Source organism: Triticum aestivum, chromosome 1D, assembly GCF_018294505.1.
Source record: "Triticum aestivum cultivar Chinese Spring chromosome 1D, IWGSC CS RefSeq v2.1, whole genome shotgun sequence".
Lineage (NCBI taxonomy): Eukaryota > Viridiplantae > Streptophyta > Magnoliopsida > Poales > Poaceae > Triticum > Triticum aestivum.
The window spans coordinates 262,293,886-262,365,974 of record NC_057796.1 but is presented as its reverse complement, the minus strand read 5'-3'; the positions used below and the strand labels follow the sequence as shown (position 1 = coordinate 262,365,974).

The following is a 72,089-nucleotide window of genomic DNA, read 5'->3' as shown; positions in this document are numbered from 1 at the left end:
AAAAAAATTCTAGTGTCAACATAGAACAACAGGAGTGCTATGTTTAATTTTGGAATTTTTCGGGGTTCGTTTGGCCTTTTTTATACATTAATTGGGTTTCTGGGCATTTAATGTGCATAATTCAAATTTGAACTACAAGCACATGCTCCAGTGCACCAAAGTTGGTTGAAAAATCACATGTGTGTCCTTGGGTGAATTTCTAGGTCCCATGCAAGAAATGGGAATGAAATTCAAACACCAGGGCACTGTTGATTGTCGGCAAAATGTTGAGATACCTGGATTTTGAATTCTGGTAAATCCAAAACTCGTCTGAAATTCATAAACTTGGAATGCTATCATGGAGCGGCATCAACATGCCGTGGTAAAAATTTTGTCCCATTTGGGGCAGGTTTGGGTATAAGCTTCTCACAAACCAAAGCTTCTCACAACAAGCGTGATGGTTACGGTATGGAATGTGCCACCTTTGGGGACGAAACGATATCCGTTGCCTCTTATTGCTTTCAAAAAAATTCTAGTGTCAACATAGAACAACAGGAGTGTTGTGTTTAATTTTGGAATTTTTTGAGGTTCGTTTGGCCTTTTTTATACATTAATTGGGTTTCTGGGCATTTAATGTGCATAATTCAAATTTGAACTACAAGCACATGCTCCAGTGCACCAAAGTTGGTTGAAAAATCACATGTGTGTCCTTGGGTGAATTTCTAGGTCTCATGCAAGAAATGGGAATGAAATTCAAACACCAGGGCACTGTTGATTGCTGGCAAAACATTGAGATGCCTGGTTTTTAAATTCTAGTAAATCCAAAACTTGTCTGAAATTCATGAAACTTGGCATGCTATCATGAAGCGGCTTAAACATGCCGTGGTAAAAAAATTGTCCCATTTGGGGCTGGTTTGGGTATAAGCTTCTCACAAACCAGAGCTTCTCACAACAAGCGTGATGGTTTCGATAGGGAACGTGCCACCTTTGGGGACAGAACGATATCCGTTGCCTCTTATTGCTTTCAAAAATTTGCTAGTGACAACATAGAACAACAGGAGTGTTGTGTTTAATTTTGGAATTTTTGGGGTTCGTTTGGCCTTTTTTGTACATTAATTGAGTTTCTGGGCATTTAATGTGCATAATTCAAATTTGAACTACAAGCACATGCTCCAGTGCACCAAAGTTGGTTGAAAAATCACATGTGTGTCCTTGGGTGAATTTCTAGGTCCCATGCAAGAAATGGGAATGAAATTCAAACACCAGGGCAGTGTTGATTGCCGGCAAAATGTTGAGATACCTGGTTTTAAATTCTCGTAAATCCAAACTCATCTGAAATTCATGAAACTTGACATGCTATCATGGAGCGGCATCAACATGCCGTGGTAAAATTTTTGTCCCATTTGGGGCAGGTTTGGGTCTAAGTTTCTCACAAACCAGAGCTTCTCACAACAAGCGTGATGGTTTCGGTAGGGAACGTGCCACCTTTGGGGACGAAACGATATCTGTTGCCTCTTATTGCTTTCAAAAAAATTCTAGTGTCAACATCGAACAACAGGAGTGCTGCGTTTAATTTTGGAATTTTTGGGGTTCGTTTGGCCTTTTTTATACATTAATTGAATTTCTAGGCATTTAATGTGCATAATTCAAATTTAAACTACAAGCACATGCTCCAGTGCACCAAAGTTGGTTGAAAAATCACATGTGTGTCCTTGGGTGAATTTCTAGGTCCCATGCAAGAAATGGGAATGAAATTCGAACATCTGGGCATTGTGGCTAGGCCGGAAAGATTGAGAAACTTGGTTTTTTAATTCCTATAAATCCAAAACACGCCTGAAAATCATGAAACTTGGCATGGTGTCATGACATGGCACCAACATGTTGTAGTAATTTTTCTGTCCGATTTGCGAAGGCGCACACATTAACAATCAACAAAGTCATTTTGGAACAAGTCATGTCACATTACAAATCAGAAACACAAGTATTATTGAAACCGTGGGCGTTCTACTTACCAATTACGTGGCGCTACGTGTCCCCTTTTTTTATTTGCTAGGAGGTGTCGTGCGGGGTAGCTATTTGAGTATGGGAGGCGTGCGATCAGACCCCTGCGCGTGCTCATCGGGAGGAGAGCCATTTGACCGCTACCCGCCGCGCACCTCCCTCCCAATGTCTCCATTAATGGCGCCCGAGCCCCTATTCTACGGCGTGGCTATATGTCTCACTGGACTGAGATTTAAGAGAGAAAAATGAAAATCTGCAAAGAAAGATCTTGATGTAAGATCCGACGGACCTATATAGCATCGACTGTGACTTATAGCAAGCATGATGAATATAAGGACGATGACAGTGGATAATAATTGTCTTGCATATTTAGGAACATAATTAAAAAAAGCCACATGCGGCAACGCCCGAAAAACACAAGGGCAAAAGAAGAAGGAAGACAATGATCTGGCTCGCTGATCTCTACTTTCTTGATGCTTTGCTGCAGGCCGCGGGAACTAGTCTCCGCGGCGAGCGACGATGAGCTCTTTCTTGTCCTCAAGATACTGCTTGTGAGCATCCATGGATTCCTCCACCAGCCTTCTGCGCTTGATGCGCAGCATGGCATTCTCGTCCATATGTTTCTCGACGATGACACTGGTCCTCTTCAACAAGGCAGCGGTCTCCTCCTGCTGCTCCGCACTTCCGACGATCTTTACCCTCAGCAGGTCGTGCTCGGCCCGGAGCTTCGCATTGCTCTCATTTAGTTGCTGGATGACGGCGGTAGCCTGTTCAAAAGAGGCTTTCATGTCGTCCTGCAACCTCGCCCAGCCGGAGATCTAATCCATCTGGCTATGGACGATCGCATGCATGCGCCTGTAAGAGTCCTTGCTTGCCCGTGAGACATTTTCCCAGGCCGCCGCAGCGCGGGAGGACATCTCTTCTTTTTCCGCGGCGCAGCCATACCAGTCTGCTACATCGACGGCGCGGCAGGACCTCCGTGTTGCTTCGGCGGCGCGGCGGGACCTCTGTGCTGCTACGGCCGCGTGGCGGGACATGCCGGCTGCGTTCGCGGCGAGGCGGGACATCTCTCATGCTTCCGTTTCCATGCTCGCATCTCCCTGGTGGCAATCTCTCGACCCAGAACTCACGCTGGCCATGGCAGACACAAGGGAACGATGATGAATGACTTGTTTGTTCTTGTGGATGAGGAGTTGAGGAGGAATGTGCAGTCCTCTAGGAGTAGTAGTATTTATAACCGAGTAATAATATGCTCCTAAGTGGGAAACCGTTTAGGTTTTAATCAGTGTGAACAGGTTTGCAATTTGGAATGTGACGGGACGCAGGCTCAAAATTTACTGACGGTTATAAGTGCGGCACTATTCCCGGAAGGTGTAGGATGGGCACGTATGCCTTCTCGGCCGCGTACGTGGCGTTTGAACCATAGGGTTCACCGCAATAGGCAACGTCCGCACACGTCTTGTTCCAACAACCGTGCGCGCTCGTTATTACCATCACACATGCTTCTTTTAATTAGATTGTGTGTGCCCGTCTAGCGCACACACGTTGATCTATCTAACTGTTTCAGTTTGTTGTGGCTAATCGCAAACAGTTCATCCGTGTGAAGTGTATGCCATCAATCGCAGACACTTTTTTTTGCTAATAATCGCAGACACTTTGATCTAGCTGACCCGTTTCTGTTCTGTTGCCTAATTGCAAACAGTTAATCCTTCTAAAAGAGTATGCCCTCAATCGCACACACCTTTATCTAGCTGCCCGTTTCTATTGTTCCTCCTCATCACAAACAGTTCATCCGAGTGAACCGTATGTTGTATATCACACACGCATTCATCTGGCTGCCCATTTCTTTTGTTTCGCCTCATCGTAAACAGTTCATTGAGCTGAACCGTATGCCCTGCATCGCACACTCAACTAAAATCTGAACCGTGTTTGATGGCTCCGCCATCGCGAATGTTTTGCACCTTTTTTGACGGTTCTTTTACACCACCGTTTGCGATTATTGCATCGCACACAGTTTCGTCGAAGGGTCTCTGATTGTAGTGTCGCGCAGCATCCTGCAGTAATGTATATGAAGTAACCCAGATTGATTTAAAGTCTTGGGCTCCAACTAAACCAGATAAAGCACGCACGAGGTTCAGGAGTGTGTGTGGATTTGTTGGTAGGGCAAGGCTCAACATTAATCTGTCGGGGTTTCGGAAGGCTGACACAGAAACACGGCGAAGGATAGTCCGGGAGAGCATGGATCACTTCAATGTTCCAGGGCAGTGGAGAATGCAAGTGGAACACGCTGCACTGAATAAGGCTAGGGATGCTTGGAGAAACTGGAAGCACGTGTTGTACAAGAAGTACTTGAGTGAAGGCAAGGACCCAATCCCCGCATACCCCCAAATTACAAAGGTAGACTGGGCAGAATTCAGAAGGGTCAGGACAACTAAAGAGTTTGCCGAGAAGAGTTTCAAGCAATCGAAACTTCAGAAGAAGAACATACACCCCCACCGTATGGGTGTGGCAGGATACTACGGCATGAAACTGATATGGGACCAGGAGGACAAAGAAGCAGTAGCGGCGGGTGGGAATCCGGCCTTTAGTGAAATCAGGGGCCAACGCGCCAGAGACTACTTGCGGGCACGTGCAAAGAGGCGTGATGACGGAACTTATTACTTTGAAAACTCACGTGACGCTGAATTGTATCAAGTGATTTTAGAGGCTTCCAAGATCCCTAGAAGGTTCTAGAGGAACTCAGGGCCATGTGACATTCTGTCCGTTGCTCTGAAACAAAAGAGCCCCCTCGCCGTGCAAGGGGTATAGGTGTTAATGTCCCGCACAAGAGGGCTTTCACACTCAGCAAAGAAGAGAGGCTCGGCATGAAAAAAGCGAGGAGTGAAATGAAGCAGAATGCATTGTATGAAAGGTTGAGGAAGGGGATTTATCCGGCTATTCAAAAGGATGTTGAGGAGTCAAGGATGATGCAGAAGACTCTAACACTGACCTCTTGTTAGACAATATGCCATTGAAGCCGGGCTGTGTGAAGTGCTACATGACTGAAGGAAAGCCTGGATTCAATGAATTTGCCTTGAAGAATGTCCTAGGAGACTTTGATGAGCAAAGGACCTTGGGAGAAACAATGTTACATCACATCCAGTGGCCACGAAAGGAAATAGAGTTCATCGAATGAGATCCCTGAAGCCCCGCCAAGAGCAACCATTGTCGCCCCTCAACCGATGACGCTCTCCTTGCCACAGCAGCTCTCGCGGGCTGATGCATCAACCTGTTATCAGCCGGACCGACTTTGTGGCATAAAGGCCATGTCATCCTCCGCTCCAAAGCAGCCAGTGGCAAGGCCTACAATTGCTGAAGACGCACCACTGGTTCAGATGCCGACCGTTGAAGCAGCGGGGGGAGACCCAGCTGCAACACATGCTCAGCAGACCAACCTGGTGGAATGGACTGGTAAGCAGTCTGATGCTTCGGAACCGCCTGCTAAGCCGTCTGTAGGCCCAGAACCGATTGTTCATCAGTCCGTTAGTCTGCAGTCACGTGATCAGCATACCAATGCGTCAGCACTTCCTGCTCAGCAAACCAATGCGTTGGCACGGCCTCCTCAGCACACCGACAAGTTGGCACCACCTGCGCAGAAACCCGACATAGCTTCAACGCATGGTCAGCAGTCCGATGCCTCTGCTCCTACAGCCCAGCAGTCTGTCATAGCAGCACCGCTAGCTCAGCGGTCCGGCATAGATAAACTATCTGCTAAGCAGTCCGTCGAAGCTTCACCGTTCGCTTGGCAGTCTACCTTGCAGCCAACCAGACGTTCTGCTAGAAATGCTTCAAGTACCAAGAAGGAAGTGGCCAAAAAGGCTACACCCATGACCACGAGGAAGCGCGGCGGGAAAGTGAAGAGAAAAGAGAATGATTGACTCTTACTTAAAGCACTCATCGCCCAGAACCAAATTAATAGTAGGTTGTTCAAATCGGGGAGTAATATTATTTCTGACGGCATGGATGATGAAGAAGTAGATTTGTTGCTTGCTAAAAGTAAAGCAGACGTACTTGAAGCATGCAATTACGTCCATGGCTAGCCATTTCTTGTTGGCGAATACTTTGATGAGTGCATCTCCAGTTGCCGCGAGTTACATGAATATTGCATGGATCAAATGTCAGCAGGTCATCATGGTTTGCTAGTCCACTACAACAGAGATCATTTCCGACACGATGCTGGTTCCATCAATGTGAGTTTCGAGGACTTACATCTCTTCTTCAACTTCAACGAGCTCGATGCCACTCTTGTTACATGCCCGATTTTGTAAGTACTTAACAAACTCTGATCAACTTCTCCATACAAGGTTGTAAATGATAAACAGCTAACTGCATTTTATTCCTCTCAGGGGATTGAACGCGCAGAGAATAAAAAGGGAGAGTGTGTATTTCATAGATCCTGAATTAGCAAATGGCACAACAATACATGGTAAGGACCTACGGGACTGGGCCGTTAACACGGTCGTCCGTCTCTTCGAAAACACGTCCCATGTAGAATCATTTCTCTGGCCATATCATCAACGGTAAGTCAAGTAAACAACCACGCATACACTGATTGTCTTTCAGATATCGACATAATTCGTAAGTTCATGGCTTTCTTAATATGTAGCGATCACTGGATATTGGTATTCATTGTTCCAAACAAGAACACAGTTTACTACATCGATTCTCTCAGAGAGTCAACAAACGCTCAGGATCTGACGCATCTTCAGCAATTCATGGATAGGTATTGAATTCTATGATGTTGAAATTAATTTGTATTCATATCTGGTTCAATAATTCATGTTGTCAAAATTCATCATCATTTGCAGTGTGCTCGCATTGTGGAAAACTGAACCAGGGAATCTGTTCAAGAGGGAACTACCTCTGCAGCACGAGATCGTTTCTCTGATAACACACTGAAATCCGTTATTTTCGGAAAATTTATCCAACAATCTGCAAATACCTTTTCTTACGCTAGTCAAATGTTCAAGCTTCTAAATAAAGCTCTTTCTATTTTGTCCAAAGGAAAAATAATACATCTTACACCAGTTAGGTTGTTCCTAATAGGACAAATACATGACTAATTTTGTACAAAAAAATTCAGTGTCCTCAACAAGAAGCAGGGACCAACCTTTGTGGATACTATGTTTGCAGACACATGATCTCCATCTGCAAATCTGCTGATAGTTGTGACGATCCTCGCGAATTAGTACCAGTAAGTCTATCTTAATTAATATCTTCTACTCCACTCATATGGCACATTCTGATCTTAAAACTACTGCAGCTCATCTTAAAACCGAGGACCCTTGAACCGCTCCCGGCTGGTGAATTGCTGATGGTTCAGAGATTTATCAGCGACTTCTTCCTGGATCACAACATCAATCCCATTGGTGATAATGAAGATTTCAGCATGCCTTCTCTTGAAACATTGAGTAAGAGTTAGCCGCTAAACATATACGCATGGATCCATTGTTTTCCATCTAATGAGGTCTTCGTACTTCGTACACTATGATTAATTATGTAATGCATATATGTGTGGAAAAATCATTGGAATTTAGCTACCATATGTTCAATTGCAATTGTTGCGAAATCTGATGAATGTTCTTCCTGTGGACACTATTTGTTCAATTGAATATTGTGGCGAATTTGCTTTTTGCATGCCGATTCAAAATGGGATATTTTTGTTTATTTGTTCAATTGAATATTGTGGTGAATTTTCTTTTTCCGTGCCGATTCAAAATGTGATATTTTTGTCTATTTGTTCAATTTAATATTGTGGCGAATTTGCTTTTTGCATGCCGATTCAAAATGGGAAATTTTTGTTTTAACCTGGCAATTGCTCCGCACACGATTCAACTAAATGAGTGTGTGCGATCCACATCAAAAAGCATACGTCAATTGTAGCGGAACCGTCGGTGATACACAGCAGATCGCAAACGATTTGCAGCGCTGCTATGTGTGTGTAGGGTCTCCGGAACCATTTGTGATATCGCGTTATCGCACACGAGAACTCGGAATAAGCCATGCCCAATGTAAAATACAATCCCAGTCGTAATTTTTTCAGGAAACGTGTGGGATCCCAAACGAAAAGCACACGTCACTCTTGCGGCAACTGTCGGTGATACCCAACAATTCACAAACGGTCTGCAGCACTTGTATGTGTGCGAAGGGGCTCCTGAACCGTTTGTGATAGAACATTATCACAGATGGTAATTATTGGGAAACGTGTGCAATGGAATCTTTCATGGCAGACGAGTTACGCAGAAAACTTGTGTGCAATGGGGCACAAATCGCACACAGTTCATATGTTGGCCTATGTGCCTTACATACTGTTTCCCAAACGGTTCATTACGACAGACCATATGGTTTCATTGCGTCATTAGAAACGGTTAATCACCGATACCAGACGTACGAAAGAATTTAGTGTGAGCTGCATCGCACACGATTACATTTTGGAAGGCCTCTAGATCATTGCTCCATATCCCTGACGGTTTTTGGGTCATGTGGGAAGGACACCCTATCGCCCACACTCACTTGGCGACGGTCCCAAGTGCCATCACGGAAAGGGGTTAAAAACCGTTTGTATAGCACCGACACGTACCAGTGTAGCCCAAGTCAAGTTGTCGCGTGTGTTTGAAATTCGACCGTTGGACATGTGTCGGTTCCTTAGTGACTCAGGGTCATTTCGGACATATTAGGTCGGGTTGCGTCCTGGCTATAAATAGCCCACCCCCTACACCATAAATTGGTGGCTGCTCGGAGTTAGTGCACGGCTATTGTCGTTTGAGAGCAACCCACCTCCGAAGCCTTTGAGAGAGAAACCTTGCGAGGACAAAGCCCGAAACACCCAGAGCCCAAAGAGTGTTTGGCATCATTGAAGTCTTTCTGTCCGCGTGATCTGAAGACTTATTACACTTGAAGACTATGTATCTTCCAGTCGGTTAGGCGTCGCGTTCTGAGGATCCAAGAGTCATTGTGGATCGCTGGTGAACAAAGTCTGTGAAGGTTTGGAAGTCTAGCTTGAAGACTTATCAGAGTGATTGGGCAAGGACTAAGTTTTCTTAGCTCAAGGGGAATAAGGTGAAGACGCGGTCTTCTGAGTTCAATCTCAGCCTCCCTAACAGACGTACAGTTGTCACGGCAACTGGAACTGGTGTACCAAATCCTTGTCTTCGTCAAGCAACTGGTTCTATCACTTTACCCTTTACTTACAGTTTTGCTCCGTGAAGTCATTGCATGCCTGCTCTGTTTGACTTCAATGTGTGAAGAAATTCTTTCTGTTTGCATGTTCGGCTTCATACTGTCTTCCTAGTCTCATCCACTCTACCTAGCTGCTGCTTGTCTTCTTGTTTACTCTGTACTATTACTTAGACTATGGCATGACTAGTGTAGTTTATCTTCTGCTGCATACTATGTAGGTTGCATTTGGTTGTCTGTCTTCAAAGACATTGCCTGCCTTGAAGACTTTCATAAAAATCGCCTATTCCCCCACCCCCTCTAGTCGATAACTAGCACTTCCGCTATGGCAACTCAAGTGATCTGTATCGGGATAATGGTTCTTCCAAGAAATATCAGGTTAGTGCAACAACAAAACAATGAAAGATTACTATTCCTTATACATTTAAAATAAAATTTTGGTTTTGTATTGCTTCTGAACGAGCACAGAAAGTTCCACAATTGCAGCAATAGTGCATCACCATGATCTATCGTGTGCATCTTGGTCTAACTAAGTGCTATACAATGAACTAATTGTATTATGATGGCTCGGTGAGGCAATGTGTGTATTACAAGGAGGAAAGATACATGGAGTCCATTCCAGAGAGAGAGACAGAGAGTCTACTCCAACACAAAGCAGCTCAAGAACGAACATCTCGGCCAATTGCTACAAGTTATGACTATATACACTATATACGCCATATGGATTTTAAATTCTTGTTCATATACTTCCCAACTAAATATTTATGCAGCCAAAGGAGCACTCGATTAGCAATTTGATGGCAACTCTAGCAATAAACTATCATGGGCACATGGCATCACACGGCCAGCGTGTCAAGTGTTGAGTCCCATGGAGTTGGTGCACCTAGGGTACCAATAGCACAATACTAGGGTCGGCTGAATAGGCTTAAGAATAATTTAATCATGTCGGGGGCAAGTTGATAAAGTTAGATGGAAAGTAATTTTATCTTTATATGAAAATTTCTTTCACACATACATTGTTTCTCTAGAGGATGAGTTCAGTTGGTATTTTCGGGCTGAAAGGGTTCTGGTACATGCGGCTCTGATTCTATGAGTCAGGACATCTTCAGGTTCACCCCTCACACACAAGTTCCACGAGTCCACAATCTAATATCATCTTTCTTTTCAAATCCCTCCCATTCAGCCATGTTGATTAGCTCAATAGGGTAATTAACTAGACACACTAGTCGAAAATTACAACACTTCCCTTGATTATAAGAGTTAAAGATAAACAAATAGCAAAATGTTTCTAACAGGTTGCGTGTTCCATGATGTAATGACTACGATCTACTATCGACTAGAATCTATTCTTAAATACGCTTGCATAAAGTTTATTTCCAGCACAGACAAGTAGCTCACCAATGAAGTTCAAGATTGTGTCAGTTATATTAACGAGTGGAGTCGGAGACTATTCTCCAACGCCAAAATCCAACATCGTGCTGCTCTATGGACCATCCTTCACCTGGACATCGCTTAGGAGCATCATAGCCTTTCACCTGCGGAAATTGACCTCTACTCTACGCTAAAGAAGAGGATCTTTTGCTTAGAAGTGCTCGAGCGCGCGTAAGAAACAATGTGCGAGATTGGCCAACCTCAAGGAGGGTGATGACAATACCAAGATCTTCCATCGTCGAGTCAATGCAAGGCATAGGAAAAACCACATCTACTGGATCAAGCACAACCATGGATGGTTCACTGAGCATGACCACAAGGAGAGCATCATCCATTCTCATTTCTCTCATATTATGGGCAAAGGTGGCACTATGGTCGATGACTTCAAGTGAGCAAAGCTCAACATGGAGCCACAAGACTTGACCTCTCTTGGGGAGCCCATCTCTGAGCAGGAGGTTAGGGAGGCCATTAACCAAATGCCAAGAGACAAGGCGTCGGGACCGGATGGGTTCACATGTCTCTTCTGTAGGATAACGTGGCAGAAAACAAAAAAAATCCGACCTACGCACCAGCCCAGGACCATTATGGAGACTGTATACAAGGTTTGATCTTTTTGTTAACGACTCGTAGCGCAGCGGAAGTAGAGTCGATGACGATCGGCGGTGCAGATCCCCGCAGCTAGGATTTACAACCTCCCAACTGTGAGGATGTACTCCCTCATCTGCTCCCCGGACGGATCTCTGGGCAGCCCTTTGGGAGACCTCGGGATAGTCCCTCGAATAGTCCCACCGGACGGATCCTCGGACAGCCCTTCGGGAGGACCTCAGAATCTCGGACGGTCACTTGGACAGCCCTTTGGGAGGACCTTTGAAACTCGGACGGTCACTCGGACAGCCCTTCGGGAGGCACTCTCGAACTAAGACCAAAACTACGATCTCTCAATAGAGTTGCACACATACGGTGTCATCTATCCGGCAGGGCTTCGTAGTCCAGAACTAGTTCCCACGGGAACCCAGACAGCCTTTCGGCTCTACGAAAATTTCGTTGGGAGGGAGAGAGAAAGCTAGATCATGCATGGAACTTGTATGTGAGAAAGAGTAAGTTTGGGCATCCCCCTCCACCTCTATTTATAGGAGAAGGAGGGGTGGAGGGGCTGAAATTTCAGCCACATCCATCCATGTCATCTCCAAGATATTTGGAGCAAAAGCCCATAAAGGTGGTGTTCCAAAAAGTAACCATAAAGCTGATTTCACTATTCACTATGATATTTTTCAGCATCCATTCGAACCGAAAATATTTATGCGGGCTTAGAACATTTCCAGTACCCACTAAAATAATTCCGGATTAGTGATTTTCATCTACGAAAAGCAACCAAACCGGTTCCGGCAGCTCCGGAACATTTCCGGTTTTTATCCCAGAAAATTCTAGAACTTTCCAGAATAATTCTAGCACCCTCCAAGAATTATCAGGCGTGTCCCGAAACCAATTTGACTTAATGGTATACCCCGAAACAACTTTTCGGTTTTACGAAGCTATTGCGCTGTTCTCTCTCTGGAACTCTTCCGTTGTCTCCGAAACTTTTTCGGCGAATTTCTCTCACTCCCTATCTAGTATTCAGCAGATAGATGACCCTTAAGCATGTGACCCTATAGGTTTGGTGAAGTATAGACATGATCGCAACCCTTTCCGATCAATGATCAAATCGGAGCCGTGGACACCCATATTGACCCCTATATCCACACGAATGAATATTCGAGTGAACCTCCAGTTGTCGTGTGCTATTCTTGTTGCTTCGTGATATGTTATAAATACCTGAGGTGAGATTTACTTGCATCCCCGTGGATCAACAACTTGTCCACTATGCTAGTTACCTCGTTACCGGTTTTGTTCTCTTTTCTTGTTTCCGTGTTCCGGCATCCCTGTGATCAAATCACACTGTGTCTGGCCAGACAATGATGGCTACCGTAACACCGAGAGAGCCCGAGAATATCACTCCATCTTCGGAGCAGCAAATCCCAATCTTGAGCTATCAAGTTACTTGACACACTTTTCCATGAACCCGTAAGCCGTCGTAATAGCCAGCCATTTACGGATGACGTTTAACAAACCCCAAAGTTCATGAAGCAAGTATGAAGAAACTTGATACTCTCATGGTCTAAGGAATTACACAAACATTAACCATCTCTGTGTTATTAACAATAAACTTGTGACAAATGTATCTCATAGCATAACATCAATTCGGGTCGATTCAACACAAATGTTCTTCTAACATTGTGCCATCAAAGTTGCTGGCATAGACATGCCCATGATTGGGAAAACATAATCATCATGCAACACCTGAGCTAGTCTTAGAGGGATGACTAGGAATACATTTTACCGTTTATTATTCCGCACGTGCACATGGGTTTTCCCCAGAGCCTTTATGGATATACGGGCTCGGGAACCACAACAGTTATAGCATGGAACATAAACATAATCATGAAGTTGCAGATAAATAATAACATTTATTATTGCCTCTAGGGCATATCTCCTACAAACTCCCACTTGCAGATTCAATAATCTAGTTAATGCTAATGCACTTTACACCTATGGCATACCAACGTAAAATTTGCTTCGCATGTCGTATAGCCTTATGTCCAACGGATCTGACAACTTCAGCTTCGTGTGTATCTCTGCATGTCCTCGCATTTTCATGCTTTCACAAAATTCATATTTTGTGTGGACTTGGCTTTGTATATATGCGAATCATTGGTTGAAACCTGATTCCTTAGACTGAGCTATGGTGCAACTATCTGCAATAGTGTCCCATTGACCAAAGCCTTCTTGGAACCATACTAAGCTCATGAATGAACTATATGATTCAACATCTTTGTCTTTCTCGCTTCGAAAGTGGTAACATACTTCGCCTCTGTTATAGAATTCGCCACAGTAACTTGTTTGGAACAATTTCCAACTAAATGTGCCTCCATATTGTGTGTTACACAAAACCCTCAATTTAAATCGAAAATCGCATGGAGAAATGATGAAGACTATATCGATGTAACCTTTTACAACGAACTCTTCATGATCTCCACATGCGAGCAAATATGTCATCGGTGCTACTTTAGTACTCAGTGACCTTTTTTCACTGTTGTCCCATGATCAGTACTTTTGATGACTTTGGTATCTATACTCGCAACAGCTTGGGAGTATTGGACATATCTGGTTGTTTTACACACCATGGAATACATGATTAATCCAAACACAGGAGTGTGTGGAATCTCCATCATGTATTTTGCTCATTAGTGTTTTGGGACACCAAGTCTTGCAAAAACTCTTTCCATGTGACTTCGGCAAGAATCACTCCTTGTCGTTCTTAGTGCTAAACAGTTTTAGCATCTTGTCAATATGTATTTTTGCTCAGCCCCATTAGGTAAATCGATATCCATAGATCATTATGCCTAATATCAAGGCTATTTAGCCCAAGCACTTCATCGAAAAACTATTTTCAAATGAATTACTAATTCATGTCAAGAAATTTATTTCCAATTAACAATGTTTCAAGCACACAAGGTTTTCGGAAATATTATTATGCTCACACTTACTTTCTTGAAACCACAAGCATCTTCGTTACCCATTGATGAAGTCAAACCCCTTTGACCATTCCATCAAAAACGAATATTCCAACTCCATTTTGCTCTCTTCTGTCCATTAGGAACTCTGAAGTTTGCATACTTACTAGCATTCTCTGGACCGACAAAATACTTTGGATTGTATCACATACAAGTCCTAGGTTGTATTTCCATTTCATGGAAATTCTTTTGTCATCCATGTTTCATATCTCATGTTTGAAATATGTATTAATTGCTAGTTTAACCCGAACCGACTTTAAGCATTGCTACGGTGAGACAATCTCATTGTAGTCAACTCCTTGAACTTGTTATTGCAACAAGTCGAGCTTAATGGATAAAACATTTTTATCCGTATCAGTTTATAGTCCCATTACAATCCGTTAGACTCTAAGTCTTTCGAAGGGTTTATCAAGATTTAAATCTTGAATCATTTATGGAAACTATCTCGGATTATATTGGCATTTAGCCAATTCCGGAGTCAGGGCCCGTCAACACTTCCTTGTGTATCGTAGGTATACTGTTTTCTAACAACAACATCTCATTTGCGCACCTGAGAGGTTTGCATGAGCTTTGCCTACGTTGTTCAGCTGCAAGTTCGACCGAAGTCAATACATCTCATGTAGAGGCTTCCGTATCAGTCGCAGTAGGAAACTCTGGAATCACTTCCAAGGTTCCTTTCCTTTGACCCGATGACGAAGATACTTGTTATCTCATCGAGTTCCACAGTCCTCCGACTCACCTTCTTGCTAGAACTATTCTCTTTAAAAGCATACCGTTTTGTGGCAAAAAACATTTGCCTCGTCATAGTGGTGGGGGAATACCCAGTAGCTTGGGGTAACCTACAAAGTAGCACTTGTCTGATTTGGAATAGGTTTGTAACCTTTTACACAAGCCCCATATTCCAAATGTTTAAGAAAAGATATAACATGATTGGGCGTACCATACCATGGCGTCATTTCAACAGACCCGATGGAGCCCTTTTCAGTGTAAAAGCCGCAGTCTCTAAAGCATCACTTTAAAAAGGGATAATGGCAATTTTATTTATTTCATCTCTGATCTTACCATGTCACAAATGGTTTGATTACATCTTCATAGAAATTCCACTCACAGTGGTGTTTTGGGAGGTGTAAGTTATGGAACTCTTTTCATAACTCATCAGACATTCGCTAAACTTGTAACTCAAATATTCTTTTCCGCAATCTAATTGCAGAAACATAATTTTCTTGTTACAATAATTTCTTCTTCATTTTGAAAACCTTTCGAATGATTTCAAAAGATCCATACTTATGTCTCATCAAGTAAATATCCATATATCTACTTGAGTCATTTCTGAAGATAGAGAAATCCACTACTTGCAACGACATTTATTGAACTACACACATCAAAATGTATGATTACCAATAAGTTTGTTGCTCGTTCTGTATGGCCTATGAACGGTATTTTAGTCACTTCACTTTTCAGAGGGAAGTTTCAAGTGTCAGATGATTCAAAATCAAACGACTTCAAAATCCATCATAATGGAATTTTTTTTCATGCGGGTTTCTCCAATGTGACCAAATGCAGTGCCACACATGTGTGGTATTCTCTTAGTCTTGCGACATTTAGCGTCAGTGTTATGGATGTATCATTTTACCATCAATATTCATAACATACATCCCATCTTGGATGGAAGCATGGCCCTTCATGCTATTCATAATACTGAACAACAATTGTTATTTTATGAACAACCCTTTTGCAACAAACATTGTGCAACGGGCTAGAGTGTATGAAACTCTAAAATGAATTATGAAAGTAAACACAGAGGTAGTATATTAATATCATTATTCATAACACACATCTCATTCATAATGAAAGTATGGCCCTTATGTTTATTCATAAGACCGAACACCAAAAGTTCTCTTATGAACAACCTTCTTGCAAGATACCTTATGCAAAGGGCTAGAGTGTGTAAAGCTCTAAAATGAATTATGAAATAAAATACATAGATAATACACTGATGGAAGGTATAGTAACTTTTACTATGTTCTCAGCATGTATCAAAACCTCATTCCTGGCTAGTCGTTTAGGCCATAGTAGTTCTTACATTGATTTGCAACAGAATGCAATCAAGCGTGTATGTTTGTGATTAACTCACAATACCCAGGAATTAGTGATTAAAATGTTTAACCATGATTCCCAAGAACTACATCTTTGACCAGCCTCCTATACATCAAAAACTTGTATGACATTCACACATGAGTTGGATATTCTAGTCTCCTTTCTTTCTGCCTTTATACTTCTAATAGTTTAAATTTTAGTATTTCTCCTACTCTCAGAAGAAGCACCCAACTTAAGAGCGGCGCTAGCCCCGGACTTCCTAGGCGTGAAAGTTTCACCAACACCCTTCAGACACTTCCTTTCTCTTTAAGTTGTTGTTTTATTCACCTTTCATCGCATGACAGGCGTTCTTCTGGATCCCTCTCTTATCAGTCTAATGCATAGTAAACACCTTTACTAATAGTTTTCAAACAAACATTACTTTGGATATTTCATATCTTTCAGCCTTGTTTGTATCTGAAAATTAATTTTCAGGTCCAAGAATATCACATAACTATCACAAAACTTTCGAAGTTCGGGTCTCATGGAAGCAAACGTTTTGCACTTGACTGAAACGGAATTATAGCTTTTGGATCGAAGGAAGAGAGTCACATGATCCATAGCATTGGCGGGAGAATACCGAAAGCATGCGATAGGACAAAGATCATTCTCGGCACTTTTGAGGATGATACGTCTCCAACGTATCTATAATTTTTGATTGTTCCATGCTATTATATTATCTGTTCTGGATGTTTTATATGCATTAATATGCTATTTTATATTATTTTTGGGACTAACCTATTAACCTAGAGCCCAATGCCAGTTCATGTTTTTTCCCTGTTTTTGAGTTTCGCAGAAAAGGAATACCAAACAGAGTCCAAACGGAATAAAACCTTCGCGGTGATTTTTCTTGGACTAGAAGACAACCAAGAGACTTGGAGATCAGGTCGGAGGAGCCACGAGGCGGCCACAAGGACGGAGGGTGCGCCCAAGGGGGTAGGGCGCGCCCCCCACCCTTGTGGGCCCCTCGTGCACCTCCTGACCTAATTCTTTCGCCTATATATTCCCATATATCCCCAAACCACCAGAGGAATCCACGAAAACACTTTTCCACCGCCACAACCTTCTGTACCCGTGAGATACCATCTAGGGACCTTTTCCGACTCCCTACTGGTGGGGGATTCGATCACGGAGGGCTTCTACATCAACTCCATTGCCCTTCCAATGAAGCGTGAGTAGTTTACCACAGACCAACGGGTCCATAGCTAGTAGCTAGATGGCTTCTTCTCTCTCTTTGATTCTCAATACCATGTTCTCCTCGATGTTCTTGGAGATCTATTCGATGTAATACTTTTTTGCAATATGTTTGCTGAGATCCGATGAATTGTGGATTTATGATCAGCTTATCTATGAATATTAATTGAATCTTCTCTGAATTCTTTTATGCATGATTTGATATCTTTGTAATTCTCTTCGAACTATCAGTTTGGTTTGGCCAACTATATTGGTTTTTCTTGCAAAGGGAGAAGTGCTTAGCTTTGGGTTCAATCTTGCGGTGCCCTTTCCCATGACAGTAGGGGCAGCAAGGCACGTATTGTATTGTTGCCATCGAGCATAAAAATATGGGGTTTTCATCATATTGCTTGAGTTAATTCCTCTACATCATGTCATCTTGCTTAATGCGTTACTCCGTTCTTTATGAACTTAATACTCTAGATGCATGCTGCATAGCGGTCGATGTGTGGAGTAATAGTAGTAGATGCAGAATCATTTCGGTCTACTTGACACGGACATGATGCCGATATTCATGATCATTGCCTTAGATATAGTCATAACTTTGCGCTTTTCTATCAATTGCTCGGCAGTAATTTGTTTACCCACCATATTATTTTCTATCTTGACAGAAGCCTCTAGTGAAACCTATGGCCCCGGGTCTATTTTCCATAATATAAGTTTCCGGTCTACAATATTAGTTTCTGATTTACTCTTTTTGCAATCTTTTACTTTTCGATCTATAATCCAAAAATACCAAAAATATTTACTTTATCATTTATCTATCTCTATCAGATCTCACTTTTGCAAGTAACCGTGAAGGGATTGACTACCCCTTTATCGCATTGGGTGCAAGTTTGTTTGATTGTTTGTGCAGGTATTCGGTGATTTGTGCGTTGTCCCCTACTAGATTGATACCTTGGTTCTCAAACTGACGGAAATACTTATCTCTACTTTGCTACATCACCCTTTCCTCTTCAAGGGAAAAACCAACGCAAGCTTAAGAAGTAGCAGGAAGAATTTCTGTCGCCGTTGCCGGGGAGATCTATGCCAAGTCAAGACATACCAAGTACCCATCATAAACTCTAATCTATTGCATTACATTATTCGTCATTCTCCTCTTGTTTTCCTCTCCCCCACTTCCAAAATGATTTTCGAAAAGATTTGCCTTTTCTTCGCCCCTCTTCCGTTTGTCTTCTTCGTTTGCCTTTTGGTTTGCTTGTTTGCTAGATTGGTTTGTTGCCATCATGTCTGAAATTGGGGAGGTTATCACTGAAAAAGATAGTAGCAACAATGAGGGAAATTTTGATGCTTTTTCTAATATTAATCCTCATGAAGAATCTACTATCTTGCACACAACAAAAACTTCACATAGGAGGCGGCAATATTATTGGAAAAGGGGTTATTCAAGATTTCTTTACTTGTGCCGGTGCGTTACCCATGTTAGGTGGATCTATTCTCCATAAAACTAGTAGTCTTGTGGATGCCATATCTTTGCTCGTAGTTGAACTTGAAAGACAACTTGTTCATATGCATCCATCCATACAAAGGATTTTTCTGGAGATTTCTAATATTGAGCATTCTTCTGTTAAGCGCGCCGCCACTATATTTCTAGCACATGAGTTTAGATTTATTATGAAAGAAGCTAGTGAAATTTTCACGCATTATAAAGTAGATGGTGGTCGTCCTCCCATAGAGGGAATTCTCTTTAACCAAGAGGACATAATGCGTTTACGATCTCTAGATCATGTTGCTTATAATGAAAATTTAAGAAAGAGGGTCCCTACCGATGTTTTAGTTGATAAGATTACTAAGCTTGATAATTTTGCTATTCAAAATAACGGATTGGGTTTCTCTCTTGGACACATGCTCATGACTTTTTGCCAAAAGAACGCTTACAATGATGAGTTGGTTATACAATATGAGGGGCCAAAGGAGGAACCAATTCCTCCCGAGCTTGATCTTGGGGATTCTTATCCCATTAAATTTAGCCCTTTTGATTACTTTTGCTTACCACAAAGAAAACTTGATGCTGAACGAAGGGAGTATGAGATGAGTTTTCGAGATTTGCCTTATCATTACTACGATTATACCTAGATCTATTCGTGTTTTATGCCTAGCTAAGGGCGTTAAACAATAGCACTTGTTGGGAGGCAACCCAATTTTATTTTAGTTCTTTGCTTTTTGTTCCTGTTTTGCTTTGAATAATTCATCTAGCCTCTGGTTAGATGTGGTTTTGTGTTTTAATTAGTGTTTGTGCAAGGTAAAACCTTTGGGATAGCTTACGGTGATAGTTGTTTTGATCTTGCTGAGAAACAGAAACTTTTGCGCCCAGGAAAATAATTTTCATAATTCACAGAGGTGTGATTTTGATATGATTCTTTTTGCACTGGATTGATACACAAATTGACCAGGTTGTCCTAATTTTTTAGAATTTTTGGAGTTTCAGATGTATTCGAGAGTTACAGATTTCTACAGAATGTTCTGTTTTTGACAGATTCTGTTTTCTTTGTGTTGTTTGCTTATTTTGATGAATCTATGAGTAGTATCTGGGGGTATGAACCATGGAAAAGTTGGAATACAGTAGATATTACACCAATATAAATAAATAATGAGTTTACAATAGTACCAAAAGTGGTGATTTATTTTCTTATACTAATGGAGCTTATGAGATTTTCTGTTGAGTTTTGTGTTGTGAAGTTTTCAAGTTTTGGGTAAGGATTTTGATGGACTATGGAATAAGGAGTGGCAAGAGCCTAAGCTTGGGGATGCCCAAGGCACCCCAAAGTAATATTAAAGGACAACCAAGAGCCTAAGCTTGGGGATGCCCCGGAAGGCATCCCCTCTTTCGTCTTCGTCTATCGGTAACTTTACTTGAGGCTATATTTTTATTCACCACATGATATGTGTTTTGCTTAGAGCGTCTTGTATGATTTGAGTCTTTTCTTTTTATCCACAATCATCCTTGCTGTATACACCTTTTGAGAGGGACACGCATGAATCATGATTTATCGAATACTCTATGTGCTTCACTTATATCTTTTGAGCTAGGCAATATTGCTCTAGTGCTTCACTTATATCTTTTTAGAGCACCGCGGTGGTTTTATTTTATAGAAATTGATGAACTCTCTTGCTTCACTTATGTTATTTTGAGAGTCTTTAAACAGCATGGTAATTTGCTTTGGTTATAAATTTAGTCCTAATATGATAGGCATCCAAGAGGGATATAATAAAAACTTTCATATAAAGTGCATTGAATACTATGAGAAGTTTGATTCCTTATGATCGTTTTGAGATAAGAAGATGGTGATATTAGAGTCATGCTAGTGAGTAATTGTGAATTTGAGAAATACTTGTGTTAAGGTTTGTGAGTCCCATAGCATGCACGTATGGTGAACCGTTATGTAACGAAGTTGGAGCATGAGATATTGTTTTATTGTCGTCCTTTGTGTGGAGGTCGGGATCGCGCGATGGTTAACTCCTACCAACCCTTCCCCTAGGAGCATGCGCGTAGTACTTTGTTTCAAGGACTAATAGATTTTTGCAATAAGTATGTGAGTCCTTTATGAATAATGTTGAGTCCATGGATTATACGCACTCTCACCCTTCCACCATTGCTAGCCTCTCTAGTACCGTGCAACTTTCGCCGATACCATACACCCACCATATACCTTCCTCAAAACAGCCACCATACCTACGTATTATGGCATTTCCATAGCCATTCCTAGATATATTGCCATGCAACTTTCCACCGTTCCGTTTCTATGACACACACCATCATTGTCATATTGCTTTGCATGATCTTGTAGTTGACATCGTATTTGTGGCAAAGCCACCGTTCATAATTTTTTCATACATATCACTCTTGATTTATTGCACATCCCGGTACACCACCAGAAGCATTCATATAGAGTCATATTTTGTTCTAAGTATCGAGTTGTAATTCTTGAGTTGTAAGTAAATAAAAGTGTGATGATCTTCATTATTAGAGCATTGTCCCATGTGAGGGAAAAAAAGAAGAGGAGAAAGGCCAAAAAAAGAGAATGCCCAAAAAAATGAGAGAAAAGAGAGAAGGGGCAATGTTACTATCATTTTTTCACACTAGTGCTTCAAAGTAGCACCATGATCTTCATGATAGAGAGTCTCCTATGTCGTCACTTTCATATACTAGTGGGAAATTTTCATTATAGAACTTGGATTGTATATTCCAATGATGGGCTTCCTCAAATTGCCCTAGGTCTTCATGAGCAAGCAAGTTGGATGCACACCCACTTAGTTATCTTTTTGAGCTTTCATAAACTTATAGCTCTAGTGCATCCGTTGCATGGCAATCCCTACTCACTCACATTGATATCTATTGATGGGCATCTCCATAGCACGTTGTACGCCTAGTTTATGTGAGACTATCTCCCTCTTTTTGTCTTCTCCACAATCACCATTCTATTCCACCTATAGTGCTATGTCCATGGCACACGCTCATGTATTGCGTGAGTTGAAAAAGTTTGGGAATACTAAAGTATGAAACAATTGCTTGGCTAAAACCAGGGTTGTGCATGATTTGAATGTTTTGTGTGATGAAGATGGAGCATATCCAGACTATATGATTTTGTAGGGATAAGCTTTCTTTGGTCATGTTGATTTGAGAAGACATAATTGCCTTGTTAGTATGCTTGAAGTATTATTATTTTTATGTCAATATTAAACTTTTGTTTTGAATCTTGCGGATCTGAACATTCATGCCATAATAAAGAAGATTACATGGATAAATATGTTAGGTAGCATTCCACATCAAAAATTCTGTCTATATCATTTACCTACTCGAGGACGACCAGGAATTAAGCTTGGGGATGCTTGATACGTCTCCAACGTATCTATAATTTTTGATTGTTCCATGCTATTATATTATCTGTTTTGGGTGTTTTATATGCATTAATATGCTATTTTATATTATTTTTGGGACTAACCTATTAACCTAGAGCCCAGTGCCAGTTCCTGTTTTTCCCTGTTTTGAGTTTCGCAGAAAAGGAATACCAAACGGAGTCCAAACGGAATAAAACCTTCGCGATGATTTTTCTTGGAACAGAAGACAACCAGGAGACTTGGAGATGAAGTCGGAGGAGCCATGAGGCGGCCACAAGGACGGAGGGCATGCCCCCACCCTTGTGGGCCCCTCGTGCACCTCCTGACCTAATTCTTTCGCCTATATATTCCCATATACCCCCAAACCACCATAGGCATCCACGAAAACACTTTTCCACCGCCACAACCTTCTGTACCCGTGAGATCCCATCTAGGGAGATTTTCCGACTCCCTGCCGGAGGGGGATTCGATCACAGAGGGCTTCTACATCAACTCCATTACCCTTCCGATGAAGCGTGAGTAGTTTACCACAGACCTACGGGTCCATAGCTAGTAGCTAGATGGCTTCTTCTCTCTCTTTGATTCTCAATAGCATGTTCTCCTCGATGTTCTTGGAGATTTATTCGATGTAATACTTTTTTGCAGTGTGTTTGCCAAGATCCGATGAATTGTGGATTTATGATCAGCTTATCTATGAATATTAATTGAATCTTCTCTGAATTCTTTTATGAATGATTTGATATCTTTGTAATTCTCTTTGAACTATCAGTTTGGTTTGGCCAACTAGATTGGTTTTTCTTGCAATGGGAGAACTACTTAGCTTTGGGTTCAATCTTGCGGTGTCCTTTCCCATGACAGTAGGGGCAACAAGGCACGTATTGTATTGTTGCCATCGAGGATAAAAATATGGGGTTTTCATCATATTGCTTGAGTTAATTCCTCTACATCATGTCATCTTGCTTAATGCGTTACTCCGTTCTTTATGAACTTAATACTCTAGATGCATGCTGCATATCGGTCGATGTGTGGAGTAATAGTAGTAGATGCAGAATCGTTTCGGTCTACTTGACACGGACATGATGTCTATATTCATGATCATTGCCTTAGATATAGTCATAACTTTGCGCTTTTCTATCAATTGCTCTGCAGTAATTTGTTTACCCACCATATTATTTTCTATCTTGAGAGAAGCCTCTAGTGAAACCTATGGCCCCGGGTCTATTTTCCATAATATAAGTTTCCGATCTACAATATTAGTTTCCGATTTACTCTTTTTGCAATCTTTTACTTTCCGATCTATAATCCAAAAATACCAAAAATATTTACTTTATCGTTTATCTATCTCTATCAGATCTAACTTTTGCAGGTAACCTTGAAGGGATTGACAACCCCTTTATCGCGTTGGGTGCAAGTTTGTTTGTTTGTTTGTGCAGGTATTCGGTGATTTGTGCGTTATCTCCTACTGGATTGATACCTTGGTTCTCAAACGAAGGGAACTACTTATCTCTACTTTGCTTCATCACCCTTTTCTCTTCAAGGGAGAAACCAACGTAAGCTCAAGAAGTAGCAGAGGACAATCCTCACATTACGTTACCAATCGTAAAGTTTAACTAGATAAAAAACAGCTAATTCCATTTTAACAGGAAAGGTGAAAACGCGAGCCATTATTCTACTACTATTTTGCAAGTAACACTTAGATAGTGTTCATAATTAATTGTACTGAAACATGTTAATTCAACAGTGCGCTCCCACTTAAATCAATATCTCTCAAAATTGATTGTGAGTGATACAGGACCCGCATATCAATTGTTCGCCATTGGTGTAACACCACTGATGATGAAAATCTCAAACGGTAGGCCAACTTGCCAATCACATCTATATGCGACTCTTGTTCATCTTTCGATGGGCATGTTTTGAGCTCATGACGGTCATGCATGAACGTCAAGACAACCAAGTGATCTCGCTGTGAGGTCTCAACTCACCCTCCTCGCAGTTCTCTAATTGTTCGTACCCATGTGACACGGCGCACCCCGAAAAGATAGGTGCTGTGACGGTGCACACTTGGGAGAACACTAACTACTTTGATATTTTTGTGAGAGATCACCCTAATAAAAGCGACTACCGCGCCATCAAGAAGGGTGCACTAAAGGGATAAACATCTCATGCAATTCATAATAGCATGATATGGTATAGCCCTTTCTGACGGAGAAGTCTTGTATTTCTTCATCTTCGGCATTCGCGTCGATGTTCACCTTCGCGAAGATTGCCACCACGTCGTCGATGCACCAGATAATATAGCTATCTCTATAGCTAATAAAATAAGTGCATTACTTAAGGTTGACACGCAGTTCATTAAAGTGACAATCATATGGCTCCACCCATCATGCCAAATCATGACACGCGGGTGATGTTAATTTATTAACATCATATAGTCATCTCATACGTAATCGGATTAATATGAGCACTGCTATACCACATCACATGCAAATGAAAACTATCCTGTAAAACCAAGTTAGACGCCTCTAATCGGTTCATGCAAAATTTTGTTTTACGTGGCTTCTAAGGTTTCGAAACAAACCGAAGCTACCAAAGTTCATCATCAAGCATGATTATCCAAGTCACTAGATTAACAATGCGGGGTGTATGAAACACGAGATAATAAAATATCGAGCCCCATACTGAACTTCGTCATATGCATGACCCCTGTGCAGATCATATCTGCAATGCCCTTTCGTTTGTGAAACATCCATCTTTCTTTAACTATGGTGGAACCCAAACAACTGTTAGCACTTCGTTGATATGTCAATCAGCATACTCAGGAGCAGCATGAAAGGATCGCAGATCGCCAGAACTTTGTGAGATTCCACCATGCCGTCAAGATCAGGATTATGCAAATTCAAGGGAAGCAACAGGAACATCGGGTAACAGATTCCATCTGCTACCACACAAATATTTTTTAGTAATAGAACTCATCTATTACCTAATTATATTATGCAAAACCCATACATCTCTATGTATTCTAGATCGCAACCTGCATCTACGCATAGCGCGGCTCTCATACCACTGTAGGGTAACGCAGCAGAAAACAAAAAAATTCTGACCTACGCACCAGCCCAGGACCACTATGGAGACTGCATACCAGGTTTGATCTTTTCGTTACCGACTCGTAGCGTAGCGGAAGTAGAGTCGATGACGATCGGCGGTACAGATCCCCGCAGCTAGGATTTACAACCTCCCAACCGCGAGGATGTACTCCCTCGTCTGCTCCCCGGACGGATCTCTGGGCAACCCTTTAGGAGACCTCGGGATAGTCCCTCGTCCCACCAGACGGATCCTCGGACAACCCTTCGGGGGGACCTCAGAATCTCGGACGGTCACTTGGACAACCCTTCGGGAGGACCTTCGAAACTCGGACGGTCACTTGGACATCCTTTCGGGAGGCACTCTCGAATTAAGACCGAAACTACAATCTCTCTATAGAGTTGCACACATACGGTGTCATCTATCCGGCAGGGCTTCGCCATCCAGAACAAGTTCCCACCGGAACCCAGACAGCCTTTCGGCTCTGTGAAGCTATTTCGCTGGGAGGAAGAGAGAAAGCCAGATCATGCACGGCACTTGTATGTGAGAAAGAGTAAGTTTGGGCAGCCCCCTCCACCTCTATTTATAGGAGGAGGGTGGAGGGGCTGAAATTTCAGCCACGCCCATCCATGTCATCTCCAAGATATTTTGGAGCAAAAGCCCAAAAAGGTGGCTTTCCAAAAAGTAACCATAAAGCTGATTTCACTATTCAGGATGACATTTTTTAGCGTCCGTTCGAACCGAAAATATTTATATGGGCTTAGAACATTTCCAGTACCCACTAAAATAATTTTCAACGCGTTCCGAAACAATTCTGGATTAGTGATTTTCATCTGCGAAAAGCAACCAAACCGGTTCCGACAGCTTCGGAACATTTCCGATTTTTATCCCAAAAAATTCCAGAAGTTCCCAGAATAATTCTGGCACCCGCCAAGAATTATCAGACGTGTCCCGAAACCAATTTGACTTAATGGTATACCCCGAAACAACTTTTCGGTTTGACGAAACTATTTCACTATTCTCTCTCTGGAACTCTTCCGTTGTCTCTGAAACTTTTTTGGCGAATTTCTCTCAGACTCCCTGTCTAGTATTCAGCAGATAGATGACCCTTAAGCGTGTAACCCTATAGGTTTGGTGAAGTATAGACATGACCGGAACCTTTCCGATCAATGATCAACATCGGAGCCGTGGACAGCCATATTGACCCCTATACCCACACGAATGAATATTCGAGTCAACCTCCAGTTGCCGTGTGCTATTCCTGTTGCTTCACGATATGTTACAAATACCTGAGGTGAATTTACTTGCATCCCCGTGGATCAACAACTTGTCCACTACGCTAGTTACCTCGTTACCGGTTTTGTTCTCTTTTCTCGTTTCCGTGTTCCGACATCCCTGTGATCAAATCACACTGTGTCTGGCCAGAAGATGATGGATACCGTAACACCAAGAGGGACCGAGAATATCTCTCCATCGTCTGAGGAGCAAATCCTAATCTTGAGCTATCAAGTTACTTGACACACTTTTCCATGAACCCGTAAGCCGCCTTAATAGCCACCCATTTACGAATGACGTTTAACAAACCCCAAAGTTCATGAAGCAAGTATGAAGAAACTCCATACTCTCATGGTATAAGAAATTATGCAAACATTAACCATCTCTGTGTTATTAACCATTAACTTATGACGAATGTATCTCATAGCATAACATCAATTCGGGTCGATTCAACACAAATGTTCTTCTAACATTGCGCCCTCAAAGTTGCTGGCATAGACATGCCCATGATTGGGAAAACATAATTATCATGCAACACCTGAGCTAGTCTTAGAGGCACGACCAGGAATACATTTTACCGTTTATTATTCCACACGTGCACATGGGTTTTCCCCAGAGCCTTTATGGATATACGGGCTCGGGAACCACAGTAGTTATAGCACGGAACGTAAACATAATCATGAACTTGAAGATAAACAATAACATTTATTATTGCCTCTAGGGCATATCTCCTACATCTTCTTCAAGAAGTGTTGGGACATCATGAAGGCAATCCCCTCCTTTGGAAGCCTGTGCACTACACACCTTCACTGGCTAAACTCTGTGAATGTTGTTCTTCTTCCGAAGAATGAGGAGGCCGAGGAAATCGATGACTATCGCCCCATCAGCCTTATCCATGTGGTGGCCACAATTATTGTGAAAGTCCTCGTCTCAAGAATTGCCAGCTACATGCACACACTTGTTTCGCAGGCCAAAGTGCATTTATTAAGACAAGAAGCATTCACAACAACTTCATGTATGTTAGAAATCTTGCACGCCAGTTGCATAAATCAAAGAGACCCATGCTCATGTTCAAACTTGACATTCAGAAGGCTTTTGACTCGGTAAGATGGGAATACCTGCTTGACCTTATCGAGTGGAGGGGCTTCCCAACTGACTGGTTTGTTGTGTTGCTTTGCACCTCCTCTTCCCGCATCATGCTGACTGGCATTGCGGGCAAACCTATTGTGCATGGTCGTAGACTTCGGCAGGGGGCCCGTTGTCCCCCTGCTCTTCGTCATCGCAATTGACCCGCTTCAAAAGATTCTCCAGGTGGCAACTAGAGAAAGGTTATTGCACAAGATTCATGGACATGTTGCTTCCTTAGGCACCTCCCTATATGCGGATGATGCCATGGTCTTCATGGCGCCCATCAAGGCAAACATCGACAATCTTTCCCGCATCCTTCGTCTTTTGGGGAACATTACGGGCCTGCACACTAACTTCCTCCAGAGTTCCGTTGCCCCTATCCGATGTGGAAATGTCAACCTGCCGCACGTCCAGCAAAGCCTCCCGGCTTCTCGGGCCTCTTTACCCGTCAAGTATTTGGGTCTCCCGCTCTCCATGTGGCAACTAAAGTAGTTTGATTTCCAGTTCCTTGAGGACAAGGCGGCTTCCATGTTGATCACTTGGGATGCCCAGAACATCACTGCTATTGGGAGGGCGGCGCTGGTCAAGTCGGTGCTCTCCTCTCAAGTCGTCTACTTCATTAATCCCCTCATCGTCCCACCCTCCACCTTGTGAAATGTCAACAAGCTCCAGAGAGCTTTTATCTGGGAGGGTACGGACAAGACAACCAGTGCCAAGTGCAAGATTAACTGGGACATTGTGTGCTGACAAACGGTGTGTGGAGGTCTCGATGTGCTTAACGCGGATAACTTTGCATGGGCAGTGAGACTAAGATGGCTCTGGTTTAAATGGAAGGAGCATGCAAAGATGTGGGTTGGGTTGGGAAACCCTTGCGACGAGAAAGACTGTGATTTTTCCTATTCCTTCACAACCATCATAGTGGGAGACGGTGCACATGCGTCTTTCTGGGACGCCCCTTGGGTGCATGACCAGAAGCTCAGGGACATCGCGCCCCTCATCTATGAGGCATCCGCGAGGAAAAATGAGAAGATAAGGGAAGCCCTAAAAGATGATGCCTGGGTATCCAAAATCAAGAGAACCGACGCCTTCTTGCTTACGCATTTCCACCAATTCGTCCAGCTCTGGGTCAGCATCCGCGACTTCCAACTCCATGAGGACATGGTACACGGCATCGTGTGTAAACACACGGAGAATGGTCTCTATTCCGTGGAGTCTGCCTACAAGGCACAATTCCTTGCCATGATTCGCTCTCTGATGGAGCACATGATTTGAAAGCTTGGTCACCGCTAAAAGTTAAATTCTTTACGTAGGTAGCCATGCAAAACCGGATTTGGACTGTGGATAGATTGGCAAAGAGAGGTTGGCCAAACCATGGACTTCGCCCTCTCTGCAAGTGTGAGAATGAAATTGTCGATCATCTACTATTCAAATGCCAGTTCACATCTAGACTCCGGGACATGCTCAAAGCATGGTTTCAGCTGGACTGCATCGATACATTGTCTTGGCCTCTACTCAGCTCCACCAAGGATTGTTGGATTATTCTTGCAGACTACAACATCCCCAATAGGAGTGACATGGCTTCGCTTGTAATGTTAACCTGTTGGGTTGTTTGGATTGGGAGAAACATGTGTGTGTTTCGCAGCAAAAGTGCACCACCCTCAGTTCTTTGAGCACCATCAAAGGGGAGATGGCACAGCGGTTGGGTGCAAAAAGTTGAAATCTATCATACCGGGAGAGTAATCCGTTTTGTATTCTTGGGGAGTGTTGTAACTCGTGTAAACTCTATTCTTCTTCTCTTTATTTTTGCGAAATATTCTTCTTCTTCTTAATTTTTGATTTTGCTAACCACATGTCTCATGCAGTTTCTTCTTCTTAATTAATGGATAAAAAAACTTCGGCAGCATAGGATATTTCCCCCCTGATAATTTCTACGTTCAAATAAGGCATGCGCATGGAGTCAGTGGTGCTTGCTCCTAATTTGTCCAAGTTCGAAATAAAACTATAACAATACAGAGAGTAATAAAAAAAGAAGTGGCATGCATGGACACGTGAAAAGAATTGGCATCACGCGAACAAGGATCAAACTTGTTGCTGCAACAAGGAAAATGGGTGGGGTATATCGCGGTCAGAAACCACGCCTGCCAGTTTTGACGCGGCGTCGTGGTTTGTCAAGCGTTGGACTTCTGACCGTAGAATATGTACATTCATTCTAAACCCTGAAATTGGCAACCTATGGCCATGCGCAGGTTGGTTTGGAGTCAAAAGCGTACTACGTCGGTGGGCGCCGCACGAACCGATGATCTCTTGGCGGCGAGCACGCCTCCCCCTCGCACAAGAGCTCCTGACCTGCACCAGCACCACTAGCGCATGCAACAGAGCGATGGTTGGTCGGTCCAACGGACATCACTGCCGGCGCGACACGACAAAGCTAGAATGCAGAGCCAGGCTCATGATGGTTTGCCGGTGCCGGCACAAAGGGTCCGGTCGGCCATAGAAAGTGGATGGGGCGGGCGCCACAGCGAATCCAACCAAACCTTGGGCACGCCGAAAGCCGATGCGCCAGCCCAGAGCCGCGTCATGGGATCCCTTCGGTTTCCCCGGGCACCCGCACCCGCTCGAGCGCATGCGCGCAGCATCGTCCCAGGCCACAGGTCTGACGAAAAGCACAAGCCATATTCAAATGTTTCCATGGAGAAATCGGGTGAAGAGAGAAGAATTAGCTACGTCAACCATGCGAGATTGGTGTGTGATCGCATCCGTGAGATGAGATAGAAAACTGGCGTCTCCACCAGTGCCTCTGCGTATCTAACCCGGGAAAGCGACCCCGCACCGTTGATTCCTCAGGAAAAAATACGAAAAGGAGATGCTTTTCATGTATAAAAAAACAATGAAAGGTCGTGGTGATGAGCGTGAACAAACGACGAACATCGTGGCGGTGACGATGAAAGAGAGAAGAGAGAATCAACAACTCTAAAGTTGCAAGGGGCATGTGACAGCCGAATATAGTGTAGACACCGGAACAAAGCCATGCATGCCAATTTGGCGAGACCTTATTTATTCATCTTGAAAAGGATGGGGAAACCTTCCAGACGGATCGAGCGGCAGCGACATGTATTATTGCCTTCACGCGATACTTACTTAATCATGTACACTTGCAATCTGCCTGTCCTAATGGGAACTGGCCAGTCATGCAATTAGTAGACGTAGCATTTTGCAGTTATGCTCAGAAATCTGACTGGACAAAGAAACATGGCCAGTCCAACAACACAATCAAGTCAGAATTGAGAGTAGGGTAACAGCAGCAAGAAAACAGAAGTTTCTGACAAGGAACACAAACTAGGAAATTGGAAACAAAATCTCTGATCTCGTTTCAACACAACCGTTTCATCCGCAGCTTCAAAGTCTCATTTAGCACCAGGGAGAGAAAAAAAATTACCCATGGGAAGACTGGACGACACACAAACCACTCTCGGACGTAGCTGACCACACAGACCCTGAGACTACAGTTCTTTACACAGACGTTTCATCCGTTGCATACCAGAGCCCAACTTGATAATAGGATTGGGCTGCAAGCTGCGTTTGTCTACAACTCTAGCAGTGCAAGCACCACCACTACAACTACGACGATCGCATCTCTGAGATCTTGCCGGTCACCACCTTCTCTTGCTGAAAGCCCTTGGGGTACACAAGCACCGAGTCGACACACAGGCCACCTTTCGTGTGCGTGCAGTCGATCTGCGCCATCGAGAACTTCAGCTTCAGCGCCTGGCGGGGATTCGTGGAAACAAAATCGCCTGCATGGTACAGAACCCAGCTCCCAGGCTCATCCAGGTAGCATTGAGATAATGCATTCTGGCCGTCTGAGGTGGAGAGCTGGAAGCGCACCGGCTTCTTGTTCCAGCCGTGGACGTGCTCGGTGCTACAAACACGACGTCCAAACCGCTTGCTGAACTTCCCAAGATGAACCCTAAAGTATAAACTGTAGGTTCCAACAGGGAAGCAGAAATCGAGCTCCCCAACCACTTCAAACCACCAGATTTGCTGAAGGTATGCCACGGACTGGAACCTGCATGAGCATATTGTGTATGCATAGGTCAGCTAACAATTCCAGGAACACAACATCATGCATCCTATTTGTGTTAGAATATAATTACATTGAAAGATACTGCTCAGATGTAAACATTTGCTCGAGGTATCACAGTCTGATATCTTCCACTGGCACAGAGTAGGTACATACTACATCTACTGCCATCATTTGGAAGGACTGCGTCTACATTAGCTTTTTGTGATAAGATAAAAGCAGTCATCACTCGCCTATCTATGTTGAATTTATGTGTCTGCCAGAGCAGCAAGCGAATAAGCGTACATAAAACTGATCATCTACTATATAATATAGTGTGTATGTTCTGAACAGCGGACAAATTTTTCATGTATTAAATGTACAGGTGCATAATTCTCAAATGCCTCTTGTGCTCAGGGGAAGAAGCATGCAAAAGTAGACGTGTACTATTTCCCATCTTCTGCCACAAACAACGAACAGCTCAATCTCACCATTAAGTATGTTGTTGCGGCATTTAATTGCAAGTTGCAACTCAAACATCACATCTTTCTAACACAAACTGAAAAGAATATACTGTGGCAAGTGCGAGATCGGATTTTTACCTCGATTCTGTGGTCGGCATGTGTGTCCAATATCTCCTGTCATCGATGCCAGTTATGACCAGAGCTTTGGAGGATAGCGCCATGCAAACCCTACCCTTGCTCTTCTCTAGCCAAAATTCCTGCAATTACAAAGCACACAAAATATAAGCCATTTAGCACTAAAAATAGTTCTAGCCTCTATATATAGATTATAGATAAAAAGGAAGCAAGAGAGTTTTCGGTGCTGTAATTGTTTTAAATTCAGAGAATAATTAAATCAGGCATTCAGGCTCCAATTTGTGACGTTTTTTCAGAAAACTAAACGTACTACATACTAGCATTTGCTACGGTAAGAAAAACATAGGAGTACATGGGTTGTTCCCCTTAACAATAATTAACTCTGGAACGATTCAGATATATTTGGCTAGTATGAACAGATGTGGATTAAGACAACAGACTCGGAAAAGAACAATGATTCAAGCACAAAACTGACTGGTTAAAATCATAGACAAGCTCATGAGGGGGTCTTGTTTGCCTTGGAAAAAAAAATCATAGACAAGCACACGAAAAGGGACCTATATTTCCTCTGGAAGAATATCTGACCTTGGTGCCGTCGTCGAAAGAGACGGGCCTGGAGAGCCTGGCGTAGATCTCCTTGGTCCCGGCCCGGCGCCGCCGGCGCCTGCCCTCCTCGCCCCCGCCCTCGACGTACCCGATCAGGTGGCGGTAGTTCTCCGGCAGCTTGGCCTCCCACACGAAGTCTGCCCCCGCGGCGCCGCGGAAGGCGTGGTTGAGGCGCGCGAGGCGGCAGATCTCCGGCGCGTCGAGGCGGAGCAGCACCTGCGCGGCGCAGAGCTCCGGCAGGTCGCCCAGGCCCGCAGCACCCGGCGCAGCCTCCGCCGCCGCGCCGAAGAAAAAGCTCGAGACCCCCGCCCCCATGGCTCCTCGCCTCCTCCAGTCGCAACGACCTCAGAGGCCCGCCCCGCACACCCTTTGTAGCAGCAGCAGATGGGAACCGAATCCCGCGCAGAAGCCGATCCCCGAATCGAAGGAGCTCCTCGATCGACCGGCACCCGATTCCGCGCCCGCAATGGAAGCTCGCGATCACGCCCCCCCGCGCACGAATGGAATCCTCCGGGAATTTGTTTCGAGTCCTCGCGCCGCGCCCGCTTGAGGAAAAAGCAATGCGTCGTTGGAGAAGGGGGGGGGGGAATAAATAAACCGGAAGGACGAAGGAAGCCTCGCGGAGGGGAATAAATAGACGGCGAGCGGGGGGGAGGAAGGGGGACGGTTAAATGGGCCGTGGATAGGGTTTCATGGGCAGTTCACGCTGCCTTTCTAGTTTCTACCCCCTGAAAGTGCTCGGTAATTACGCTTTTTACCTCCCGAGTGGACCTGTTTGTGACGCTTCGCGCCGGCGATAATATCTCGGAGGGCACGTTCGTAAATGTCGGGACCGTAGCGCGCCCCACTCGGAATTTGATGTTTAAACAGGTTGGATATGATGTGGATTAATAGCCGCCATTAACACGGGACGTCCGTGGACGCGGTCCGCTGCACGGGGCTGATGATGGCTGTGGGCTACCGGGCGGTCCATGCGACGGGCCCGTGCGGTGGGTGCAGGTCTGCAGGAGTGGCGTACAGCTGGAGGGAAGGAAGCAGCCCCGTCGCGCCTGGAGACTTCCACGGCATGGCTCGCACGGACAGGCTGGCGGGGTTATCTATTCTTATCCAAATCCGGCTCAATTACCGCATGCATGCACGCACGCACGCACGCAAATCGCGAGACCGCGTTGCCACGGCGCAGAACTAAACTGGGACTAGATGGGAGTGTCGATGCCCGGCATGTCGCACTCGGTTTTCCTTTTCTGTTTCCTAAATTTGGTACGTACAGTATTATTATGGATTTAAATTAAATTAAATTCTTGGGTCACGGGGTTGACGCGTTGTAGGGTGTTTGACAGTAGAGAGCCCGATTGTTTCTCGAAAGTTCGGTACATTAGTCGGCTCCTACATTCCCCGAATTTCTTTGCCGTGCATGGCTATCCACTTAGGCATGAAAAGGGGCCCTCGGGCCTTCTGAGTGATTGTTTAAAAAAAGGAATGTTAGAAAACACAAAAACTTGTGTAAATATAACCTGACTCAGAAACAATTAGAACAATTTAGATTTGTGGGGGAGATGGTAACACAAACACTACTCATTAGTCCGAAATTTCCTACTTCTACCACCACACGGGCGCCGATGAGCACCAAAACACCTTGGTCGCCGGGACAAGCATGGGTCCGACGCTTCGCCTCGTCTTTCGGGACGTCATGATCGGTTGAGGCCGGCCACGACCGTGGACAGATCTTACACCGCCGATTAATAGCAATTTGGATAGAATGGGAGTAGAAGGGGAGAACCGAGAAGCTTGGAGAGGTTTAGCCGTTTACTTAGGCCTCCTTTGGTTTGTGGGAACTTTGTAGAAATTTGATAGGTAGGACTTGCAAAGAAAAATTTCCTTTGAAGCCCTTTGGTTTGTAGGAATGGATTCCTATTCCTATGTAGGATAGAAATCAATCCTTCACATTTTCGAGGAAAAAAACATCCTAACTTAATGGAAAAATTCCTATCATATACACCAAATGGCATCTCTTTCTATATAGGAATTGAGATGTATGTCATCTCACTCCCTATGGGTTTCCTATTCCTACAAAATTCCTATCCTATGAATCAAAGGAGGCCTTACAGTTTTCAATAATAACTACTCCCTTCGTTCGGAATTACTTGTCTCGGAAATAGATGTATCTAGAACAAAAATACGTCTAGATACATTCATTTTCGAGACAAGTAATTCCGAACGGAGGGAGTATATTGCACACACGACCGAGTTTATACTTCACCCACACACACATTTCTCTGGGTCGACTCGCTGTCAGCCAAGCATCTACCAAACAGGTCCCACCTCATCTCCATGATGTTCGACGACATCAAGGACAAAGTCAAGGTGGAGACTTCACACTTTTCCCCCTCGAGATGAAGCTCCATCCTGGAGCGAGCCTATTGGAAATCGACCCCAAAGCACATTGTAGCCTTCCCAGCTAGCATTATCTTCCGCGATACCTTGCCATTTGATCTTCACATGTGGAAGTGCCGCATTCCCTTTCTTGACGAAACAACGCTCGGGAATGGCGTCCGGCTACGTAGAAATTGGAGACAGATCGAGCGGCTTCGATAGCTCGGTAAAAACTGAGGAGTGGTGAGCGGTGAAGGGCTTTAACTGAGAAGCATGAAAGACGGGGTGAATTGAACTGACCGGGGGAAGATCAAGACGATACACAGATGTGTTGTTATGCTCACTAACTTTGCAAGGCCCATAAAACTTCAGAGACATTTTTGCACTAGGACGATTGACCAACGATGACTGAGCATAAAGTTGAAGCTTGAGCAAAACATCATCTCCGACTGTAAATTGTCGATCCTTCTGGTGCTTACCGGCTTGAGCTTTCATACATTCCCAATCACGGGGCAAGTGTTATCTAACCTTGGCTAATAAATTCTCATTGTTGACTGCTAACTCGGCAAGGAAAGCGGGTTCACCTGTGTATATTGGCATGGTGCCACAAATGGGTTCAATGCCATGTAGCGCCTTCGATGGAGTGCAACCAAGTGAGGTATGATTGGAAGAATTACACCAAAACTCGGCCATCGGTAACTAGCGCTTCCATTTGTTCAGCTTGCCCTGAACTGCACATCAAAGGTACTGCTCCAAACATTGATTAACATGCTTTGATTGTTTGTTAGTTTGCTGGTGATAAGCTATGGAGTAACAATATTTAGAGCCAATTTTTTGAAATAGCATTGTTCTTTTTACCTTTTTATAAAGGTAGACAATGCCCAACCTTCAAAACTGGCATCATATGAACGGTTTAATAGTTTAGGCTTCAGGTTAAAATCAATCCACCCCTCTCGGGCTTAATCAATACGAATTGCATTACTTCATTTCTGTGAACGTTTACATGTCTTGTTAACCCACCATGAATCAAACCAAAATTACCACTAAAAAATCGGCCCCAACAACTCACCAATCAACCAAGGACGTATTGTAGCTTTCAGCGGCGACGGCGACCAGCGTCACCACCTAGTTGGGGCAATCCAGCCTAATCTTATGACTCCAGGCTCGTTCAATGTTAATCTTACACTTGTTGCACCCCGTGAAAAAGGCGCAGACTCGCACTTATATATGCTTTTGATCGGCGTAGTACAACACGACAACAACAGTTGGTGGTGATCTGTTCAGGAACGGTCGGCAATCTCCCTCTCCCTTGTCGAACACAAGAGTTGGAAGAAGGAGACATGTAATACTTTCTCTGTTCCAAAATATAAGGTACGCCATTTTTTGTGAAAGCCAAACACATGTACATTTGATCAAGATTGTAAAATAAAATATCATCATATAGATAAAAAGTAAATAAAGTACGAAAATACATTTCATGATGGATCTAATGATACGTGCAATTTTATTATTGTAGATATTGATAATTTTTCTAAAAATTAAATCAAACATGCACAGGTTTATTTTTTGAATTTTTTTGCGGGTTTTGAAAAAAACTGTTTTTTTAGATTAAACTGATTTTTAATACATCTTATATTTTGAAACCGATAGAATGGTATCTAACATTGAACTGCCTCATTTGAGTAATACATTATTTTACTCGCAAAAAAAAGAATGGTATCTAACATTTTTTTTTGGCGAGAAAGAATGGTATTTAACTTATCTGAAAGGATTTGTTCGGTGAAGTTTTGTCTCATCTAAATCAAAGTTTAGTAATCTCCACGTCAGCTCAAGATTCCAAAATGAACATATTAATAATTTTAAAGCTTTACCGTATGCAGAGCCTTTCCGTTGGCAATGCTCCCGTTGCCACACACTCTAAATAAGTTAACAACGTACCGGTACTGCTTAGCCTGCCTGGCTGGATAGATGATCTACCGCTAACCCTCTACAGCCCCCGCCAGCATAGACCGCGTCAGTGCAAGAATCCGCCACGCCCTTCGATCGAGAGAAAAAAGAAGAAAAAGAAGAACCAGCCACGTACTGACCGAACTCCATGATGACCCGTCCATGCCTGTACTCCGTTCGACCTCACCTGGATAAACAGGATGGTACGTGGCGTGACGTGTTACAAACCTATGACACGTGTTGGCCGGACCAGGCGGTGCGTGGCGGGAGCTCCTCGCGGCGGACGGTCCCAAACGCGCCACGATTCGAGCGACCAACGTATGGTTCCAACTTCCCGTTCCAGAAAATAAATGAGCCGCAACAAATTGCGAGTTTGCTTTTGCCGGAAGGACAAAAATGGATTCCTGCCTGCCACTACAGTGGCGCGAACAGATCGACGTAAAACTGAGGCGCCACGTGGATGTCCGGTCAGATCCGAAGAGCGCATACATAAATATGGAGTGCAGGCGTACACAAACATCACACGTCTGAATGATTAGCGTAAAAAATATATGGATTCATATGACATGTCATCGTCCCGTTTCGTCGTACGTGGCAAACTCCGAGCCGACGTCAAGAACCGGAGTTCTCCACTTCTCCAGCTCGCTAGCTAGAGGTTAACCTGCCTCTGCCTGACAGCACACACAAAGAACTTGCCTGTGCCAGCACAAGATGCGGGGGACGTCGACGGTCGACGTTCACAGCCTGGGCCCGCATGCAAATGTCTCTGTCGTCCTAAAATATCACCCTGCCACGCCGCAGCCGATGAGAGCGCAGCGAGTCGGGCGTGGATCCTAGTCAGCGCCGACGCGAAACAACGGACGTGGTGGCTGGCTGCCGGCTGCTGTATTGCGTAAAAGGTCTTGGGGAGATTATCTTAGGATGATGACGATCTTAAGCATAAAACTTTGGGATGATATGATGTGTTGTTGATTGACGCTGAGTGGCACTACTATTTTTATTTTCTGGTGGGTGCTTGGAAGTGAAATCATTTTTGGTGAATCTTGGCTTTGCATGCTTGGATAATTGCTGCGAAAAGCGAAACCACTGAAAGCAGCTATGATGATTAAAGTAATTCTTGCTCAATGTCTTCGGCTAAGATTACCTTTTTCCCGACACTCGGTCAGAAACTCCGAATTTTGACAGAGACATGCATGCTCAGAGTAATTACTGCAGTTATACTACTAGTAGTACTCATAAATTCCGGGTTTTTTTTTGCGGGGGCATAAATTCCGTTGTTGTTTGTCAACAGTCGTACAACACGGAGGAGGAGGACCGAGTACACAATTTACACCCTTGTTCCCCTGCTGATTTGCTTGAAAAATCGCCGGTCACGCTCACGCGTCTCGACGACGTTTTACCATGCCATACGTACGCCATGAAAAATACTCGCCGTTTCGCAAGTTGCGGGCTTGCGGCACGTTCAAAGCAAGTGGCCTAGCACCTGCCGTCACCGAGGCGAGTTGATGGAAATTGACCCGGCCGGAGGAGTTGACGGTGCCGGATCGCCGACGACCACCCAAACAAACCACCGTGCGCGCCCCCATGCCTCGCCTCTCATCGGATTTGGTCTCATGAGGTGACTCAGCCACCGCACGGCATACACCACAGTTCGCTACCCTCTAGATTGCAGTGTTTTCGGGCGAATGAAAGTCCCGTTTTCAGACGCGAGATCTAGTTTAATCTTGATCTGGGCGATACGCCGATACGCGCCCCAGCAGCTCCCTGATGCCTCTGATCTGTACATATGCAGCTGAGTTATGCGGATGATTACTCAATAATGTAGCGTGCACCACGTGCATCTGATTAGCAGAACGCGTATGTGCGGTCAGCGTTGCATTGCTCCAATGAGGTGGCTGGTACACACACTCATGTGACTGCATGCATTTGTGTATGACCAAACCAACGCGGAATCCGGGAGCCACGTATGATTGTCCCAACGGAATTAGGCTAGTCACATTGGGAGTAACATAGGGAGTAACATGCATGTCATATAAAAAAAATATGATGTGGCAAGTAATTAATAAGGAGAGAGGCAAATAGAATAACATTTCTGGTTTATAGGTCTTATCTCAAAATTTTAGTTTTTCCATTTTATAAGAGTATCTCCAACTGCCGCGCTTCGCGCCGCGCGCTAAAAACTAGTTTGCCGCGCGCCGTTCGTCTGGTTTTGCGCGGCCGCCAGCGCTGGCTCCAACAGTCGCGCTAAAATGCAGCGCACGCCGCTCCAGCAGCGCGCAAAAAATGCAGTGCGCGCGACTTGCACAAACAACATATACATTTTAAAAAGAAGCAAAAATGATCAAACTAACAAAATAAATCAACAATAAATAATTCAATTTCGTTATTACAACCCAAACAAATAGTTTATCGTTCAATACAACAAATAGTGCAACACAACAAATAGTTTATGAACAATACAATGTCGAACGCAGAAATCATGATCTTTGTCGTCCATGCTATGCCCACCACTCCTCAATGAGATCCTTCTGAAAATCATTGTGCGCTGCGGGACGCCGAATGGCATGATAGGAGGCAACAAAACGGGCCACCCTTTCAGCCCTCCGTCGCACTCGCACGGGATGTCCCAAGAGCTCATACTGTGAGTAGTCTGAATCTTGACCACGCTCATTCTCGATGATCATGTTGTGCATGATCACACAAGCGTGCATGATGTACCAAAGCATTTTTTGATCTCAAAATCTAGCCGGTCCTCTCAAAATAGCAAATTGGGCTTGCAAAATCCCAAAAGCTCTCTCCACATCTTTTCTAGCCGCCGCCTAAGCATTGTGGAAATCAAGATTTTTCTTACCTTCCGACTTTTTCAACGGCTTCACGAAGGTTTGCCACTTTAGATAGATGCCATCCGCTAGATAATAGTCATAGTTGTATGTACGGCCATTTGCTACAAACTGCACCGGTGGCAACTCATCATTTGCAATCTTATTCATCAGTGGTGACCGGTTGACAACATTGATGTCATTCAAAGATCCAGGCATTCCAAAGAATGCATGCCAAACCAAGTCTCTTGATCGGCCACCGCTTCAAGGATTATAGTGGAACCCTTTTTTTGGCCGTGGAATTGCCCACGCCATGTTTTTGGACAATTCTTCCAACTCCAATGCATGCAATCTACTGAGCCAAGCATGCCAGGAAAGCCGCGAGCTTTGTTCATCACCAATAGCCTTGCGGCGTCTTCAGCATTGGGAGATCTCAAATACTCCTTGCCAAACACTTGCACAATTCCGACTGCGAAGCGCTTGACACATATGATGGCTTGGCTCTCACCCATAGCCAAGTGATCAACAACTAGATCAGCCGAGATACCGTATGCCAACATACGCAAAGCGGCTGTCACCTTCTGAAAGGTGCTATGCCCGAGCTCTCCGGCGGCATTCCTCCTTTGCTGAAAAAACCGGTCATGGCTCGCTAGTTTCTCTGCAATGCGCCTGAACAAGTCGGTGCTCATCCTAAACCGGCGACGAAAATACGACTCCGGGTATGTGGGATTCTCCACGAAATAGTGTCTCATCAATCTGTTATGGGCATCGATCCTATCTCTCCAAATTTTCTGCCGACCCATAACCGAACCACTGTGCTTCGGTTTTTTATTGATATGCATAGCTAGGATCGTTGCAAGATCCTCCTCCTCTTCCATATCAAATTCTTCTTCGGAAGAATCATACGACGAACTCATCTACAATGTTCAATACTATGCTATAAAAACTACAATCAACATGCACCAAATTCATGAAGTTTGAGCAATACATACCTTGTAGGCGTTTTGTCGAACACCTTGCGGGCGCCGAGCGGCAGCGAGCGCTGTTCGTCGGACGGACGCGCGCGAGGGGCGGCGGGACTAGAGGGGGGGAGAAGCCGCCGCGGCGCGGGGATAGGCCGGGGAAGCGTCGGAACGGTCGCCGGGTGGCGCGGGCGACGGCGCGGCTGGATGGGGGGTGGGAGTTGCGAGCGAGCGCGCGGGAGCGGGCGCAGCAAATAAGCGGCGCGCGATTGAGTTTCGGCCCGCGCGCTGAACTACATATGCCGCGCGCGTTGTTTTTGCGCGCCCGCTGGAGCAACTATACTGGTTGCGCGCGCTAAAACGGGCAATTTTACGGCGCGGCGCTGGTTTGGCGCGGCTATTGGAGATGCTCTATGGCTCAATTTGGTTGTTCCCCATTGCATGTTCAGATTCCAAGATGCATTAAATCATTGCATGCAAGTATTAAAAGAAAATTGACCAATGCATGTAATTTATGCATGCATGCATTGCAATTAATGTATTGGTAAACATACTTTTTTGAAGAAAACAAGAGCATTAATTGGGTGTTTTTGTAAACTAGAAAAAGTATTTCACCACTCACCGTCTACCTTGGTTGGTGAGATTTAAATTGAGCCGGAAAGGAGGGAGTAGTATGTTACCATCAGATAGCGGTTCCCAATGCAAAATGACTCTACAAAGTAGTAAATGAAGTGATGCATGATACTACAAACATGTTAGTACCCACTATAAAGGTAGTAATATACTCCCCCGTCCAATATTTGACCGAGTTTGTGCAAAAATATATCAATGTTTGTGAAACCAAATAGGTATATGATGAAAATATATTCTATTACAACCTAATGTTACTAATTTGATGGCCTAAATGTTGGTACATAATTGTAAAAATACGATTAAACATAAAAAAGTTTGACTTTCCAACAAAGTTGGAAGTACACTCTTTAAAGGACGAAGGGAGTATGCATGTTACTAATCTAAGTTACTTCCCACTATGACCAGCCTTAAGCAGACCGTGAGATCAGTCCTCAGCAATGACTGCCGCCGCGAACACTGTTAGCATGAGTTAGACAGTTTTTTTTTTTTTGGAAGTGCCTGAGTTAGACAGCTAGTCGAGTGAATTCGTGAGAAAATCTAGCCACACCGGAATAAGGATGCTAACATGTGCTAAGAGGGAAGATGGGATCAGAAATACGTTCAAGAGCATGGGTTTAGGGTTATCACTGATTTTATACTGATTAAGGTTATGTCGTTCCGTGGTGTGGCAGAATTCGTTACTTGTTGATGTCGTCGTCTCCAGCTTGTTTCGCCGACCGTGGTAGTGGTGCTTAGTGCTATTGCTATGTGACACGGCAGGGCTGCACACTCCGGTCGACTCGCCGGGATATTTCCCACTGCACCAGCGTACGCACGCTGAAGCTATCGCCCCAAACGCTCTGTCCGCCCGATCGGCTTGCCGGATACAGCCGCACGCAACGCGCGTGGAGCTGAACGGCAACATGACATCGGCAACCAGCAGCGAACTAGCTATAGTCTGTCGACGCACGCCAGGTATACGAGCGCGACCAGATAACCTCGCTCGCATCACAGGCACAGGCAGCAGTACTACAAGATTGCTGGTGCCAGTGGCGCGCGCGGGGCGGTGGATGCATCCGGCTTAGGTAGGGGGCGCCCAGATTCCGCTTGCCCTCGTGCCGAACCTGATAGATCGTGGGCTTGGCCGATCGGGTACAATTTAATGCTAGAGCTCACAATACTTCTTTCCTGCTCGTATCATCGCCTACGTGTAATAATGTACCAGCACACTACTGCTATACTACTATGGACAGCCTTGATTCAGCACGGAGTTCAGAACCAGGTAGTTGAGAACCAGGTAGAACCCAAAGCAAGGAAAATGTAGATGAAACGAGGAGAAACAGGACGTCCAAGCACTCGCAGTAGCTCCAATCTCCAAAGTAGAGTTGGTGGTAAAAAAAGGGAAATTTTACGGTGCATTATAATACACCAGAGCACATGTATTATATGGGCGATCTAACGGATGAGAATAACTGGGCTTTTTTGAGCCCAAGGGTATTTTCGACCTAATTTTTTTTAACTTTAATCGGCCCAATTAGGTCCAGGGGTATTCTCGTCCTAAAATTTTTAATTAAATTAATTGCATTAATAAAGCACTTCATTATAGAGGTCCAATCATCGTGCGTACTCTTTTGAATTTCGGTTCGAGCGGTTCGTCCTCTCTCCTCCTCTCGAGCCCTAACCTCGGGCCCCCTCGATCGCCGCCGATCGCCCCCGGCGCCCTCGATCGGCGCCGATCGCACTCGCCGTGTCTACCCCTCCTGCTCCTACTCCCCCTCACTCCCTCCATCGCAAGTCACCCCAGTCGGGTTGCGGCGCCAGATCTTCCGACGAGCCGCTAATCCACTCCTTCCCCGAGCGGACGCCACCTTCCCCGACCCGAGAGGCCACATCATCCTCATCGACGTGCATCAACTTTTTCACGCCGGATCTTCGCAGTAAGTGCCTAGCCCTCTCAAATATTTTTTGGTCACTTGTGCATATAGTACCAATAGGGTCGGATTTGATTCGGGTTTAGGATATGTCATCTGAGGTTTAGGGTTTATCGTTTCAGAAAGTTGTGACGAGATTTCGACCGGATTTTGTTAGGGTTTAGGATATGTCATGTGAGGTTTAGGGTTTATGTTTTCAGAAAGTTTTGACGAGATTACGATTGAAAGGAAGTGTAAGTCGGATGTAGCTAGGACATATTGAAGGACTTAGTTAGGGTTTTGTGGCATGAGAAAGTTGTCAGCAGATTTGGATTCAAAGAAAGTTATTTTGGATTTAGTTAGGAGATACATTTGAATTGAGTTTCGAGATATTTTGGGTTTAGTTAGGAGATAATTAATTTTGTCTGGAGTTTGGACTTATTTTGGATTTAGTTAGGAGATAATTTGGATTTAGTTAGGAGATAATTTTGAATGGAGTTTGGAGATAATTGATCTATCAGGGTGGATCTATCAGGGCATTTGAAGGACTCGTGGACTTTGGATTTAGTTAGGAGATCATCAGTTACAGCTACTACAATCAATTAAAATACAGATTTTGAAGGACTGAGTTAGTGCATAATTTCGGTAACGTATGCTATCCATCCGTAACATTGACTATCTGCTTTCGCTGGCAGCATAACGACATGGATGATAAAGGCAACGATGGCAAAAACTTGGGTGATACAGGCACGGATGACAAGGACATGGGTCATAGAGGCAACGAACGCAAAGGCATGGATGATAAGGATAATGAGGATGCAGACAAGGATGGCATAGACATGGATGATGTACATATGCAAGGTAAAGGAATTGGTAATAAAGGCATGGCTGGTTCAGACCTGAATGAGTGTATGGAATACTTAGAGATTGTGAAGAAGACTTTCAGGACTCAGGAAGAAGCCTACATGTTCTACGTAGGCTATGCGAGAAAAAGGGTTTGGTGTTAGAAAGGATGATCTGAAGTACAGGGGTCCGGGTCCGAAACAAAATGCATACAGAAGGACATACAAGTGCTGCAAACAAGGATGGCGGGCCCTTAAGCACTTTAACAGAGCTGAAAGGAAAAGAACACCGAGGGGTCTTTCTCGGTGTGGGTGTCCCGCTCTTTTTCAGGTTGAGCTACAAGATAGCAGTGGCCTCTGGTTCGTCAAGAATTTTGTGGACAAGCATAACCATCTGTTTGTCCGTGCTGACCTGACTCCCTACTTATCGGTTCATCGTAGAATGACTGATGCACAAAAGGCCGATGTCATCGAGTATGCTGTCGGTGGACTTCGAACACATCAGATTATGAATGTAATGGAGAAGAATGTCGGAGGTCCCGACAAACTTGGATTTATAGATCGAGACCTATACAACCATGTTTCAATCCAGAAGAAGCGCAAGATAGAAGGTAGTGACGCTAGATATTTGCTCACCAATATGATTGCACAGAAAAAAGCAGACCCGGAATTCTTTTTAAAATACACAAAAGACAGCGAAGGCCATTTGAGGAACATATTCTGGGCTGACTCACAATCCCGCATTGACTATGTTGCCTTTGGTGGTGTCGTGGTGTTCGACAGTACATATCGGTCTAACAAGTACAGGTTCCATTTGTTGGTCTGAACCATCACCGCAGCACAGTTTTGTTTGGGGTCGGTCTAGTGTCAGACGAGACAGTTGCATCATACCAGTGGCTTCTTCATGTATTTTTGGAGGCAATGTCCCAGACGGCACCAATTTCAGCAATCACTGATGGGGACGGTGCAATGGCTAAAGCAATAGCTACTGTCTGGACCGGAATAGATCATCGTTTGTGCACGTGGCATATCGATGAGAATATGGTGATGCACCTCTGCAAGAAAAAGCTTGAGGAATTTAGGGAATTCATTTACCGTCGTTGGGATGTTGATAAGTTTGAGAAAAGATGTGTGACGCCCGGATAACTAAGCTACAGTAATCTTTGCTAATGATGCCATGTCACCTCGATTACTGTTACTAATCTCGCGTTAGTTAAGAACCAATCCAAATTCAGATTTGGATTAAGTCTAACGGTAAATGTTTTCAAACATTAAAACTAAAATGTTTGGCATGTGGCAAATAATCCATACTAATTATTGGTGGAGAAACCACACTTTTGTAGAATATTCAATTGCACTATAATAAGTAAATCAGCGGCAAAACTATTATTTAAATGCTCTTAAAAATAATGATAAACAAATACAAACTACTGTATTAAATGTGTCAAAATGTTTGTGGCAGTGGCATAATTACCTCTACTAAATTAGGTACAATTTTTGTATTTTACTAAAACTAAAATAAATAGAAATTAAGTTAAAAGGGACAAAATAGAAACACACACACACACACAAAAGAAACACCCCCCCGATTGGGCCTTGGCCCAGTTGGCCGAGCCAGCGGCTTGCCGGCCCACCCCCGCACGCTCCTAGCCTACTTGGCCTCCCTCCCCCCACCAGAAACCCTAGCCCGTCGCACCCCCCACTACGCTCTTCCCCCGATCCGATCTAGATCGGGGTTGACCCCAACTGCCCCGACCGATACCCCAGTCCCTCTCGTTCTTGAGCACCAGGCGCCTGCGCCCCATCCCCTGCCGCGCCGGAGCCCCACCGCCGCCGCCGTCCCCGCGCCCGCACCCGGGGATCCGCCGCCTATCGTCGTCCTCATGCCACCGTTACGCAGAAGCTCCTGCCATGGCCGCACCCGCCTGGTCCTCCGCGTCCGTGCCGTGCCAAGCCGCCTCCTCGCCGGAGAGGGACGGACCCTGGAGGCCTCGTCGCGGATCCGGCCTCCCTCGCCATGCTCCCCTCGCCGGAGTCCCCTCATCGACCCGCGCCCCCTGCTCCGACACCGTTGGCCGCCGCCGCTAACCTCGTCGTCGATACGCTCGACCCCGACCTCCACCGGCTCCATCGAACACCCTGCTGCTTCCGCTGTGAGCCTTCGGCCCTCCACGGCCTTTTTCCCCTCCTCCCCGTGCCCTCCAGCGCCGTTTGCCGCTAGCTCCGCCGTAGTCGTCACCCCGGCGCTGTTTCAGCCACTCCTAGCTACAGACGAAGGCAGCTCGATGCGGCGCCTCACGCTTATCCGTTTGGCACCCGAGCTGCCCCTTTTGGTCGCCGGAGCAGCCGGCTCCGCGCGCGCCGCCATCCTCTGAACTCACCCACGGGCACACGCGCACGCACACACGCACATTCTAATAGTGGGTTGACCCACTGACGTGTGGGCCCGCCCGGTTTAACCAATCCCCTAACCACGTAATTAGATAGAACCTAATAAAACTGTTAGTTGAATAACTGGAAATGACATGTGGACCCTTTTCTTTTAAAAGCTTGTTTAAAATTATCTAAGTCAATGACATGTGGCCCCCACCTAATCTGTTAAAATTAATTAAACAATTAATTTACACTGTCTCTATGACAGCTGGGTCCCACCAGCTAGTTTGACCAGTCAACAGTCAATATGTTGACCGCTAACTGGACTGCTGACTCAGCCCCTGGACCCCACTATCAGCCTCTGCTGACTGGGCAGTTGACTCAGTCAACTAGCCCCACCTGTCAGCCTCACTAGCACCTCTTTGGGTACCCATAGCATTTATAATTTAAATAATTTCGAATTAAATTAAATCCAGGAAATCTAGAAAATGATTAAATCTTTATAAATTAATATAAAATAATCTGTAACTCGGATGAAAATACTTTGTACATGAAAATTGCTCAGAACGACGAGACGAATCCGAATACGCAGACCGTTCGTCCGCCACGCGTCCCTAGTATAGCGAACCTGCAACTTTCCCCCTCCGGACCGTCTGTCTGAAAACGCGAAACACCGGGGATACTTTCCCGGATGTTTCCCCTCTTCGCCAATATCGCCTACTACTGCGTTAGGTCACCCCTAGCACCGCGTATTGCCATGTTATGCTTTGTGATGCTTTGATTACTCTGTTATTTATTGTGTTTCCCCTCCGTTACTTCTTTCCGGTAGACTCCGAGACCGCTGCTGGTACCCTTGTGATCGACTACATCGATGACGAACCCTTTTCTTGCCAGAGCAACCAGGCAAGCCCCCCTGATCACCAGATATCGCCTATTCTTCTCTATACTGCTTGCATTAGAGTAGTGTAGCATGTTAGTGCTTTCGGTGAATCCTATTCTGCTGCATAGCCTGTCATTGTTGCTACAGTTGTTACCCTTACCTGCTATCCTACTGCTTAGTATAGGATGCTAGTGTTCCATCAGTGGCCCTACACTCTTGTCCGTCTGCCATGCTATACTACTGGGCCGTGATCACTTCGGGAGGTGATCACGGGTATATACTATATACTTTATATACATGACACATGTGGTGACTAAAGTCGGGTCAACTCATTGAGTACCCGCAAGTGATTCTGATGAGGGGGCTGAAAGGGCAGGTGGCTCCATCTCGGTAGAGGTGGGCCTGGGTTCCTGACGGCCGCCGACTGTTACTTTGTGGCGGAGCAACAGGGCAGGTTGAGATCACCTAGGAGAGAGGTGGGCCTCGCCCTGGTCGGCGTTCGCGGATACTTAAAACGCTTAACGAGATCTTGGTATTTGATCTGAGTCTGGCCATTTGGTCTATATGCACTAACCAACTACGCGGGAACAGTTATGGGCACTCGACGTCGTGGTATCAGCCGAAACCTTCGTGACATCAGCGACTGAGCGGCGCGCGCCGGACTGGACTGGAACGCCTGCTAGGCTAGGTCTGCTTCCGGCCGCCCTCGCAACGTGCATGTGTGCAATGGGCGATGGGTCCAGACCCCTGCGCCATAGGATTTAGACCGGCGTGCTGACCTTTCTGTTGTGCCTAGGTAGGGTGCGACGTGTTGATCTTCCGAGGCCGGGCATGACCCAGGAAAGTGTGCCCGGCCAAATGGGATCGAGCGTGTTGGGTTATGTGGTGCACCCCTGCAGGGAAGTTTATCTATTTGAATAGCCGTGTCCCTCGGTAAAAGGACGACCCGGAGTTGTACCTTGACCTTATGACAACTAGAACCGGATACTTAATAAAACACACCCTTCCAAGTGCCAGATATAACCCGGTGATCGCTCTCTAACAGGGCGACGAGGAGGGGATCGCCGGGTAGGATTATGCTATGCGATGCTACTTGGTGAACTTACCATCTATTCTCTTCTACATGATGCAAGATGGAGGTGGACTGAAGCGTAGTCTTCGACAGGATTAGCTATCCCCCTCTTATTCTGGCATTCTGCAGTTCAGTCCACCGATATGGCCCTTTACACATATACCCATGCATATGTGGTGTAGCTCCTTGCTTGCGAGTACTTTGGATGAGTACTCAAGGTTGCTTTTATCCCTCTTTTCCCCTTTTCCTTTCTACCTGGTTGTCGCAACCAGATGCCGGAGCCCAGGAGCTAGACGCCACCGTCGACAACGACTCCTACTACACGGAGGTGCCTACTACTACGTGTAGCCCGCTGATGACGACCAGGAGTAGTTTAGGAGGATCCCAGGTAGGAGGCCTACGCCTCTTTCGATCTGTATCCCAGTTTGTGCTAGCCTTCTTAAGGCAAACTGGTTTAACTTATGTCTGTACTCAGATATTGTTGCTTCCGCTGACTCGTCTATGATCGAGCACTTGTATTCGAGCCCTCGAGGCCCCTGGCTTGTATTATGATGCTTGTATGACTTATTTATGTTTTAGAGTTGTGTTGTGATATCTTCCCGTGAGTCCTTAATCTTGATCGTACACGTTTGCGTGCATGATTAGTGTATGATTGAATCGGGGCCGTCACAAGTTGGTATCAGAGCCGACTGCCTGTAGGAATCCCCTTCCCAACTCCTTGGCCGAAGTCGAGTCTAGACATTACAAAAACTTTTTACTAACATGGCTGTGTGTCTTACGGGCCCATGTCTCCATTTGGGTGGTATTAGGATCTTTTACTTCTCGATCTATACTCTGGGACTCTGATCTCTCTTCTATTCGGGTTAAATGATTTTCCTAAAATCTAACATTTGGATCTCGGGATCACATTCACCTGGGGAGCCCCTCACTCCAGATGACCGCTTGCTGCACCAGAAGATTCCGAAGATATTCTCTGAAGTTCTCTCGAGACTTTGTGCCCGTTGCTTTTGCAATCCCCTACCACCGTTGTATCCTTATGGATAGCCTTATATCCTTGTCGTCTCTACCTTCATCCCGAGTTGCTCTTGTTATTACAAGATACCCTAGAATATTTCCTATATTCCGAAAATCCATTTTGCCTACTGCCTTGCATTTCTTGCCCCATGAATACCCCCTACGGATAATTCCTCGCACTTATCGAGTATCCGTTCTTCCCCCATTGTTAATATGAATCACAAGATACATTGAAATACTATCCGATCTTTCGGAAATCCTCTGCCCGTTATTGCTCGGCAAATACTTGTCTGCTTGCATTATGGATGTGTTCCATATGTCTAGCAATATTCATAGTATCCTTTGTCATTATCATTTCGAGTTCGTTGATTCAATATATTACGAATGCTCACAAACCTCAATCAGATCCTAGAATTCATCCTTCCGGCTTAGGCGTCATTTTAAACATGAGCTGGTTCTCGACCAATCAAATTACCGCTGATTGTATCCCTAAGTCTACTCAACTTATCCATCCTTAATCACATCGTTTGTTCTGATCCCTTGATTTGAAAATCACAATTCCTTTGCATTTGAGCTCTGAGTTAGTCAGTTGTATCTATAGTCCAATGCCTTTGCATTGTTACTTCCTCTGTTTGAGTACCGATACTCACATCAGCTTCGTTGTGGATCGCCCGATCCATTGTTGGATTTTATCCGACAGTGTCCTTCATATTCAATCACCTTGTGAGTTCTTCCCCTGATACATAATGCCTTTGGTAAATTGTATCCTCTGCTTGGCCAACCATGCTCTACTGTCGAGCTGGTATAATTTACTCCTGAAGTTTGTGTAATATGTTTCTAATATGCCCCGATGGGTTGAACCTATGCCTTTCTTAATCTGTGTGAACCCAAAAACTGCTATGGGTCATACTCTACTGGTGTTATGCCGGGTAAAATTTCAACACTAGAACCTCGTCGAAAGTGAGAAGTGAATGTAAGATTATGCATTGGAGAAGTGGGAGTCGACCTTGAACTTTGTGTTCATGCCCATGGACACGTTGTATAACTTATCATGGAAGTTGCTCGTAAAAATAATTACCCCCTTGTTATAAGTTCATCTTGTATCCATGGTTCGATCATTTATGATCATGGTTTCCGACCATGTTCTCCTTTAAATACCATTTCTCGTGCAAGTTTAAGCACTTGTCTTCTGCAGAGTAATACCCCGGTCCAACCTCTACTTTGATTGTCGTCGAGTATTACCCCCTGGTATCTCAAGATTACCACGGAACTGCATAACTTCTTATGAGTTCTTCATCAAGTGCTACATTCTCATTGATTCCAATTTTTCACGGGCTCTGAGTTATTAAACACTCAAAGACACCGATAACTGACTCGAGTCCGCATCGCGATTGAGCAACTCTTGGTAACCTTCATTACTTACGAGTTTGAACTCAATCACGTCATTCCTAGCCTGCTTGGCTATATACTTGTCGTGCCAATTTTAACTGTGCTATCGGGTCCTTCTTCCCGGAGCACAAATTTTGACGGTGAGCTAATCCTACATCGATCTTCCTCGTCATATCATTGGTTCTTGAACAGCAAGCTTAATTTCGAGTTTGTGTCGTACCCTTGTTTCGAATAACCTTTCGCTTGATCATTCCTTTAACTTGATGTCATCACCGATCGATTACATCTTCATGAAACCTCTCGACAAATGTGTCGTGATCATCACCAGCATTCAGAGCTCTTCCAGGATATCAATTGAATTCATGATGAGAAATACCATCCTTGCCCTCGATGATTTGTGTTGTCATCGACCACTTTATTGCCTTCCCTCCAACACAAACTTGTTCGTGTTCTGTGTTATACCTTGAGTTCCTTGCTATCCAACATTTGTTCTTCTTTACCTTGGAGTATTACCATCTTTTATGTAAAGAATGTCATTAGGATTACTCCACCTCTTAAGAATTCTTGGTATAGTGATACTTCTCACCATCACCATTCTTTCTTGGTCCCCTTGTTGATTCCAACAAGTGAACGATGTTGTTTGGATTCTTTCCTTCTAGCAACCCTATTGCTTTGAAGTTAATGGTTGGCTGTTCATTCTTAGACTATTGATTATTGAATCACCATTCTGACAATTGGTCGTGCAACCCAACCCATATTTCGGGTGCACCTTTCAGCCAATGTTTAATTGTGTAAGTTTTTCTCTCTCTCTAGCATACATCATTATATCATTTGATATGACAAATGTTATCTCCTTGTTCACATAATTGTGGAGATCTATCTTTTTGGAAATCTCGATGAATTGTCGCTAAGTCCATCAGCCACCTCCCCATCCTCTCCTTGGTTTAATGATGAACTCTTGTTTTGGAAATTGCTTCCATAGATCATTTCTCGAGAATCTTACATTGTCATCTCGTCAAATTTGTGTTGCACCTTTTCTTCTCAGGCATCCTGAATCCGAGTTATCCTAACACCAATCAGATCTGAATCTCGGTCAGATATGATGGTTGGAACATATTTCCAAGAGTTATAAAATTGGTCTTTATATGACCCGGTAAGGTGATATGTGCCTAGCACACCTGGCCGGAGGACCTATTGTTATAGTTTCCTTTTAGCAAGGTTATCTATTCTTCCATGAGGAAATGGTAAGACTTATTCTATAAGTTGTTCCTGATGAATCCTTTGTGTATCCAAAGTCCAACTTTTGCTTGAAGACCATGTCAATGCTATCTCGAAACATGTATATGGTACTTTGATTTTCAATAAAAACATTTAAAGCACAATGCTAAATTTTCCTTATCAATTATCCAAACACCGTTGTATGGGTAATGTCAGGAAATTTCTCTCCCCTTACCTAAATGGTTTTCTTCCTTCTATCCTGTCATGGATATCATTTGCTTGTCCTTGGGAAGGATATACCCCTAAAATATGTGTTTAAACACATTTTCCTTTCCATTTTTCTGTTTAATGTGATGAGCACATTTTCCTTTCCATTGTCTTGTTTAACCATTGTCGTGGGTTATATGATCTAAGCAGTAGTGATTCGCTGCTTATGTAAACACCTCGGTGTACCCTCCTGTCTGGTGTAACCCTGTTACTATTGTTGATGAAATTCTGGTAGCCACCGATGGACGAGAACTTTGCCTAATGGTCTGCCTCGTTCAACGAGCAGGAAAATGGTTCTCTTCGTCCCTCGCCCTTGGTACCGATGTTGACGCCGACATAACTGGCAGGCTATCCTCTGACATGCCTTGCTATCATCATCGTGCAAGATGTTAGCGCCCTTCCTACTTTAACCCACATGGTGGGCCCATAACCCACAACTCCACAAGATCAAAACCTGACTCTCCTATAAAAACCCCTGTTCCCAAGATTGTTCCTCGCACTTGGCCTCGTATGTAATTCACGGGCCACCTTCCTAGTGATCTATTCTGGTAACAGACGCAATACTTAATCTCGTTGCTCTGGACCCCTATCACACTTTGTTTCAGACATCGAACGATTGCCTATCCGTTTGAAACTTCTCATGGTACCTTCTTACTTTGCTCTCGATATCTTCTTAAGTTTCAATTCGAGAGATACTTATGCTTCTTCCCCTGAGTTAACCGTCCGATGCTCAATTTTGTTAGGATCCGTCCTTATAGAGTTTTTCCCCTCTTATCCTTTCGTAAGTACGGTGAAGATCCCGAAGGAAGGACGACAAATTCATCATGATGCATTGATGCATATGAAAGGAGACATCAACGCTATGGATCGACCTCTTCGAGAAGAGCAACCAAGACCGGGAACACTCGCTAGAATTTCGTAGCCAGAACCTCCCCCTTACCCACCTCTTAAATCTCGGGACGAGATTTCTTGTAGTGGAGGAGAATTGTGACGCCCGGATAATTAAGCTACAACAATCTCTGCTAATGATGCCATGTCACCTTGATTACTGTTGCTAATCTCGCGTTAGTTCAGAACCGATCCAAATTCAGATTTGGATTAAGTCTAACTGTAAATGTTTTCAAACATTAAAACTAAAATGTTTGGCATGTGGCAAATAATCCATACTAATTATTGGTGGAGAAACCACACTTCTGTAGAATATTCAATTGCACTATAATAAGTAAATCAGCGGCAAAACTATTATTTAAATGCTCTTAAAAATAATGATAAACAAATACAAACTACTGTATTAAATGTGTCAAAATGTTAGTGGCAGTGGCATAATTACCTCTACTAAATTAGGTACAATTTTTGTATTTGACTAAAACTAAAATAAATAGAAACTAAGTTAAAAAGGACAAAATAGAAAAACACACACACACACACACAAAAAGAACCCCCCCCCGATTGGGCCTTGGCCTAGTTGGCCGAGCGGCCGAGCGGCTCGCCGGCCCACCCCCGCACGCTCCTAGCCTACTTGGCCTCCCTACCCCCACGAGAAACCCTAGCCCGTCGCACCCCCCCACTACGCTCTTCCCCCGATCCAATCTAGATCGGGGTTGACCCCAACTGCCCCGACCGATACCCCAGTCCCTCTCGTTCTCCAGCACTAGGCCCCTGCGCCCCATCCCCTGCCGCGCTGGAGCTGTTGGAGAACGTAGCAGAAATTCAAAATTTTCTACGCATCACCAAGATCAATCTATGGAGTAATCTAGCAACGAGGGGAAGGGGAGTGAATCTACATACCCTTGTAGATCGCGATGCGGAAGCGTTGCAAGAACGCGGATGAGGGAGTCGTACTCGTAGCGATTCAGATCGCGGTTGATTCCGATCTAAGCACCGAAAGAACGGTGCCTCCGCGTTCAACACACGTGCAGCCCGGTGACGTCTCCCACGCCTTGATCCAGCAAGGAGAGAGGGAGAGGTTGGGGAAGACTCCATCCAGCAGCAACACGACGGCGTGGTGGTGATGGAGGAGCGTGGCAATCCCGCAGGGCTTCGCCAAGCACCGCGGGAGAGGAGGAAGAACGAGAGGGGTAGGGCAGCACCAAAAGGAGACTTTCTCGTGTCCCTATGGCAGCCCAAACCTCAAGTATATATAGGGGGGAAGGGGGCTGCGCCCCCCTTAGGGTTTCCACCCCCAAGAGGAGGCGGCCAGCCCTAGATCCCATCAAGGGGGGCGGCCAAGGGGAGGAGAGGGGGAGGCGCCCCACTAGATGGGCCCTAAGGCCCATCTGGACCTAGGGTTTGCCCCCTCCCACTCTCCCATGCGCCTTGGGCCTTGGTGGGGGGGGCGCACCAGCCCACCTGGGGCTGGTCCCCTCCCACACTTGGCCCACGCAGCCTTCTGGGGCTTGTGGCCCCACTTGGTGGACCCCCGGGACCCTCCCGGTGGTCCCGGTACATTACCGATTTCACCCGAAACTTTTCCGGTGACCAAAACAGGACTTCCCATATATAAATCTTTACCTCCGGACCATTCCGGAACTCCTCGTGACGTCCGGGATCTCATCCGGGACTCCGAACAACATTCGGTAACCACGTACATGCTTTCCCTATAACCCTAGCGTCATCGAACCTTAAGCGTGTAGACCCTACGGGTTCGGGAACCATGCAGACATGACCGAGACGTTCTCCGGTCAATAACCAACAGCGGGATCTGGATACCCATGTTGGCTCCCACATGTTCCACGATGATCTCATCGGATGAACCACGATGTCGGGGATTCAATCAATCCCGTATTCAATTCCCTTTGTCTAACGGTATGTTACTTGCCCGAGATTCGATCGTCGGTATCCCTATACCTTGTTCAATCTCGTTACCGGCAAGTCTCTTTACTCGTTCCGTAACTCACATCATCCCGTGATCAACTCCTTGGTCACATTGTGCACATAATGATGATGTCCTACCGAGTGGGCCCAGAGATACCTCTCCGTTTACACGGAGTGACAAATCCCAGTCTCGATTCGTGCCAACCCAACAGACACTTTCGGAGATACCCGTAGTGCACCTTTATAGCCACCCAGTTACGTTGTGACGTTTGGCACACCCAAAGCATTCCTACGGTATCCGGGAGTTGCACAATCTCATGGTCTAAGGAAGTGATACTTGACATTAGAAAAGCTCTGAGCAAACGAACTACACGATCTTGTGCTAGGCTTAGGATTGGGTCTTGTCCATCACATCATTCTCCTAATGATGTGATCCCGTTATCAACGACATCCAATGTCCATGGTCAGGAAACCGTAACCATCTATTGATCAACGAGCTAGTCAACTAGAGGCTTACTAGGGACATGGTGTTGTCTATGTATCCACACATGTATCTGAGTTTCCTATCAATACAATTCTAGCATGGATAATAAACGATTATCATGAACAAGGAAATATAATAATAACCTATTTATTATTGCCTCTAGGGCATATTTCCAACAGTCTCCCACTTGCACTAGAGTCAATAATCTAGTTCACATCACCATGTGATTAACACTGACAGGTCACATCACCATGTGACCAAACACCCATGAGTTTACTAGAGTCAACAATCTAGTTCACATCTCTATGTGATTAACACTCAATGAGTTCTGGTTTGATCATGTTATGCTTGTGAGAGAGGTTATTAGTCAACGGGTCTGAACCTTTCAGATCCGTGTGTGCTTTCTGAATATCTATGTCATCTTGTGGATGCTACCACGCGCTATTTGGAGCCATTTCAAATAATTGTTCTACTATACGAATCCGGTTTACTACTCAGAGCCATCCGGATTAGTGTCAAAGTTCGCATCGACGTAACCCTTTACGACGAACTCCTTTTCACCTCCATAATCGAGAAAATTCCTTAGTCCAGTAGATACTAAGGATAAGTTCGACCGCTGTCATGTGATCCATTCCCGGATCACTATTGTACCCCTTGACCAAGTCATGGCAAGGCACACTTCATGTGCGGTACACAACATAGCATACTGTAGAGCCTACGTCTGAAGCATAGGGGACGACCTTCGTCCTTTCTCTTTCTTCTGCTGTGGTCAGGTCTTGAGTCTCACTCAATACTCACACCTTGTAACACAGCCAAGAACTCCTTCTTTGCTGATCTATTTTGAACTCTTTCAAAATCATGTCAAGGTGTGCTGTCTTTTGAAAGTATCATCAGGCGTCTTGATCTATCTCTATGGATCTTGATGCCCAATACGTAAGTAGCTTTATCCAGGTCTTCCTTTGAAAAACTCCTTTCAAACAACCCTTTATGCTTTCCAGAAATTTTACATCATTTCGGATCAACAATATGTCATTCACATATACTTATCAGAAATGTTGTAGCGCTCCCACTCACTTTATTGTAAATACAAGTTTCTAACAAACTTTGTATAAACCCAAAAACTTTGATCACCCCATCAAAGCGTATATTCTGACTCCGAGATGCTTGCTCTAATCCATGGAAGGATCGCTGGAGCTAGCATACCTTTTAGCATCCTTAGGATCGACAAAACCTTTCTGATTGTATCACATACAACCTTTCCTTACGAAAACTGGTAAGGAAACTTGTTTTGACATCCATCTGCCAGATTTCATAAATGTAGCTAATGCTAACATGATTCCGACGGACCTAAGCATCGCTACGGATGAGAAAAACTCATCGTAGTCAATTCCTTGAACTTGTGAAAATACTCTTTGCCACAAGTCGAGCTTCATAGACGGTAACATTACCGTCCACGTCCGTCTTCTTCTCAAAGATCCATTTATCTCGGATTTCATGGTTTCTAACCATTTGTCGGAATATGGGCCCACCATCGCTTCTCCATAGCTCGTAGGTTCAGTATTGTCCAACAACATGATATCTCAGACAGGATCACGTACCACTCTGAAGTAGCACGCATCCTCGTCGTCCTACGAGGTTTGGTAGTGACTTGATCCGAAGTTTCATGATCACTATCATAATCTTCCACTTCAATTGGTATAGGTGCCACAGGAACAACTTCCTGTGCCCTGCTACACACTAGTTGAAGTGACGGTTCAATAACCTTATCAAGTCTCCACCATCCTCCCACTCAATTCTTTCGAGAGAAACTTTTCCTCGAGAAAGGACCTGTTTCTAGAAGCAATTACTTTTGCTTCCAGATCTGAAATAGGAGGTATACCCAACTGTTTTGGGTTTTCTATGAAGATGTATTTATCCGCTTTGGGTTCGAGCTTATCAGCCTGAAACTTTTTCACATAAGCTTCGCAGCCCCAAACTTTTAAGAAACGACAACTTAGGTTTCTCTAAACGGTGTCGTCTCAACGGAATTGCGTGGTGCCCCTTTTAAAGTGAATGCGGTTGTCTCTAATGCCTAACCCATAAACGATAGTGGTAATTCGATAAGAGACATCATGGTATGCACCATATCCAATAGGGTGCAGCTATGATGTCCAGACACATCATCACACTATGGTGTTCCAGGCGGTATTAATTGTGAAACACTTTCCACAATGTATTAATTGTGTGCCAAACTCGTAACTCAGATACTCATCTCTATGATCATATCACAGACATTTTATCCTTTTGTCACGACGATCTTCAACTTCACTCTGAAATTACTTGAACCTTTCAATAATTCAGACTTGTGTTTCATCAAGTAAATATTCTCAGCATCTACTCAAATCATCTGTGAAGTAAGAACATAATGATATCCACTGCATGCCTCAGCACTCATTGGACTGCATACATCAAAATGTATTACTTCCAATAAGTTGCTCTCTTGTTCCATCTTACTGAAAACGAGGACTTTCAGTCATCTTGCCCATGTGGTATGATTTGCATGTCTCAAGTGATTCATAATCAAGTGAGTCTAAATGATCCATCTGCATGGAGTTTCTTCATGCATATATACCAATAGACATGGTTCGCATGTCTCAATCTTTTCAAAAATGAGTGAGTCCAAAGATCCATCCACATGGAGCTTCCTCATGCGTTCTATACCAATATGACTCAAGTGGCAGTGCCACAAGTATGTGGTACTATCATTACTATCATATATCCTTTTTGGCATGAACATGTGTATCACTACGATCGAGATTCATTTTAGGTGCAAGACCATTGAAGGTATTATTCAAATAAACAGAGTAACCATTATTCTCCTTAAATGAATAACCGTATTGCGATAAACATAATCCAATCATGCTCGACGCAAACACCAAATCTCGATAGTAGAGGGAGCATGCGATGCTTGATCACATCAACCTTGGAAACACTTCCAACACATATCGTCATCTCACCTTTAGCTAGTCTCCGTTTATTCCGCAGCTTTTATTTCGAGTTACTAACACTTAGCAACCGAACCGGTATCTAATACCCTGGTGCTGCTGGGAGTACTAGTAAAGTACACATTCATATGACGTATATCCAATATACTTCTGTCGACCTTGCCTGCCTTCTCATCTACCAAGTATCTAGGGTAGTATTGCTTCAGTGACCGTTCCTCTTATTACAGAAGCACTTAGTCTCGGGTTTGGGTTCAACCTTGGGATTCTTCACTAGAGCAGCAAACGACTTGTTGTTTCATGAAGTATCCCTTTTGCCCTTGCCCTTCTTAAACTAGTGGTTTTACTAACCATCAACAATTGATGCTCCTTCTTGATTTCTACTCTCGCGGTGTCAGACATCGCGAATAGCTCAAGGATCATCATAACTATCCTTGATATGTTATAGTTCATTACGAAGCTCTACTAGCTTAGTGGCAGTGACTATGGAGAACTATCACTATCTCATCTGGGAGATTAACTCCCACTCGATTCAAGTGATTGTGGCACTCAGACAATCTGAGCACACGCTCAACGATTGAGCTTTTCTCCCTTAGTTTGCAGGCTTAAGAAACTTGTCAGAGGTCTCATACCTCTTGACATGGGCACTAGTCTGAAATCCCAATTTCAGTCTTCGGAACATCTCATATGTTCTGCGACGTTTCAAAAACGTCTCTTGTGCCACAATTCTAAACCATTACGCATTGAACTATCACGTAGTCATCAAAACGTGTATGTCAGATGTTTCGTAACATCTACAAACGACGCTGAGGTTCAGCACACCGAGCGGTGCATTAAGGACATAAGCCTTCTGTGCAGCAATGAGGACAATCCTCAGTATACGGACCCAGTCCGCATAATTGCTACTACCAACTTTCAACTAAATTTTCTCTAGGAACATATCTAAACCAGTAGAACTTAAAGCGCAAGACATAATTCGCAAAGACCTTTTGACTATGTTCATGATAATGAAGTTCGTCTGATTAATGAACTCCCACTCAGATAGACATCCCTCTAGTCATCTAAGTGATACATGATCCGAGTCAAACTAGGCCGTGTCCGATCATCACGTGAGACGGACTAGTCATCATCGGTGAACATCTCCATGTTGATCGTATCTGCTATACGACTCATGTTCGACCTTTCGGTCTCTTGTGTTCCGAGGCCATGTCTGTACATGCTAGGCTCGTCAAGTCAACCTAAGTGTATTGCGTGTGTGCCGAGGCCATGTCTGTACATGCTAGGCTCGTCAACACCCGTTGTATTCGAACGTAAGAATCTATCACACCCGATCATCACGTGGTGCTTCGAAACGACGAACCTTCGCAACGGTGCACAGTTAGGGTGAACACTTTCTTGAAATTTTAGTGAGGGATCATCTTACTTACTACCGTCGTTCTAAGCAAATAAGATGCATAACATGATAAACATCACATGCAATCAAATAGTGACATGATATGGCCAATATCATTTTGCTCCTTTGATCTCCATCTTCGGGGCACCATGATCATCTTTGTCACCGGCATGACACCATGATCTCCATCATCATGATCTCCATCATTGTGTCTTCTTGAAGTTGTCACGCCAACGGTTACTTCTACTTCTATGGCTAACGCGCTTAGCAATAAAGTAAAGTAACTTACATGGCGTTATTCAATGACACGCAGGTCATACAAAAAATAAAGACAACTCCTATGGCTCCTGCCGGTTGTCATACTCATCGACATGCAAGTCGTGATCCCTATTACAAGAATATGATCAATCTCATACATCACATATATCATTCATCATATCTTCTGGCCATATCAGATCACATAGCACTTGCTGCAAAAACAAGTTAGACGTCCTCTAATTGTTGTTGCAAGTTTTTACGTGGTTTGTATAGGTTTCTAGCAAGAACGTTTCTTACCTATGTAAGACCACAACGTGATATGCCAATTTCTATTTACCCTTCATAAGGACCCTTTTCATCGAATCCGTTCCGACTAAAGTGGGAGAGACAGACACCCGCTAGCCACCTTATGCAACTAGTGCATGTCAGTCGGGGGAACCTGTCTCACGTAAGCGTACGTGTAAGGTCGGTCCGGGCCGCTTCATCCCACAATGCCGCTGAAACAAGATAAGACTAGTAGCGGCAAGAAGAATTGACAACATCGACGCCCACAACTTCTTTGTGTTCTACTCGTGCATAGAAACTACGCATAGACCTAGCTCATGATGCCACTGTTGGAGAACGTAGCAGAAATTCAAAATATTCTACGCATCACCAAGATCAATCTATGGAGTAATCTAGCAACGAGGGGAAGGGGAGTGAATCTACATACCCTTGTAGATCGCGATGCGGAAGCGTTGCAAGAACGCGGATGAGGGAGTCGTACTCGTAGCGATTCAGATCGCGGTTGATTCCGATCTAAGCACCGAAAGAATGGTGCCTCCGCGTTCAACACACGTGCAGCCCGGTGACGTCTCCCACGCCTTGATCCAGCAAGGAGAGAGGGAGAGGTTGGGGAAGACTCCATCCAGCAGCAACACGACGGCGTGGTGGTGATGGAGGAGCGTGGCAATCCCGCAGGGCTTCGCCAAGCACCGCGGGAGAGGAGGAAGAACGAGAGGGGTAGGGCAGCACCAAAAGGAGACTTTCTCGTGTCCCTATGGCAGCCCAAACCTCAAGTATATATAGGGGGGAAGGGGGCTGCGCCCCCCTTAGGGTTTCCACCCCCAAGAGGAGGCGGCCAGCCCTAGATCCCATCAAGGGGGGCGGCCAAGGGGAGGAGAGGGGGAGGCGCCCCACTAGATGGGCCCTAAGGCCCATCTGGACCTAGGGTTTGCCCCCTCCCACTCTCCCATGCGCCTTGGGCCTTGGTGGGGGGGGGGCGCACCAGCCCACCTGGGGCTGGTCCCCTCCCACACTTGGCCCACGCAGCCTTCTGGGGCTTGTGGCCCCACTTGGTGGACCCCCGGGACCCTCCCGGTGGTCCCGGTACATTACCGATTTCACCCGAAACTTTTCCGGTGACCAAAACAGGACTTCCCATATATAAATCTTTACCTCCGGACCATTCCGGAACTCCTCGTGACGTCCGGGATCTCATCCGGGACTCCGAACAACATTCGGTAACCACGTACATGCTTTCCCTATAACCCTAGCGTCATCGAACCTTAAGCGTGTAGACCCTACGGGTTCGGGAACCATGCAGACATGACCGAGACGTTCTCCGGTCAATAACCAACAGCGGGATCTGGATACCCATGTTGGCTCCCACATGTTCCACGATGATCTCATCGGATGAACCACGATGTCGGGGATTCAATCAATCCCGTATTCAATTCCCTTTGTCTAACGGTATGTTACTTGCCCGAGATTCGATCATCGGTATCCCTATACCTTGTTCAATCTCGTTACCGGCAAGTCTCTTTACTCGTTCCGTAACTCACATCATCCCGTGATCAACTCCTTGGTCACATTGTGCACATAATGATGATGTCCTACCGAGTGGGCCCAGAGATACCTCTCTGTTTACACGGAGTGACAAATCCCAGTCTCGATTCGTGCCAACCCAACAGACACTTTCGGAGATACCCGTAGTGCACCTTTATAGCCACCCAGTTACGTTGTGACGTTTGGCACACCCAAAGCATTCCTACGGTATCCGGGAGTTGCACAATCTCATGGTCTAAGGAAGTGATACTTGACATTAGAAAAGCTCTGAGCAAACGAACTACACGATCTTGTGCTAGGCTTAGGATTGGGTCTTGTCCATCACATCATTCTCCTAATGATGTGATCCCGTTATCAACGACATCCAATGTCCATGGTCAGGAAACCGTAACCATCTATTGATCAACGAGCTAGTCAACTAGAGGCTTACTAGGGACATGGTGTTGTCTATGTATCCACACATGTATCTGAGTTTCCTATCAATACAATTCTAGCATGGATAATAAAAGATTATCATGAACAAGGAAATATAATAATAACCTATTTATTATTGCCTCTAGGGCATATTTCCAACAGGAGCCCCACCGCCGCCGCCGTCCCCGCGCCCGCACCCGGGGATCCGCCGCCTATCGTCGTCCTCGTGCCACCGTTACGCAGAAGCTCCTGCCCGCACCCGCCTGGTCCTCCGCATCTGTGCCGTGCCAAGCCGCCTCCTCGCCGGAGAGGGACGGACCCTGGAGGCCTCGTCGCGGATCCGGCCTCCCTCGCCATGCTCCCCTCGCCGAAGTCCCCTCATCGACCCGCGCCCCCTGCTCCGACACCGTCGGCCGCCGCCGCTAACCTCGTCGTCGATCCGCTCGACCCCGACCTCCACCAGCTCCATCGAACACCCTGCTGCTTCCGCTGTGAGCCTCCGGCCATCCACGACCCTTTTCCCCTCCTCCCCGTGCCCTCCAGCGCCGTTTGCCGCTAGCTCCGCCGTAGTCGTCTCCCCCGGCGCTGTTTCAGCCGCTCCTAGCTACAGATGAAGGCAGCTCGACGCGGCGCCTCACGCTTATCCGATTGGCACCCGGGCTGCCCCTTTTGGTCGCCGGAGCAGCCGGCTCCGCGCGCGCCGCCGTCCTCTGAACTCACCCACGGGCACACACGCACGTTCTAATAGTGGGTTGACCCACTAACATGTGGGCCCGCCCTGTTTAACCAATCCCCTAACCACGTAATTAGATAGAACCTAATAAAACTGTTAGTTGAATAACTGGAAATGACATGTGGACCCTTTTCTTTTAAAAGCCTGTTTAAAATTATCTAAGTCAATGACATGTGGCCCCCCCACCTAATCTGTTAAAATTAATTAAACAATTAATTTACACTGTCTCTATGACAGCTGGGTCCCACCAGCTAGTTTGACCAGTCAACAGTCAATATGTTGACCGCTAACTGGACTGCTGACTCAGCCCCTGGACCCCACTATCAGCCTCTGCTGACTGGGCAGTTGACTCAGTCAACTAGCCCCACCTGTCAGCCTAACTAGCACCTCTTTGGGTACACTTCTGTGTACCCATAGCATTTATTATTTAAATGAATTTCGAATTAAATTAAATCCAGGAAATCTAGAAAATGATTAAATCTTTATAAATTAATATAAAATAATCTGTAACTCGGATGAAAATACTTTGTACATGAAAGTTGCTCAGAACGACGAGACGAATCCGAATACGCAGACCGTTCGTCCGCCACGCGTCCCTAGCATAGCGAACCTGCAACTTTCCCCCTCCGGACCGTTTGTCTGAAAACGCGAAACACCGGGGATACTTTCCCGGATGTTTCCCCTCTTCGCCAATATCGCCTAGTACCGCGTTAGGTAACCCCTAGCACCGCGTATTGCCATGTTATGCTTTGTGATGCTTTGATTGCTCTGTTATTTATTGTGTTCCTCCTCCGTTACTTCTTTCCGGTAGACTCCGAGACCGCTGCTGGTACCCTTGTGATCGACTACATCGACGACGAACCCTTTTCTTGCCAGAGCAACCAGGCAAGCCCCCCTGATCACCAGATATCACCTATTCTTCTCTATACTGCTTGCATTAGAGTAGTGTAGCATGTTACTGCTTTCGGTTAATCCTATTTTCTGCATAGCCTGTCATTGTTGCTACAGTTGTTACCCTTACCTGCTATCCTACTGCTTAGTATAGGATGCTAGTGTTCCATCAATGGCCCTACACTCTTGTCCGTCTGCCATGCTATACTACTGGGCCGTGATTACTTCGGGAGGTGATCACGGGTATATACTATATACTTTATATACATGACACATGTGGTGACTAAAGTCGGGTCAGCTCGTTGAGTACCCGCAAGTGATTCTTATGAGGGGGCTGAAAGGACAGGTGGCTCCACCCGGTAGAGGTGGGCCTGGGTTCCTGACGGCCCCCGACTGTTACTTTGTGGCGGAGCGACAGGGCAGGTTGAGACCACCTAGGAGAGAGGTGGGCCTGGCCCTAGTCGGCGTTCGCGGATACTTAACACGCTTAACGAGATCTTGGTATTTGATCTGAGTCTGGCCATTTGGTCTATACGCACTAACCAACTACGCGGGAACAGTTATGGTCACTCGACGTCGTGGTATCAGCCGAAGCCTTCGTGACGTCAGCGACTGAGCGGCGCGCGCCAGATTGGACTGGAACGCCTGCTAGGCTAGGTCTGCTTCCGGCCGCCCTCACAACGTGCAGGTGTGTAATGGGCGATGAGCCCAGACCCCTGCGCCATAGGATTTAGACCGGCGTGCTGACCTCTCTGTTGTGCCTAGGTAGGGCTGCGACGTGTTGATCTTCCGAGGCCGGGCATGACCCCGGTGTGTCCGGCCAAATGGGATCGAGCGTGTTGGGTTATGTGGTGCACCCCTGTAGGGAAGTTTATCTATTCGAATAGCCGTGTCCCTTGGTAAAAGGACGACCCAGAGTTGTACCTTGACCTTATGACAACTAGAACCGGATACTTAATAAAACACACCCTTCCAAGTGCCAGATATAACCCGGTGATCGCTCTCTAACAGGGCGACGAGGAGGGGATCGCCGGGTAGGATTATGCTATGCGATGCTACTTGGTGAACTTACCATCTATTCTCTTCTACATGCTGCAAGATGGAGGTGGCATGAAGCGTAGTCTTCGACAGGATTAGCTACCCCCCTCTTATTCTGGCATTCTGCAGTTCAGTCCACCGATATGGCCCTTTACACATATACCCATGCATATGTAGTGTAGCTCCTTGCTTGCGAGTACTTTGGATGAGTACTCACGGTTGCTTTTCTCCCTCTTTTCCCCTTTTACTTTCTACCTGGTTGTCGCAACCAGATGCTGGAGCCCAGGAGCTAGACGCCACCGTCGACGACGACTCCTACTACACCGGAGGTGCCTACTACTACGTGCAGCCCGCTGATGACGACCAGGAGTAGTTTAGGAGGATCCCAGGTAGGAGGCCTGCGCCTCTTTCGATCTGTATCCCAGTTTGTGCTAGCCTTCTTAAGGCAAACTTGTTTAACTTATGTCTGTACTCAGATATTGTTGCTTCCGCTGAGTCGTCTATGATCGAGCACTTGTGTTCGAGCCCTCGAGGCCCCTGGCTTGTATTATGATGCTTGTATGACTTATTTATGTTTTGGAGTTGTGTTGTGATATCTTCCCGTGAGTCCCTGATCTTGATCGTACACGTTTGTGTGCATGATTAGTGTATGATTGAATCGGGGGCGTCACAAGATGGGAGGCTTATAAGGTTCGGTTCAAAATAAAACCAACAGGCAAGAGGTCGTCATGGGTTAACAGGATGTATGAGCTGCGACACAAATGGGCTGCTGCGTACACAAAGGGTAGGTATTTCCTAGGCATGATGAGTAATCAGAGGAGTGAGTCTCTCAACTCAAGGCTTCATGTGCACCTGAACAGGAAGATGCAGCTTGTTGATTTGTTGCAGCATGTTGAGCACTGTGTATCCATAATGCGTAATAATGAAGCAGCATTAGACGCAGTAGCGACACATACGATACCCTTCACTAAGCTGAATGCACACCCTCTGGAGATTGCTGCCTCTTATATTTATACAACTGTAATGTTTCCACGGGTAAAGCGTCAGATTGTCGAAGGAACAAATTGGCATGTCACAGACCGGGTAGCGTGTGATGGTTTGGTCGTGTTTGGAGTTTTGCGCAAAGCCCCATATGATAAAGTCCCATATGGCAGGGATGCTAGAGAATTCCAAGGTAAGGAAGGTAAGTATGCTGAGGACTTGCATGCAAAAAAATTGGATGCTGAGGATCCCAATGACTTGGAAGGTAAGGATGCTGAGGACTTGCATGCAAAAAACTTGGATGCTGAGGATCCCAATGACTTGGAAGGTAAGGATGCTGAGGACTTGCATGCAAAAAACTTGGATGCTGAGGATCCCAATGACTTGGAAGGCAAGGATGGTGTGGACTTGCATGCCAAAAACCTGGATGCTAAGGATCCCAATCACTTGGAAGGTAAGGACAGTGAGGAGTTGGATGCAAAAAGGTTGGATGCACAAGGCGTGGATGCTAAGCCTGTGGATTTTATATATCACATGACTTGTCTGTTTACAAGAGCAAGACTGGATGATGCAGCATGTAAATGTAAAAAGTTGGAAAGTCAGGATTACCCATGCGCACATATATTCTGCGTTCTGGATCATCTTGGTGTACGCACATTTCCAAAAATAATATCAAGAAAAGATGGACAATGCATGCCAAGCCTGCGTTCCCTTCTTCGAGGACTGCGAATACTCATGTATTGTCTGATCACATGAATAAGTATCATAAACTATGCAACATGGCTAGTGACGCTTTATTCACAGCCGCAGCGAGCAATTCACAGTCAGAATAGGTGATGGAGCTCCTCCGGAGTATATTGGTTGATGGAGAAAAAACTGATTTGGATGAAGGCCATAAATCGTTTGTTCCTTTGCCGGCATACTTCTCTACTGCTTGCGAATGCTGCACTAATGACGTGGAAAATCCAATCAAAATAGTTCAAAAGGGAGACCAACTACCGAAGAATCGAACAAGAGGATTAAATCCAGGCGCGAGCGGATGAGAGGGAAAAAAAGCAACGAAGTTAGTGCACATGTTTATCTCATCGTTCATTTCCATATATGCTTACAATGTTAATATGTTCTCTCTTTTTCTTCAATTTACTCAGGAACAAATCGGGGAAATCAAAGGTCACAAGGAGGAAGAAGCGAAAAGAGAAAGACTCAGAGATAGAAGAAGACACAGATTCAGATATAGAAGAAGAGGAAGATTGAAAAAAAGCAACGAAGTTAGTGCACATGTTAATCTCATTGTTCATTTCGATACATGCTTACAGTGTTAATATGTTCTCCCGGAGAGTGTTCACATGTTTTTCTTCAATTTACGCAGGAAAAAATCGGGGAAATCAAATAGCACAAGGAGGAAGAAGCAAAAAGAAGAGACAGAGTCAGATACAGAAGAAGAGACAGAGGCAGATACAGAAGAAGAGACAGAGGCAGATACGGAAGAAGAGACAGAGGCAGATAGAGAAGAAGAGGAAGATTCAGGTACAGAAGAAGTGGAAGATTCAGATGCAGAAGAAGAGGGAGATTCAGATGCAGAAGAAGAGGGAGATTCAGATGAGGAAGAAGAGGAGGAATCAGATGCAGAAGATGGTGGGCTGAGGAGGGCTAGAAAGAGACCATTGGAGGTTGCAGAAGAGGATTACGCAAAACCAAACAAGTGGGCATTAGCACAATTGTGCGTACTTAAACATGTTTTCGAATGCTGGCTGCAGATTCATCTATTTCATTTTTTGCAGGAAACGCAAGGGCGCTCCAAATGTCAATGCTGGGAGGACGAAAAAGAACGATGACAAGGGTGCGTGAGGAAAACCAGTGAAGTTAGTGTCTGTACTTACATGTCCGCTCTAGAAGTCGGGTATTTGCTAGCACTGTGTTGACATTTCTTAACTTTTCCAGGAAAGGCTCTAGTAAGGGTGGTAAAGAACAGGCCAAAGGGGTGATTAAGACAAAAAGGCCTGCTAAGAATGTATCACGGGCTGAGCGAATAAGAGCTGTCAAGTTAGCTTCTGTAGCTATGAAGAGAAAATCAGTGAAGTTAGTGTTTTTTCTGTTATAGTGTACTGTACATGCTCAAATCTTCTTTGCTATCCTATTAACAAACGTTGTTTCATGTAGGAAAGCTAAAGTGAAGTCGAGACAGGATGTTTAGATGCACAGGGTCAAGCAGAGAAAACAAAAGGATTTTTGGGGTCGAAAAATTGGGAACAAACTAAAGTAGACAGTTTTCCATGCCGTGATCCACCTTGTTTCTCATGTATTAGACCTATTTGATGGACTGCCACTATTTTTCTGAATTCCTCATTTGATTGGTACATCCTCATTTTATTATGGACGGGTCGACATGGTAGGCTAGTTATTGATTTATCAACATCGATGAAACAATGCATTTTTAGTGAAGTTGGTTTTCTGTATTTTTTCTTTTTTTTACATAATATATTGCTGAAATTTGTTCAAAGTGTAGTCAAATTTCATACTTGAAATATAAAATAGAAACCGAAAATTTATATATATAAGAAAATAGAACGTTAATAGAAGCCTCGTTTTCAAATAACATTGAAAATCGTTTATTTTCAAATAGAAAATAAGCATACTGATATTTTAAAAATAGCATGCTCATTTGAAAAAAGCATGTTCAATTGAAAATAAAATAGAATGAATATGTTGATTTAAAAATAGCATGCTGATTTTAAAAATAGCATGCTACTTTTAAAATTATAATGCTCTTTTCAATATGCTACTTTTAAAATAACATGCTGATTTCAAAAATATCATGCTAATTTTAAAAATAGCATGTTACTTTTAAAAATATAATGCTCTTTTCAATATGCTACTTTTAAAATAGCATGCTGTTTTCAAAAATATCATGCTAATTTTAAAAATAGCATGCTTATTTTAGAAATATAATGCGCTTTTCAATATGCTACTTTTAAAATAGCATGCTGATTTAAAAAAAATCATGTTCTCTTGAATATGTTGTTTTAAAAAATAGCATGCTGCTTTCAAAATAACAGCCTCATTCCAAAAATATAACGCTGTTTTTAAAAATATAACGTTGTTTTTCAAAATATAACGCTGTTTTTATACTGATTTCAAAAATTACATGCTTTTTTAAATATGCTGTTTTGAAAGCAGCATGCTGATTTTGAAAACAACATTTTTTTAATTACGCTTTTTAAAAGATAGCGTGTTTTTTAGTATATACTGTTTTTCAAATAAAAAAACATCATTTTGAAAATAGCATGCCATCTCGAAAGTAACAGAAACGTCATTTTTTGTATTGCATTTCGACCCGCAAGTTTTTGTTTTGCATTGCATTTTTTTGTGCGACACACATACAAACCGCATTTTCAAAATAACTCGTACTAGCCAACACAAAAACCTCGTTCAAAAATGAAAGTAGTGTCTAATCCATTTGAAACCCGGTTAGATTTGTTTCTAAAAACTAGCGTCACTGTGGCAAAAAAAGGAAATATAATTGCAGTCCATAAAGGTAATTATATCAAGGAGGGTACCAGGGTGCGTTATATATATAGACTTGCATAGCAAGTACATTATGCCACATAGGGTTCATACTACCACCAAGTTACTGCCAAGTTCCACTTACTGGACGATCTTCATATCCAGTCGGACCCAAAAGTTATACCACCAAAGTACCAGTTACTACCAAGTACCAATTACTACTAAGTTGCACTTACTGGACCCAAAAGCTGATACTACCAACTTGCAGTTACTGGCTAGTACATACAGATTATAAAACTAGCGTCAAACTACTGCCATGGGTCAACGAATCCTAATGCCACTAACCATGTTCACCCAAAGCCCACCTCCACTCCTTTCCATGAACCTGAAGATAGCCATTTGATCTTCTTTCATTCTGGCACCCTCAACGACTTCTCTCCAGTTCTTCGTCATGATTGCACGCCCGTCCTTCTTGCCCATCTTGAACAAGACCTTTTTATTACCTTCAAAATGTTCGTTGGTGACACGCACAACCATGGGCTTTCGCAGATAATCTTTGAGGTAGGCCTGACTGTAATCCTTTGAGAAGCACTGATTGCATAGGGAAATAAATAATGTTACATAAAAAATGAAGTATGATTTGCATAAAAAAAGTAAGTATGATTTGCACAACCACGCCCGTCCTCCTCTCTGTCTCTACATGATGGCATTTTCACTAGTGAAGTATGATTTTCAAAAATAAAAGTCCAACTGTTTACCATCTTGCTCTTCCCTTGATGACTGTCGAGCGAGTGACGGTGCTGACATAGTATGGTATGGGAGGTTGGCACTGCTTTACTATGGATTTGAGACAGTCCCACCGATCCTCGTTTAGCGATACATGGTTGCCGTAGAAGATGCGATCCTCGAAAGTTCCTTTTCTCACAAGGTATCCCGGACCTGTATAAAAAAATTAAGATGACAGAGTAGTAAATAATTTCATACGTAAGATCTAGAACATCAGCACTGGGTTAATGATCAATGCCTACTCCAATGATCAAGAAATGAAGGACATAGATAACCCAATCACATCCACCCAGCAATATCTCATAGAAACATGGGAAAATTGAATATTTGATTTATTTAAACTAACAACTAAACACTGCTCTATGTAAGCTCTAGTTCAGTCAATGTTGATTTGGAAGGTCATCTAGAACCCAAACAGAGTAATGTGTGGTAATCAAGTGTCACTCAAACATCAACTTTCGATATTTCACGGTTCATTTAATATCTGACCAGCCAAATAGAACTTTACCCCGTAGTGCCAAGATAGGATCGTGGTCCACATCTCCATCTCCATCAGAACTATCATCAGTGTCATAGTCGCTAGAGGTGTCGTCATCACCGCTATAGCCGTCACTCCCACGTGAAGTGCCATCTGAAGCATCATCTGAGGTGGTCCGGTGATCACTCTCTTCACTGCTGATGAGGATGGTTTCCCTTGCCATTCAAACCTGTTGCATGCATTGCAATGAACAAATGTTAGTTATTGATATATGAAATCAGTCTTCCATTAGGACTTGTTAGCACCATATACAATGTGAATAATCTTTTCGCATACTTCTTGCTAAGTACGTAGTTCATGTATAAACATCTACACGAAAAAGCTAGTCGACAACTATTCGCACGACTAGTCAAGACTAGTGGTTAGACTCATAATCATTGGGCAGACATAACCAATTAGGATATTTCAAGGTTACAATTTTGTGAGCTGGACAAGAAAACTTGGTAACCAACCAATTAGTAGCCATGTAAAAATGAACCATGATTGACTGCTCTCATCGAGCAATACGTGAAACTATAACTGATCTGCCTTTGATCACTGCAAATTTCCTGATGGGCTGTTGTGTGGTACCATCA

General features: G+C 44.5%; 1 protein-coding gene across 1 annotated transcript; it reads right to left on the bottom strand.

The window, feature by feature from the left end:
* Nucleotides 1-31,269: 31,269 nt before the first annotated feature.
* LOC123181379 (F-box protein PP2-A13) lies at nt 31,270-33,831 on the bottom strand. The gene is made up of 3 exons (XM_044593633.1): nt 33,174-33,831; nt 32,592-32,710; nt 31,270-31,995 (listed from the first exon to the last, which is right to left on the bottom strand). Exons 1-3 carry the CDS (start codon nt 33,507-33,509, stop codon nt 31,548-31,550), a joined length of 903 nt encoding a protein of 300 aa, XP_044449568.1. The 5' UTR covers nt 33,510-33,831; the 3' UTR covers nt 31,270-31,547.
* Between the last annotated feature and the right edge of the window lie 38,258 nt (nt 33,832-72,089).

Bases quoted from the DNA above. Each gene is read 5' to 3' on its own strand.
- LOC123181379 (XM_044593633.1), bottom strand. From the start codon at position 33,509: ATGGGGGCGGGGGTCTCGAGCTTTTTCTTCGGCGCGGCGGCGGAGGCT. The intron at 32,711-33,173 runs GTCAGATATTCT...TTGTAATTGCAG, and splicing joins CTTTCGACGACGGCACCAAG to GAATTTTGGCTAGAGAAGAG. The intron at 31,996-32,591 runs GTAAAAATCCGA...ATGCTCATGCAG, and splicing joins ATGCCGACCACAGAATCGAG to GTTCCAGTCCGTGGCATACC.